Source organism: Zingiber officinale, chromosome 5A, assembly GCF_018446385.1.
Source record: "Zingiber officinale cultivar Zhangliang chromosome 5A, Zo_v1.1, whole genome shotgun sequence".
Classification (NCBI taxonomy): domain Eukaryota; kingdom Viridiplantae; phylum Streptophyta; class Magnoliopsida; order Zingiberales; family Zingiberaceae; genus Zingiber; species Zingiber officinale.
Window position 1 is genome coordinate 78,538,893 of NC_055994.1, and position 72,089 is coordinate 78,610,981.

At 37.5% G+C, this 72,089-nt stretch overlaps 3 protein-coding genes across 9 annotated transcripts; 2 read left to right on the plus strand and 1 right to left on the minus strand.

Annotated features, from left to right (window-relative positions):
• Window positions 1-15,706: 15,706 nt before the first annotated feature.
• LOC121980678 (uncharacterized WD repeat-containing protein C2A9.03-like) lies at window positions 15,707-22,656 on the plus strand. Of its 5 annotated transcripts, none has more exons than XM_042532823.1 (10): window positions 15,707-15,916; window positions 16,496-16,649; window positions 16,738-16,896; window positions 18,303-18,389; window positions 21,106-21,240; window positions 21,326-21,436; window positions 21,519-21,607; window positions 21,690-21,795; window positions 21,881-21,967; window positions 22,065-22,656. In XM_042532823.1, the coding sequence occupies exons 2-10, from the start codon at window positions 16,500-16,502 to the stop codon at window positions 22,476-22,478; spliced, it is 1,338 nt and encodes a 445-aa protein (XP_042388757.1). In that variant the 5' UTR covers window positions 15,707-15,916; window positions 16,496-16,499; the 3' UTR covers window positions 22,479-22,656. The 5 variants fall into 5 exon arrangements, with proteins under 5 accessions (XP_042388757.1, XP_042388756.1, XP_042388755.1 ...); XM_042532822.1 differs by having other exon boundaries at window positions 15,709-15,916; window positions 16,729-16,896; window positions 21,329-21,436; XM_042532821.1 differs by having other exon boundaries at window positions 15,710-15,916; window positions 16,729-16,896.
• Window positions 22,657-22,927: 271 nt separating this feature from the next.
• Window positions 22,928-24,961, minus strand: LOC121980679 (polyubiquitin). Of its 3 annotated transcripts, none has more exons than XM_042532827.1 (2): window positions 24,809-24,961; window positions 22,928-24,076 (listed from the first exon to the last, which is right to left on the minus strand). In XM_042532827.1, the coding sequence occupies exons 1-2, from the start codon at window positions 24,902-24,904 to the stop codon at window positions 23,159-23,161; spliced, it is 1,014 nt and encodes a 337-aa protein (XP_042388761.1). In that variant the 5' UTR covers window positions 24,905-24,961; the 3' UTR covers window positions 22,928-23,158. The 3 variants fall into 3 exon arrangements, with proteins under 3 accessions (XP_042388761.1, XP_042388762.1, XP_042388763.1); XM_042532828.1 differs by having other exon boundaries at window positions 24,831-24,956; XM_042532829.1 differs by having other exon boundaries at window positions 22,928-24,119; window positions 24,809-24,907.
• A 14,265-nt stretch (window positions 24,962-39,226) lies between these two features.
• LOC121980680 (ubiquitin carboxyl-terminal hydrolase 4-like) lies at window positions 39,227-44,731 on the plus strand. Its single transcript, XM_042532830.1, has 6 exons — window positions 39,227-39,681; window positions 41,913-42,029; window positions 42,823-42,921; window positions 43,011-43,199; window positions 43,329-43,510; window positions 44,026-44,731. The coding sequence occupies exons 1-6, from the start codon at window positions 39,565-39,567 to the stop codon at window positions 44,423-44,425; spliced, it is 1,104 nt and encodes a 367-aa protein (XP_042388764.1). The 5' UTR covers window positions 39,227-39,564; the 3' UTR covers window positions 44,426-44,731.
• The last annotated feature ends 27,358 nt before the right edge of the window (window positions 44,732-72,089 follow it).

Consider the following 72,089-nt stretch of genomic DNA (forward strand, 5'->3'; position numbering starts at 1 on the left):
TTGTTTCCAAAGGCAACTGTTCCTAAGCTTTTTTAGGTTACTTGAGTGAATTTAGTGTGATCCCCAGTCATGTGTTTGGAGCAACTATTGCCCAATATCCACTTAGTTTCCTACAATAGGTAGGAGTTAATATTAGTTTTATTTTAAGTTAATTTTAATTTTAAGTTAAATTTAAGTTAATTTAATTTAAGTTAATTTTAAGTTAAAGTCAATTTAAGTTAATTTAATTTAGGTTTGATTTAATTTGAATTTTAAACTAATTTTAAGTTTATTTTAAGTTAATTTTAATTTTAAGTTAGTTAATTTAAGTCACTCTAAGTTAATTTAAATTTTAAGTTATATTTAAGTTAATTTAGTTAAGTTAACTTTTAATTTTAATTTAAGTTTTAGATTAAGTTAAGTTTTAGTTAAGTTAATTTTTAATTAAGTTAATTTTAATTTAATTTTAAGTTTGAATTTAATTTAATTTTTAAATTTTAAGTTTAATTTAATATTTAATATTTAATTTTAATATTTAATTTAATTTAATTTTAAGTTTAAGTTTAATTTAATTTTTAAATTTAATTTTAAGTTTAAGTTTAATTTAATTTTTTAATTTTAATTTAATTTTAAAATTTTAATTTAACTTAATATTAATTTTAAGTTTAATTTAATTTTTAAGTTTAAGTTTAATTTAATTTTTAATTTTAAGTTTAATTTAATTTTTTAATTTAATTTTAAGTTTAAGTTTAATTTAATTTTTAATTTAGTTTTAAGTTTAAGTTTAATTTAATATTTTAATTTAATTTTAAGTTAAATTTAATTTAATTTTTAACTTTAAGTTCAATTTAATTTTTAACTTTAAGTTTAATTTAATTTAATTTTTAATTTTAAGTTTAATTTAATTTTTAACTTTAAGTTCAATTTAATTTTTGATTTTAAGTTGAATTTAATTTTTAATTTTAAGTTTAATTTAAATTTAATTTTGAGTTTAATTTAATTTTTAAGTTTAAGTTTAATTTAATTTTTAAGTTTATGTTTAATTTAATTTTTTTAATTTAATTTAAAGTTTAAGTTTAATTTAATTTTAAGCTTAATTTAATATTTAATTTTTAATTTTAAGTTTAACTTAATTTTTAATTTTAAGTAGTCATTTCACCTAATCTATGTTTTCAATCAGAGAATCCTATAATTTTATATGAGTTATGTTCAAATTCAGGGTTTGGTTTAACATTGTATTAGATTCAAGTTTAGCTTTAGGTTCAACAAACATGCATTCTTTGGATAAACTTCTGGGATATGGTGAGTCACCTGGGCATCATTAGAGTAATCATACCTTCGAGATTTTTCAAATAGTCTCATCCACTGAACTTAGTATAAAACCTTAGTCTAACTAGTTATGATTTGTAAAGGGTAGCTTCAGTTAGTTCCACTAAGCCAAATGCATCAGGTCGAAGTCATATCTTTCTAGTCATGCATAGACAGAGCTTCTATAACCTACTATCATCTAAAACTTCACCAGTACTATAGGTCAAGTTAAACTTGTATCCCTTTTTACTCTAATCCTAATTACCCCGCGGGGTAGGTTATTTTTTAGAGGTGTCAACTAGTTTGGAGCTGTTGGTTAGTCCTAGGGAAATCGTACCGGCTCCACTGTACAAAAATTTTGTACAAGTGTCGAACCTTTCCTTAAATAACCTATTATGTTATTTAGAAGTTAAATTAGGAATCGCAGACGGAACTTAACATCATTGATTCCAAATTTAACTTATCTATTCTTAATGGTTTAGATTTGAATCGCAAGCGGAACTTAACACTATTGATTCAAATCCACCTATGTTATTAATTCCATTAAATATTAATTTCCAAAATTGGCTTCCAGGACTGCATGGCGAGGCACATGACCTTCTTGGATATGGGAGCAACCACCACCGCCTAGACAAAATCTTTTAAGGAAAGCTAATATTTAATTTCCTTAAATAACTCTAGGTTAACCAAAAAGAAAAATCGAATAACAAATTCGAAAATGAAGAAAGCACAAATTCGAAACAAATCTAAAAACTCTAGAATCATATGCCTCTTGTGTTTGGTATTTCCAAAAATAACTTATACAAAGAAAACTAGTATGATGCGGAAAATAATTACTAGTTATACCTTTCTTTGTAAGCAAATAACCTCTTGATCTTCTACCGTATTCCTCTTCTTATCCCGGACGTTGTGTGTGCAACGATCTACCTAGATGAGAATCTACCTAAGTCACCTTTTTCTTCAAGCAATATTCGGCCACCACAATAGCTCCATGAAAGGATGAGGTTCGGCCACCATCAAGCTCCAAGGGATGCTTCCTTTCTCTCCTTCTTCTCCAAGCTAGAATCCGACCACCTTCAAGCTCCATGATATGATGAGGTTCGACCAATGAAGAAGAAAGAAAAGGAAGAAGAGAAAACTTCTATGGCAGGCCACACCAAGGAAGAGAGGAAGAGAAAAAGAATAGAGTCGTTAGCCATGAAGGCACCTCTGCCCCCTCTTTTATAGTCCTTGGTCTTGACAAATAAAGAAATTTAAATAATAACTTCCTTAATTCCTTTGCCATGAAAAAGAAAAATTATTTTAATTAAAAATAATTTTCTTTTCTCAATAATAATGGCCGGTCACCTTTTCTCCCAATCAAGGAAATTTTAATTCACACAAAAATTAAAACTTCCTAATTTGCTTCCGAAAATTTATAAAAAAATTCTCTAATAATTTTTCCCTTCATGGTGGTTTATAAAAAGGAAATTTTATAAATTAAAATCTTTCTTTTAAACATGTGGATGATTTCCAAAAAGGAAAGTTATCTCTAAAAATTAAAATCTTCTTTCAATCTACAAATAAGGAAAGATATCAAATCTTTTCTTAACCTTTTGTAGAAACTTATAAAAGAAATATTTAATTTTTAAACTCTCTTTTAAATCATGAACATGGTTAAAAAAGGAAAGTTTTCTCAAAATTAAAATCTACCTTTCAATCTACAAATAAGGAAAGATTTCAAATCTTTTCTTAATCTTTTGTAGAAAGCTATAAAAGGAAAGATTTAAATTTCAAACTATCTTTTAAAACCATAATATCCAGATAAGAAATAATTTTAATAAAAATCCCTTTTTAATATGATGTGGCCGGCCACACCAAGCTTGGGTTCAAGCTAGGGCCGGCCACACCAACTCAACTCATCCTATTTTCTTGGTCGGCCCAAGCTTAGGTTCCAAGCTTGCTTGGCCGGCCCCAATAGGATGGGTATAAAGGTGGGTAAGAAGTGGGTATGTGGTGGGTATAAATCTCTATATACAAGAGGTTACGATAGGGACCGAGAGGAGCAATTGGTTTTGGTCTCCCAATGAAATTAAGCATCCCGTGTTCACCCCGAATACATAACTTAATTTCATCAATAATAATTCATTCCACTAAAGAACTATTATTGAACTACCGCACCAATCCCAAATTACATTTTGGGCTCCTTTTTATTATGAGTGTGTTAGTCTCCCTGTGTTTAAGATAATGAATGTCCACTAATTAAATGTGTTACTGACAACTCACTTAATTAATATCTTAGTCCAAGAGTAGTACCACTCAACCTTATCGTCATGTCAGATTAAGTCCACCTGCAGGGTTTAACATGACAATCCTTATGAGCTCCTCTTGGGGTCATTCTCAACCTAAATTACTAGGACACAGTTTCCTTCTATAATCAACAACACACACTATAAGTAATATCATTTCCCAACTTATCGGGCTTATTGATTTATCGAGCTAAATCTCACTCATTGATAAGTCAAAGAAATAAATACTAAATATATGTGTTTGTTATTATATTAGGATTAAGAGCACACACTTACATAATAACTAAGGTCTAGTTCTTTTATAAAGTCAGTACAAAAAGAACTTACCTAAAATGGTCCTACTCAATACACTTGGAGTGTATCAGTGTAATTTATTAGTTAAGATAAACTAATACTTAATTACACTACGACTACTTCAACGGTTTGTTCCTTTCCATTTTAGTCGCGAGTAACTGTTTATAATTTATAAAGAACCGACAACATGATCTTCTGTGTGTGACACCACATACCATGTTGTCTACTATATAAATTAATTGAACAAATTACATTTAACAAATAAATGTAGATATTTGACCATTGTGATTCTTTATTTCTAAATAAATGTTTATACAAAAGCTAGCCTTTTAGTATACACTCTAACAGGAGCCTCCTCCTGAATTGTTGATTTGGATTTCTTTGGTTTTGGGTTTATGTTGGTTACTTTTGTAATTATAATAGACTTGATAATAGTTTGAGTTTGAGTTGGTTCTGTTAGTTCTTTCTATTATTTGCCTTTGGTTTAGTTGATTTAGTTTTATATTTTGGACTTTGATTTGGGTTATTTGATTTTACATAATATATTGTATTTGTGGGTCTATAGTATTGGTTAATTCTTACTTACATGGTTAGGCACGCTTTTGGAACCCAAGCTTTAGTTTGTATTTTATTTTGAGTTATGAGTGATATGAATGATTTATTTGTTGAACTAGACTTGTATCCAAGCCTAGATTTGTTGTATACAGCTTTTTGAATTTTAAGGATTAGATCCAAGTTTTTAGATTCATCCGAAGATGACTCGTCCCACGTCGCCTTAAGTGCTTTCTTCTTGGTTTTGTAGTTCTTCAGCTTTAGACACTCGTTCTTGTAGTGCCCCTTCTTGTTGCATCCGAAGCAGGTCACGTTTTTGTTATTAGGATCAGTGGTGAAGTTGATTTTCTGCAGGTCATTTCTGCTGAAGTTCTTCTTTCTCCTGGTAAACATTTTTTTTACCAAGTTCACCAGGTATTCTTTGTCTTCTGGGTCTTAGTCAGACTCACCTTCAGGTTCAGGTTTAGTTCTTGGCTTGTCTTTGAAGGAACCTGCAAAAAGGACAATTCCTTTCTCGACCTGTTTTGAGTTAGTCTGTTCATGGAGTTCGAGTTCATAAAATAGTTCATCTAGCTTTAATTTGGAAAGATTCTTCGAAATCTTGTAAGCATCCACGATGGATGCCCATAGTGCATTTCGAGGAAACACGTTAAGGGCATACCTTATCAGGTCGTGGTTCTCCATCTGGTGGCCGATGTTGTGAAGCCCATTGAGGATGTCCTTTATCCTCGCGTGGAGTTGACTCGTAGTTTCTCTTTCTTGCATTTTTATATTAAATAGTTTATTTAGATAGAGGTCTCTTTTGGTTACCTTCGTGTCGCTAGTTCCCTCGTGCAATTCGATGAGCTTGTCCTACAGTTCCTTCACATTTTCATGTGGGCTAACGCGGTTCAGTTCTTATTTCATTAGCCCGCACTGGAGGGTAATGAGAGTCTTGAAATCTATTTGGACTTTCTTCTTCATCTTTGGATTCCACTATTCCGAGCCCATCGGAATTTCAACGTTATTGACCAGAGCTTTGTAGCCTCTGTTGATACTGAACCATTGGTCGAAGTCGGTCTCCAGATAGACCTCCATTCGCTTCTTCCAGTATAGGAAGTCATCGTTGTTGAAGAGGGGAGGACAGACAGTGTTGTATCCCTCATTTTGGACTATTGCTCTTGCACACAATAAAGAAAAACAAAGATGGTCCCAAGACTTTTGGTCTTGGATTAATAGTATGAGATAAAAATAAAAATATTAAGACTGAATTGATGTTGCACCAATTCAGATTGGTTTGCTACAAGAAAATGTTTCCAAAGAGGTAATTGTACCAATTTGAATTATGTAGAAAAACTTAAAATTGGAATTAAGAAAACAAAAATTTTCTCCCCTTTTGGCCGATTAGTGGTTGCACCAAATCAGAGTGGTACCGGCTCTAATACCACTTGTTGTATCGAAAAGAACGCTAGAGGGGGGGGGGGAGGAGGGGTGAATAGCGATCGTTGAAAAATCATTATCGAGTCAAAGTACGCAACGAAAAATAATAACGAAAATAACACTAACACACCAAGATTTACTTGGTTCGGAGTCTTCGTCGACTCCTACTCTAAGGCCCGCACGTGAGATGATGTCAGCCATCCAATCAATGCGCTCCGAGCTGGCAACAAGATTGATTTTGAGCATTCCGAGTGCCCGGACCACTCCGGGTGCTCGGACCACTCTGGGTGTTCGGACCACTCCGAGCGCCCAAACCACTCCGGGCGCTCGGATTCCTTCCGAGCACCCAAACAAACTTTTCCAACAACCTTTATTTCCTATAAAATGAAGTTAGTCCGAGACAATAAAACTTATATTACCCTACAAAACCAGTGTTAGCACAATTATAGCCAAGAGTAGTAATTAGATTCTGTCTCCTCAAGACCAGAATCTAGTCAAGATCTCAACTTAGATTTCCCAAATAGATCTAAGTTGGATTGACGCCTATTGTTCCCTCAAACAGGGAACGTGTCCTCACCAAGTCACTCTCCTCCAGTGACTTACCTTAACTTACTACTTTGCCAGACATCCGGTCAGCCTGTCGATCTGTCTGAACTTCATGCCAGCTATTCGGTTGGCCCATTGACCAAGTTGGACTTCGTGCCAGATATCTGGTCAGCCCGTTGACCTATCTGGACTTCATACCAGCTATCTAGTCAACCTGTCGACCTAGTTGGATTTTTTGCCAGATATCCAGTCAGCCCGTCGACCTATCTGGACTTCTCCTACACACTTAGTTAAATCGTTAGATCACATTAAACCTAACATAACTTACTTCTCCTACACACTTAGACCGTTAGTGCAACATGCACTAATAATACCTACCTAAATTCTCAAAATCAACTACACAATCAATTAGTGATTGTACCATTAATCTAGATAAACTGCTAGTAGTAGTAAATAAAATACAAATAAAGAAATACAATATTAAAAGTTGGCAAAAGAGAGTATCAGATTCAACATATGAAGGTTGTTTGCTGAGGTTAATCATCTTGTTCTCTAGTTCCTTCTTTGAGCACTCCACATTACTGAAGTGTTGAAGAAAGAGTGGGGTGGCGATTGTATGCTTCTCTAAATTAACTTCATCACCTTGGTCTGGGAGTCCTAGAATCAATGAAACATCTTTCCTTGTTAAGCTAATCTCCTTATTATGAAAGATGAAACATTTGCCTTCAATGTCCCAATTGTCAAATATATTTTATATAAGACTTCAGATATTTACAATTTCAGACATGGCTATGACCCAAACAAATGGGCTTCTATTTATCAACTTCATCTACCGATTGTTTATGTCTAGTGATGATAAAAAAGCCTTGAAGTGAGGATAATTACTTTTTCAATGCATTTTCTTATGATATTAATGGAAAGTAGAAGTTTTCTAGCTCACCATTTAATTCTATCAAACAAATACATCATATCACTAATGCATTTTCTTATGATATTAATGGAAAGTAGAAGTTTTCTAGCTCACCATTTAATTCTATCAAACAAATACATCATATCTTAGTGATAATCATTTGGATTCAATAAAATGTTGTTAGTTTTCAACCATAATATGATACATTATAATGTCTAGCAACTGGCTAGTTACTACAACGTGATTAGTAGCTGCTATATACAACATGGCTACTGATCACATAGTAGTAGTTATGGTTAAGTAGTTGCTACAACATGGCAACAAGTAGGGTTTAACCATGTTGTAGCAGTCATTAGGGTTTAATTACGTTGAAGCAACTACCGTCGAGTAGCTGCTACAATGTTAAAACCTTTTTTTAAAACCCCTATTCCTTAAAAGTAAATCTTTAAAGTGAAGACCTATATTAGTCAATACCATTGTAACAACTAGGAGAAGAATCAAAACTCTAAAAAATAAAACGCTAAACAATAGGAGAAGAATCAAAACACTAAACTCTAACAAAATACTTATGATGGAGGTGAAGCTTCGAAGGAGAAAACGAGTCGTCGTGGTGAGCTTTGAATCTTTCGAAATATTTACAGCATGCCCAGTTTAGGAGTTATAACTTTGGCCGAAACCATAAGGATAAAATGGTAATTGTATAATATAATTTCATTTTTCACATTGTACCAACTACCCGATTGATAGCTGATACATGTTGTAGCAGTTACAACTTGAATCATAATACATTAAAATGTATCAAACATGCAAACTATAATACAAGATATAAAAAATGACAATAAGACAAATATAAATGTCTATTAACTAATTTGAAGCAGCTAAGTAGCTGACTATTCAAGTAACTGCTACACATTGTAGCAGCTAACTGTTCAAGTAGCTGCTACACGTTGTGGCAGCTATGACTTATACATTATAGCATAAATCCTAATAAAATATATTAGGATTATAAGGAATTATAACTTAAATTGAAATGACTTGTCATTAAATGAATTATGGGAAATGATGTTTGGTAAGTTTCCAGTAAATTAAATAATCAAAAAATGGTAAAAAAAAAATATTATTTGGGTTGTCCAAGTAGATGCTACAACGTGTAGCAGCTAACTATCAAAGTAGTTGCCACAACGTGTAATAACTAGTTGTTGAAGTAACTACTACAATGTGTAGCAGTTAATTGCCCAATTAGCTGCTACACATTGTAGCAGATAGGGATTTTATATTGTAGTATAAATCATAATAATATATTAGGATTAGAGGGAATTATAATTTAAATTAAAATGACTTACCATCGAATCAATTGTGGAAAATTGAAACGGCTTAAATTGGTAAGTTTCCTGTAAATTATATAAAAAAAAAATTAAATTTTATCAAAAAAGATTATTAACATTGTAAGATTATATGTTGTAGGCTTCAAAAGCTCTTATTACATCCTCTTTACTCTCGAAGGACCCATAAAATGATTAACTTGTGTAGAACACTCGGCTGACACCCAATAAAGATAATATATATTTTTCCCTATATTAATTAAATAAATCATTTAGAATCACGTATAAACAATATATTAGGATTAGAGAAAATTAAACTTAAAATAAAATGACTTATCAAGTAGCTGTTACACATTGTAGCAGCTAAATGTCTAAGTAGTTGCTACACATTGTAGCAACTAAATGTCCAAGTAGCTGCTACAACGTGTACTAGCTAACTGTCCAAGTAACTATTTTACGTTGTAACAGCTAAATATCTAAGTAGATGATACACGTTGTAGCAGGCATCGGACTTATACATTGTAGCATAAATTCTAATAATGTATTAGAATTAGAGGTAATTATAACTTAAAATAAAACGAATTGGTTATGAAATGTGGGAAATGATGTTTTGCAAGTTCCCTACAAATTATATAACCAAAAATTGGTAAGAAAATATTATTTGGACTGTCCAAGTAGTTGCTACACATTGTAGCAACTAGGGCTTGTATGTTGTAGGATAAATCTTAATAAAAAATATTATACAGAGCTGAAAAACAGATAGTGAAGTGGAAAGACTTACAATCGAGAATGGAGAAGAGTGCTAAACAAAGCAGCATCGACTATTTTGCGGTGACAGTTTGACAAGTTTCTAGCCAGCTCGAGAACAAGCATGCAGCTGCTTAGCTTGCAACACCTTTGCTTTGCTTACCGACAGGAGTAAGATGGAACGGAAGACAACAACGAAGGAAGGAGCGAGAACGAAGGAAATTTAGATTTGGGAAACTCGAGAGATTAAAAGTCGAGGGCAGAGTTTTGAATAGAGGACGAAAGGGGAGAGAGAATAAAAGAAATTTAATTATGTTAAGAAATTGAGCTGGCAACTCCACGAATGCGTGTCACTCATGATCCCACAAGAGTCTTTGAGAAGCACATCATTTGTGTGTGTGTATGTACAATTTTGATATGCTGCAAACCTTATGCTCTGAATTCGTCTGGACTTGACTCGGGGTGCCTGGAATTGATCCAGGCACCTGTGTGTGAACTGGTCTAGCGCCTGTGTGTGAACTGGTCCAGCGCCTGTGTGTGAACTGGTCGAGGCGCCTAGAATGAATCTAGGCGCCTTGATTCTTCTCTGTATATATTTTTGTTTTATTTTGGGGTATATTATATGTATTTATGACTCAAAATTTTAGAATTTAAAAGTTGGGTTATAATCAGTTTGAGCTAATAAGATTTTTCCTTTAGGGTTCAGATTTTTTCTCTTAGGTTATAGTGTTCAAAATTAAAAATTTTAGATACTCACGAGATATATTATATATATTTAGAGTTTAAGATTTTAGAATTTAGGGGTTAGATTATAATGGGTTTAAGTTAATAAGATTTTTGGCTTCTATATTAGATTATAGTGTTTAAATATATATATATATATATATATATATATATATATATATATATATATATATATATATATATATATATATATATATATATATATATATATATATATATATATATATATATAGTGTTTAAGATAAAAAAAAATATTAGGTATATATATATATATACGTGCACGACTGTGCGCGCGCGCAGGAGATCGGTCAGTTTTTTTTTTTTTTTTTTTAATTTTTTTAATATTTTAAATTTCAAAAATCAATTAAAAAATTTAACATTTCCTTATATAAATTTTTAATACCTTAATATATCCCCTTAACATATTACAATACTCAATAAATACTTAAATTAATTTTATTTTAATTTTTTTTTAAAACCAAACACTATAACCTAATTGGAAAGCCTAAACCCCAGAGGTAAAATCTAAAAAAAAAATAGTTTTAACACTATAACCAAAGCCTGAACCCTAAAATAAACTCTTAAAAAAATATTTTTTTTTATTTTATAAATTAAAAAAATATTTTTTTTTATTTTATAAATTAAAAAAAAATAAAAAAAATTAAAAACCGTTGTTATCCTGCGCGGCGCGCACTGTGGCGTCGCGCAGGATAACAAAATTCTATATATATATATATATATATATATATATATATATATATATATGTGAAAAATAAAGGATAAAATAAAGATGACTTCTCAAATTTTGTTTTAATAAAAAAAAAAAAAGGCGTTTTGTATCTGAGATATTCTTATTTTTAGTAAGTATTGTATAATGTGTAAAATTAAATTATCTTCTTTTTTTTAAATTTAATTTAGTCAAAAAAAAATAAATAATATACATAGTATATTTTTGTATTAAAAAATATTAACATGATTAATATTATTTATTTTTAATCCAAATCACTTTAAAATGTTAAAAATTAAGATGGTAAATGCAGTGAACTGTGAATAAGTTTAATATTTAATTTGATAAGAGTTTATTATATTTATTTAATATATACTATGTCAATTAAATAAATAAGTTTTAATTAATTTATGAAACTAAATGAATAATTTGAACACATTTATATTCCGATTGTTAATGTTCATTAATAAAAATTATAAATTATCTGTGAAATTCATTAACAATCCTTACAAATAAAATTTTTGAATCAAGATTTATTAATAAAATTCTTATTAGTAAATAAAATATAAAAAATAAACATAGTATATAAATTAAAAAAATTAAAATAAATAAATAACTTTTATCATCCAACTCAACGATTAATCAAATAAGTTTAAAATATAAAATATTTAAATAATCAAATAAAATTGAATTGACAATTTGATAATATATACACCAATCAAATTCAAACTTATAAAAAAAAACTAGTAAAAGTTAAATAATCACTGCTTATTCATTTTACATTTAATTTGACTTGACAATAAACTTGAATACCACGGATCTGATTTTGATTTGTTTATTGTCCCCGTCGTAAACATCTTCCAGAGGTTAAATATCACTTAAAATATTATAATAATCATTAATTGATCGATACAAATATTATAATAGTTATTAAATAGTTACAATTATAATTTTAATTAAATTTTAATAATTTTAATATAATTTATAAATGATTTGTTTATATAAATTTATTTATATATAAATTTTTAATAAGATTAAATTACTTTTTTTTACACTTGGGTAGCGACTAAGATTTTTACAATAGGAATAGGAGTATAGGACTAGAATAAAGTTATTTTTTGATATATCTGTATAAAGATGTGATGTTTTGCACATTCATACGTGAGATCCCACAAGCACTTAGTATTTTTTTTTTCACTTCGTTTTGCTCAAATAATATATCCTAAACTCTAAGACTAAGATTTTTAATTTAAAGTTCTATAAGCCTAAGTTTTTTAATTTAAAGTTCTCGATATATATATATATATATATAATTAATAATATTTGTGTACTGATAATTTCTATATATCAATATTAATAGTTTATAGCCTTAGTACACCACTTATTACTAATCTTTGGTGTTGATTTATAGAAATCAATATCAAATGATGCTGATTTATAAAAAACAATACTAAGATATATTGATTTCTATAAACTAAACCAATCCTGATTTTTAACTTTCATGCACTATTAGTACTGATTTCTATAAATCAGTCTCATCTTTTCAGCATCACCTTAATGTTGGTTTATTAAAATCAACATTATATCTTGGTCCTAATTTCTACAAACCAACTTTACCTTAATATTAATTTCTATAAACCATCATCGCCTTGGTGATTTCTATAAACCAATACCAAGATTACAAACTAGCATCACCTTAATGTCGATTTCTATAAATTAACATCATCTTACATGCTAGAGAGATGAGAGTTATTATGCATATAGATGAGAGAAATTAAAAAAAAAAATAACTATGTTAAATGGTCCATGTCGAATGTCATCCATCGCCCCGAACTATGAGGGTCGTCCGGAAATGACACCCAAATTTATTATGCAGAATAACATTTATCTGTCAAAATTCAACATTTTCAGGAGGCGTCCCTTCTGGGGGTAGGTAGGGCACCTGTCCAGTGTCCCACTTTGGGTGGGGTTCCATAATTTATTTTAATATATTATAAAAACAATATAGTTTTAATTCCTCGTCGAATTGAAATCCTCTCGCCCTAGCCCTCTCTCTCCTCACCAAAGCGAACTCGCCCTCCCTCTCTAGCTCTCTCGCTCAGCTGCCCTCCCTCTTGTCGCACCTCCCCTCATCGTCATCGTTGTCGAACTCCGAAGTTTCCCGTGACGACGTGACAAAGCGACGACATCGTCCCTCATCATGCTGCCCTCCCTCGAGTTTTTAAGTTAATGCAAGAAGGAGAGTCCAAATGACCAAATTTATAATCTTATCTCGGGTCTAATTTTTCTCAGGACCGCCCTAATCATTTTCTCGTTTTCACCTCACCGTTCTCTCTCTCTATATAATATTTTGATATATTGCGGAACTTGCGTGGTCGGCTGGTTCGAATATGATTCAAGGTACTTGGAATTGATTCATATGCCTCAAATAAAATACATATTTTTTTTTAATTAGATTAATTTTATGTTTAAGATTTAAGAAATTTTTATTTTAAAAAAAAATCGAGACGCTTAAATTTAGAGAGAGAGAGAGAGAAAGTTAGTGACAGATAATAGAGTCGTCATCGTCCTTTTGGAAATAAATAATTAATTAATTAAATTCTTTATTTAAAAAAATAATATTCATATGTCGCTTTTTTCTTGGATTGGCAATGCGGCTCCGCCCTTCTCGCCACTTGTAGCCGAGAGGCGGATAAAAGGCACTAGTCAGTGTGGACCCGTTACGCGTGTCTTTTCTCAAAGACAAAGGCGGTGCTCGGTCGGCGACGGCAGCCGGTTGGAAACTGGCAGCTGCAGTTCCCCGTCAATTTGAATCGGGGGCAGCTTCTCCGAACCGGGCTCATCTAATTTGCTTAATCGATAAATTATTGAACCATGTAGTTAAAATTTTAAAATTATTGAATCACTTATTCCATATTCTAAATAGTAATTAATTCGGGACACTATTTATCAACATAATAATATTAATATTGATAGATAGGAATATAATCAAAAGAATTATATAAATACATATAAGATCTAATTTTATATTATTTTAAACTCCAATTTTAATCGATAGATCTAAAAAAATTTTAATGATATATAATTAGGTCTTATATGTTCTTCTAACTATATCTATGTTTTAAAATATTATTTTAATATGTCATATTGAGAACATTAATTTTTTTAATACAAATAAAAAATTTTAATTGATTGCTATATATAATAAACAATTCGGATAAATACAAAGGGACAAAATAGGCATGGGTACATAATTTGGTAATTTTAAAATTACCCTATGTGATTTGAATATTTGACAACTTTAACTATATAATTCAGTAATTTGTTAATGATTAATAGAATGATAATTTAGTGAACCATCTAATAAATTTTTTTAATATCAAAATTGTGCTTGCGAAATTGATTTATTCTTGTAATTGATGAGAAATTTCTGTATACTGGTAGTCCAATTTTTAGACATTGTTAATCATTTTTTAATATCCAAATTATATATATAAAGTTTATATTTAAAAATAATATACACTTATTTTTATATTATACCTCTCTTTAATTGACGGTTAATCGTTCCTTCGCCCGTAATTAACTACTATAGATGTAATGAATTTGTGCCAAATTATTTCAAGGCTAAGAAGATTTTAAAACTCATGAAATCCATGTTCGAGAGTATAGTCACAGTCAATAAGATGCAATGACTGCAGTGGCGGATCTAAGGGGGAGCGGGGGTGTGCTTGAGCACCCCCTTGTTCCTAGAAAATTCCACCAGTATATTTCAATCCGAGGGGCAGCGAGAAGGAAGACAAGCTCAAGCTCCAAGTCCCTTTTTTGAGCATCCTCTTTCTTTTTTATTTGGATCCGCCACTGGCAATGAGTGTTGATATGTTTATAAAGTGCCCAAAGTCATTAACCAATTTTGAACAAAAAATTATTGATATGGTTTACACCAGGGGACTTTTAGGAATACTTTGATCATGTTGATGAGTAAATATTACTTACCATAGGTCTTCTAATAAATTTGTGTCAAATTGTCTCACCCCGTTCTGAATGTTTCAAAAACTCACATTTCTTGATCTAAGCTATGAAATTTAAGTATGAGGGATGATTATACTCAAAAATATACATGGAATGCAACGAACATGATTTAAAATATTTATAAGATACCTAAGGCCTTATGGAATTTTGGTCAACAACTCATTAATGTCCTAGAAACCTTTTAGCCGTATTGATGAGTGAGTATGACAAACTTAGGCTCTCTATTGAGCTTATGTCAAATTATGACAATGAAAATTTCAAAATCCCAACTCTCAATTTAGGTTTGAAAGCATGATTATACTAAGGCAAATGAAAAGAATGCAACGAATTTAATTTGAAATGTTTACAAAGTATCTCAGGCATCAATAAATTTTAGACAAAAACTTGCTAATGGAGCTTAAATATTCAAAAAAAAAAAAAAAAAATTGACATGGTATGAATTAGTGAAATCCTAAAATTTTTTTTTAGTAATGTTGATGAGTAAATATGACATATTTAAGTTTTCTAATAAAAATATGAAACCGACCTATTAACGTCCTCCTATAATGATCCCACGCAGTATGGAGGGAGGCTTAATAGAAAATATATTTTAATAAATATAAATTTTAGATACCCCATGTGTGAGGATTAAGGAAAAATTAATAATGTAATTCAATAAATTACCGTTCATAAATAAAATCGCTGCTGGTTTGCCCGGTTCGTTGCTGATCCGAGTTTTGAAAATTAAATCGCGAAGATGCGGTTACTGGCTAGTGGCGGTAGTCCGGTAGGGGGCGGCAACGGGACCCACGGCGTCGAGTTCCTTCATCTGTCCTCCACCAACCAGGGCGAGCCAGTGCCACGTTGCTGCTATTTATGCTAATTTTCTTTCATCTCGACAATTCTTCTTTATTTCGTGGATCATTAATAGTTCATCGCCGCTTTAACGCGATTCCTCCTTCCTGTCTCCTTCAAGAAAATTCGGAGTCTGAGAGTCATAGTTTGGGGCACATCCTCCTTTTCCGACCTCAAGATTCTTCTTCTCAAGCATTTTTTTTCGTCCTTGTTTGAGGTATTTTCTAGTCTTGCTTTGGAATATTTCTTTTGGGTTTTTTTTCCCTTCCAAGTTCTTGCTGTGGTAGGTCTGAATTTTGAGGTTTTGATGGCTTTTTTATATATAGTACTCCTGTTCTTCTAGAGTTTCACTGTTATCCGCAAATAATTCTTCTTCTACGTACAATTCCCCTATTTTAAATCGGTGTGTTATCGTGTTGATTTGTCTTTTAAGTGGAAACTATCTGATCGTCCAGTATGTACTCAGTCGATTTATTATATTTTTCTTAGCAAAACTTAAGGCCAGTCTTTGTTTATTTTTCTCAAGTTAAAGTCGGACTTCTCTGTTTCGGGGTGATCTCAGTTGGACTCACTGTTCGTTTTTATTTTCTGGATGAACTATTCTACTGAAAACAGTTGCCGGTTGCGACTATAATCATATTGGATACTGACTTAGCAGAAGAATCATAATATCTGTTGATTGGTTTATTGATTTCTTTTGAAAAACTTTAGCAGAATTCCTTTTGAAAAAAAAAAAAAAAAATTGTGGTCATTCCACGTTTCTTTATGATTAACCGTGCTTGATTCTAATTTGTAGAGTAATGGCTGAGTACCTTAACAACGACCTGGATTACGTCCTTGAGGATCACTCTGAGACGGGGTATTTTGATTACTTTGATGATGATGAGTTTGATTGGGATGACCAACAGGGAGATGGACATGGTTCTAGGCTTGAGAATGCTAATGACACGGTATTATTACGATTGATGCCTTCATCATCTATATTTTTTTTTATAGGAGGGTAGATTTTAATTTCTTTCAATGTTTTAGACAAAGCAGAACTCTGATACTTCGGCCTCGGAGTATAGGAATGGAAAAGACATGCAGGGGATACCATGGGAGAGATTAAATCATTCAAGGGATTATTACCGTGAAATGAGGTTGAAGATGTACAAGAACTATGAGAACTTATTAGGACCGCATGATGAATTGGAACAGGCGAGTACAACAATATTAGTTGCCCCAATTTCATGAACTTTTGACACTAGCAAATTTGCATACAAATGCTAAATTTATTCTAATATTGTAAGAGTAATCAGGCCACTTACTAGTGATAGCTATTAAAATCAAGCAAACTAATTATTTCATTTATTTCTGAAATTATATTTTTCTTTGTTTCCTCAAAACGATTGTAAGTAGCTAATATTGAATTTCTGGCATTTTTTATCTCCATGTTCTGAATGTTTTAGTTGAAGTTGAATCTGAGGCATGTTTGGATTAATTAGCATGACTAAAATATAAAACAATTGCCTACATGCAGTTGTGCGTAGCTTTTATATGTCATTTAATGTATTGTTTTGTGACATTTTCTCATTTCAATTTAGCTTTTATGATGAAACATGGTTAGAAATCTTTTCTGTGCTTGCTTCAGTTGAAGTGCAGAATTGAATTGAATGTACAGAATGATAAAGGCTCTTTAACTGTGCTTAAGGTTTAGCTTGGGATCATAAGCTCATACATCATATAAAGAAATGAACATTGGGTTCATGAATTCTTGTAGCCTGTGTGATTTCATGAGTTTGGTAATTTGATACTAGTCATTACGTCTAGGGAAATGTAAGAAAAATTTGATCAGTGCAGCTTGGGTTCATGAATTCGGTGTATAGTCTACATACTTAAGTGGACTAGAACTATCTTTAGGAATTTAGTGAGGTTTGCATGTTCTGTTTTAGGATCTCAAGTACAACAACAACCAAGCCTTATCCCACTAGATGGAGTCGGCTATGTTTTAGTATCTCAAGTAAAAAATAAAATTTTGGTTATAGTAAAATAACCATACTTTGTGAGTTAGAGTTGGACAATCATGGAACATTATAGATGGTCAGTCTATCATCGATGAGAATGCTACTAGAGATGCTAGAAAAGATGAATATAAAAAATACTGTTATTTGGAAGCATTTAGTTGTTGCTTGAATAGATGATAAAATGAGAATAATTAGGTGGAGATGGTGTTCATTTATTCAAAGACAGTCAATGAGTTCTGTAACTAGACAAGTTGAATCATTTAGTGTTGAAAGTGTGAAGGTTATAGGAGACTGAAGACAAATTTACAAACATAATTCGAAATGATTTATAAAAATCTGAATGTTGAATAGTTTGTTTTATTTTTATTTTGATTCTATGACCTAGCTAAAAGGTGTCTTACCTTGGAAAAGAAAGAACATTTTGATTGTCGTGTCTCGTGGCCTGTTCCAACACACCTCTTGCTGAAGAGCAGGTCAAGCATAAAAGAAAGCTCTTTGTTCTGTTTTGTTTTTTACATTATGATCCACTTAAAAACTTCTTTGAATGTGGATGGATGATAGTTTGATGGATTTTATCTAAATGAACTCATATGTTGTTAGGAGTGTAAGCAAGTGGATCATGCAAGCACTTTCTACGACTTTTACTACAATACAAGGCTTGTCAAGTCAACAATTGTGCATTTTCAGGTAGCTATTCGTTCAGTATCGTTATTTGTTCATGGTTTTTTATTATGTTATCAAATTTAAAGCTTAAATCACAGAGAGAATCATAACATAATGAAACAACTACACTTTGTATGCTTCAAGATTGTCTCATTTTTTATCATGTGCCTGAAGCACCTTGCTTATCCTTTTGTTGATTTAAGTTTTGTCTGTTGAACAAGATTAAACTTTGAAATCTTTAATATTTACCAAATTTCATTATTAGAAACATATGGACAAATTACATAATAACTTGACCAAAATATGAAGATGGTGGATTATTGAATTCCACAAATCCTTGGGTTTCTGGTTTTTTAATAGTCACCTTCTATAATTTGCAATTGCTATTAGTGGCATTTATACATACTGCTTGTTGAGTATTCTAGCTTTGCAGGTTCCAATCCATATTTGTTATATTGTATGGAATTATTACATTTTAGTAGCTCTTTGACTTTAAACAAGCAGATTCGTTGGAGGAGGCACCTTTCTTTCTCTAGGGGAGGTAAGACATTAATACATTCTATTTTTCTTAGGGACTCGATTCAAGATAGGTTCAAAAAGTTCCTAATTTGTAAACTTCTCAACTATTGTAATTGATAGTTAAATAGGATCTTAATCTAAAATTTTGGCAAGTGAGTTTTATTGTTTCTATGGTGTATTAGGTAATGTTTCTATTATTGTGGAATTGGTTTTTTTGGATGTTCATCACCCCCATTTTTTGGACACCAAAAAATCGTTTCACAAATATCCTTAGATAAAGTTGCTTATTGTCTTTTAGTTTCTTGAGTAAGCATGTTCCATTGCATATGTGAAATTGTAAATCATGAGATGCTATGTTCAATAACCTAGTTAGCTTTAAAACCTAGCATCAAAGAATTTATTTAATGCTCCTTTTTTTTCTCCTTTTTGGACACTGATATTCAAAATGACAAATTATTTCACAACCATCAATAGAAAAAGTTGCTTTTTATCTTGTGATTCCAAGGAAGCATGTCCTGCATTTGTTAGATTGTAAATCATGAGGTGCTGTTCAACAACCTAGCTAGCTTGGGAACCTAGCATATTATTCCCAACAGTTTAATGCTCATCTTTTTTATTTATTTCTCAACTGTACTTATGGCATTTATATTCTTTACCTGGCTATTTGATTCTCCCTTATTGCATTAACATCCTTACATTTTGCATAAGGTACTTGTCTTTTTGTGTGTTTTAGGGTTTTTGTATAGAAAAACATTGTGATTAGATTTTCGCATAGTTTCTTGTTCCTTAATATGCTGGTTAGATTATTTCTTAACATTTCTAGTATGATGTTGCAATTAACTCTGTTACTTAGGACTCTGGCTACAATATAACATGTTTTGCCAGGTCATAAAAAGCGAGATGGATGTGGTTTCTGAGCAGTTAATGGATGTTCCATATGGACCATATCTAACGAATCTTGTGTTGGCTTCTTGTTGGTGTACTTGGGAGTTCAACGAGCCAAGCAAATATTGTTCTGCAGCTTAATAGTTATGTGTCATTTGATTAATGAGATATCTGACTTAGTTTTATCTTGCATCTTGGCATATAGATTATTTGAAATGTTTTTGTTATCTACAGCCTTTTGATGTCTGTTTTATTTTGTCTCAACGATGTTTAGATTGGACCTCTCATTCTACTACCCTACAAATATTGGATGATCTAACACTTCACATGTTGTGTTATGGTGCAAGTGTCCTTGTCAACTTTGAGCAGTCATAGGCTTATGCGTTAATTTATTTTAAGTCGTAGATAGTAGTTTCTTCCTTGTATGTTTATTGCTTACTATAAATAGCATTGCTATCATTGATACAAAATGTGATAATGCTCATGCCAAGCACTCCTCATCACCGGCCCCACGGTGAGATGAAGGGAGATAAATCAGGTACTGAGTGGCCTCCTAAATGGGAGTTATTTGCCGCAGCTGCGACTCGAACCCTTGTCCATTGATGCAAGTCTACGACTTGGGTACCAACTCAGCTACGCCCCGGGGGTTTATTGCTTGATCAAACATGGAAACACACTGAGTGGTCATTCAATTAATAGCTTATCTGAGAAATTTTGTTTGTTATTATGCAACACTGACAATTTAGCCTTGGTTGCATTATCCTTTAAAATCATTTGTGGGAATGCCTGTATCAAGATTCAATCAGTTGTTACTAGGCATATGACTTACAGGAGGATATTTTATCCAATTAGTTGCCGTAATGTATGTGCAATGTAGTGCAAGAATTGGGAAGTTGACTGCGTTTAGCAACATTGCCTGAGTGTTCCAAATACCCACAGCCACTCAACGTAAACAACATAATTTTCAAATTTAAGGAAAACTTATGTAGGAGCAATGTATGTATGCACCAGTGAGCCAGCAAAATTTCATGATAGAAACTCACAAATTCTAAATTTATTTACTTTTTTTGTATAAAGAGTGAGTTAAGATTTGATTTCTATCTAACAAAAGTTTAGTGTATAGCAAGATCAGGTAAAACGTGTGACATTTTGTATATGCTTAACGTATAACAGTAATACTAATTAATGTAATGGCTATTTATTTTAGGGAAAATAAGATAAAGAAGAAAACAAATTCCTAATTTTCTTTTTGGAGCCATTTTTGTTTGCTTGTCCCAGATTTTTGTTTATGATCTTGTAGAAATAGCTTCTCCTGAAAGACACGTTGTTGATGCAGCTGAGGAATCTAATATCGGCGACCTCAAAACATGATGTGTACTTGGTTCACGACTATTCAATTATGCATTGGTCGTCACTGCAAAGAAGTGGGAAAGAGGTGCTCAATGTAGCAGGGAAAGTTGTTCCCACCAAGGTTAGTGGCTTCAACAACAAAAGATATGTTTCTACCTAACCGTCGCCAGGCTTCTTTATTGTCTTTTAAACATGGTTATCCCTAGAAGCATTGTGGATCTTCTCCTCAACTTCTTTCCAGAGTACAAATAAGTGCAATGTGTGGAAATGGCAAGTTATTAGTTGCCGGTGGATTTCAAGGCGAGCTCATCTGCAAGGTACTATGTTGAACATTTTGTGCAAATTCCCTCTACTTGTATCAGTTCAATTTCCTGCTATACATATCCTTGATATTTCCAGGCCTTAGATCAACCTGGTGTGGCTTTCTCCACTAAATTAAACGACTATGGCGACATTACTAATGCAGTTGATGTCATTCAGTCTTCGAGGTGAGAGCTTTGGTAATCCAGTACCATCAATACTAACCTGTGTCCTTTCTCACCTCTCAAATCCTGTGTGTTTGGTCTCCAGTGGATCTTCTCAAGTGGTGAGTGCTTGCAATGATAGCAATGTGAGGGTGTTTGATGCTGAGACATATGTCCAAGTTGGACGACTATCTTACTCTTGGTCTGTTAATGTGAGTATAGTTATAGTCATCTTGACATGTCCATGATCCCGTAATTCATAACAATCTGAATTTTGATTCACTTGTTTTTTTTCAGAGTACCTCAACTAGTCCAGATGGAAGGCTCCTCGCCATTGTAGGAGATAACAAGGATGGTCTGCTAGTGGATCCACAATCCGGGAAAGTAAATCTCTCTCATCTTCTTCTAATTCAGTCTGTTGTGTTCTTGAGAATCAATCTGTTATTTTGGGCAATTGTTTTGTCAAACTACCATGTTTCAGGTGGTTAGCAACCTCAAAGGCCATTTTGACTATTCCTTTGCCTCTGCCTGGCATCCGGATGGCTCCATCATAGCCACGGGGAGCCAAGACAAAACATGCCGCTTGTGGGACATGAGGAATACTTCTCATTCCTTGGCCGTGCTCAAAGGGAGGATAGGAGCGATAAGAGGCATAAAGTTCACTTCTGACGGCAGGTTCATGGCGATGGCTGAGGCAGCTGACTTCATTCATGTATACGATGTGAAAGCGAACTTCAGCAGTGCTCAGGAGATCGATATGTTTGGGGAGATTGCTGGGATATCGTTCGGTCCTGATGCTGATGCATTGTTTGTAGGTGTAGCTGACCGCACCTACGGGAGCCTACTAGAGTTCAGGAGGAGGAAGCATAGCTCTTACCTCGATTGCTTCCTATGACGATGAGGGAAAGAGTAGTTAAGCCTTTCAGTGTATAGAGTTCAAAGTTTTGTTGAGAAAATGGGCACAGCTAAATTCCTCTCCAATATAGTATAGTGACCTTATATTATACAATCAAACTCTTCGATCGCGTGCTCAATTTTTCTGCTATATATTTTTCTTTGATGTGTTTGATTCACAAGTGTGGTATTATTTTAGAGTGAAGTGTAATGGATGGTTTTTTATAGTGTATAATTTGCTAGGATGTTTGCACGAGTTACTCGGTCTGTGTAATTTTTTTGTTTGCAAAGTTGTCTTCTTTCCTGGTTCACCCATCGAGCACGGCTTACCATTGTTCATACGATCGTTGATTTTATGCCCGATCGATTTGGAGTAATATGGAATAGTTAGAATAATTTCAATGCTCTTCCAAGGAAAGGCAATCCTTATGAAAGGAACCGATGAACAACTAAAGAAGTAACGTTGCAACATTGCATCATTCTAAATGGTTTTGTTGTTTGCATTACACAAGAGAATTTTAAACTGCATAGAGACTTAAACCAAAGACAAGATTACCAGACATGGGTTCGAACAGCGACGACACATTCACAAGAGCATTTAATCCAATTCAGACTTCCAGCAAACTACTAGAACAGGAATCCAGAAAAGCAATCGACGCACACAAGCCAACAGAGGGGGTTTCACTGGCCACCACGGAGACGGAGGACCAGGTGGAGAGTGGACTCCTTTTGAATGTTGTAATCGGCCAAGGTGCGGCCGTCCTCCAGCTGCTTGCCGGCGAAGATGAGCCTCTGCTGATCCGGTGGAATCCCCTCCTTGTCCTGGATTTTAGCCTTAACATTGTCGATCGTGTCTGAGCTCTCCACTTCCAGGGTGATCGTCTTGCCCGTGAGAGTCTTGACGAAGATTTGCATTCCGCCACGGAGACGAAGGACGAGGTGGAGGGTGGATTCCTTTTGGATATTGTAATCGGCCAGGGTGCGGCCGTCCTCAAGTTGCTTACCTGCAAAAATCAACCTTTGCTGGTCCGGTGGGATGCCCTCCTTGTCCTGGATCTTGGCCTTGACGTTGTCAATGGTGTCAGAGCTCTCCACCTCGAGGGTGATCGTCTTGCCAGTCAAGGTTTTGACGAAGATCTGCATGCCACCGCGGAGACGAAGCACAAGGTGGAGGGTAGATTCCTTCTGGATGTTATAATCGGCCAAGGTGCGGCCGTCCTCGAGCTGCTTGCCTGCAAAGATCAACCTTTGCTGGTCCGGCGGGATGCCCTCCTTGTCCTGGATCTTGGCCTTGACGTTGTCGATAGTATCCGAGGATTCAACCTCCAGGGTGATTGTCTTGCCAGTTAACGTCTTGACAAAGATCTGCATGCCACCCCGAAGGCGGAGAACGAGGTGGAGGGTAGACTCTTTCTGAATGTTGTAGTCCGCGAGGGTGCGACCGTCCTCGAGTTGCTTACCAGCAAAGATCAGCCTTTGCTGGTCGGGAGGGATCCCCTCCTTGTCTTGGATCTTGGCCTTAACGTTATCGATAGTGTCTGAGGACTCCACCTCGAGGGTGATAGTCTTGCCAGTAAGGGTTTTAACAAAGATCTGCATCTGATTGAGGCAACAAAGAACAATCAGCACGCATCCAAGAGATCTAGAGACGAAATGAACATTCTTAGATCAAAGAACAACATAAAATGATTCATCAAAAAGACATTTCGAATTATCAAAATCCTCAAACTCCAAACGAAAAGCAAAATCAGATCATTAGCCTACAATCAATAAGGATCTGCATCTGATTGAGGCAACGAAGAACAATCAGCACGCATCCAAGAGATCTAGAGACGCCATAAACATTCATAGATCAAAGAACAACATAAAATGATTCATCAACAACAAAATTTCGAATTATCAAACTCCAAACGAACAGCAAAATCAGATCGTTAGCCTAAATCAATAAATATCTGCATCTGATTGAGGCAACAAAGATCAGCACGCATCCAAGAGATCTAGAGACGCCATGAACATTCTTAGATCAAAGAACAACATAAAATGATTCATCAACAACAAAATTTCGAATCATCAAACTCTTAAAACTCCAAACGAACAGCAAAATCAGATCATCAGCCTACATCAATCAAGCTCCTTCCCCAGGCAAGATTCGAGATCATGGATTCAAAATAAACTGACAAAACCGAGAATTAAGCTTGCAACAAAAAAACCCTAAAGAAATAACTTTATATTAAAAGGAAAAAAGCAAAGAAAAAAAAATCAAGCCCCCCACGATAGCAAAGACGAGAAAAATCGAAAAAAAAAATCAAAAAAAAGAGAGGAAAAGCACACCTTGATCGAAGAGGAAGCGAACCTGGAGAAGCTTTTGGACGAGCAGTACGCGACCGTAAATTGGGGATGGATGCAATTTAACGCAACCGAGCCCATACAAACAGGTGAGGTTACCACCAGCCAATTCAACGATTCAATCGTTGCCCCACAAAAGAACGGATAAGACACTAGACGCGTTCCATACTTTTACCGCTGCGCTGTCCTTGTCGGTAGGCCACAAAACTACAACTCACTCTGGAACTTCTTTACCTCTAAAACACTCTTGGGGCCCCGCTTCATGGCAAACCAACAAACGGGTAGAATAGCAATGCATCGAATTCGGGACGCGTCGTCTAGTCCACTGTTAATATATCAGGGCAGACCGATAAGAGGGGGATGAATTACATGTAAATAAAAATAACCCTCCTCAAAACTTTTCAACTCTAAATAAAGCAACACTAAATAGAAAAAGAACTGAAGACAGACTTTTAACCTGGTTACAACCAAGAGGGTTGTTAATCCAGGGCGATGGAAAGCGCAGTAAGAAACTCCTTCTTTGAAGGCGGAGAAACCTTTTACACATTGACAGCACAGTAGTTGCTAAGAGAATGAGATTACAAGAGTTGAGTTTCGCTCGTGATCGTTATACTCTAAAGCTGCCCGAGACCCTTTTTATATAGGGGTTCTTGAGCTTATCAGATCACCTAATCCTTCGGGATCAGGTTTGACTCGAGAGGGATCGGTCGACCGATCCACAGGTTCGGTCGACCGAACCTGCTGTACCTGCCCGACTTTCCGTCCAAGTGCAGTCTCTGTTGATCGAGCTTAGGTTCGGTCGACCGATCCTTGTGTTCGGTCGACCGATCGGCCAACGGTCTTCCTCTGCGCTGGCCCGATGAAAACGCTCGACTTAGTCTCTGGATAAACTTGGGTTTGGTCGACCGATCACTTCACCGCTGACAGATGTGTTGCTGACGTGTCACCAACGGCTGACTTCGGTTAATGAAGGGTCGCCGACCGATCAATAGGCCGATCGGCCGACAAGTCAACTCCATTGACTTGCTCGGCTCCTTGGGTGATCGGCCATCCGAATGTGGCTCACCCAAACCCGTTCCCGCCTTCTCCTCGAGCGTCTTCCGTCCGGCTCGTCCCTCGAATGTCGCAAGACGCTCTTCTCGCTCCACCAGTACTCTTCCAGCTCTCTCGTCCCTGACGCACCAAGCCCGTCGGCTCCTTCCCGTGCCGTCCTTGCTCATTGCGTTTTCCGCTCGACTTCTGCCCTAAGTTTCGCACACCTGCATACGGTTCGGACACACAGACTAATTAACTTGGTTGATCACATCAAAACTACCACGGGGTCCAACAATCTCCCCCTTTTTGATGTGCATCAACCCAAGTTCAAGTTAGGGTAAAACAGACACAAGAAGTAATTTTAAAGAAAAATTACTAAACTAGCATATTAAGCATAAGTTTTGCAATAAGTAAAATTGCAACACTATTTAGAAAAAAATATTAAAAATTTAAACTTTAAACTTCCTAACTCCCCCTAACTCCCCCTAAACTTGTACTTTTCTCTCCCCCTTTGATCACAGCAAAAACGGGGAAGCAAGTTCTTAAGGGAAAAAAAAATTTCTAATATGATTTCTTAGAATTTTCAAAAAGAATTTCTAAGTTAAAAATCTATTTTCTAAGAAAAAAAATAAAAAATTCAAAACATAGAAAAAAATGTTTGTGCACTTTTAAAGCATTTTAATTTTACTTTTAATGTTTTTTCAGAAAGTCAATTAAACATTTTGTTTCAATATTTCAGCTTCCAGATCGTGGCGAGGCACGTGGAGCAACAACCACTTTCTTAGACAAAGCCTTCATAAGGAAAATGTTTAATTTTCTCTCTATAAAGCTTTTAATTTTAAGAGCTTAGTTTAGCACAGATTTTGGAACCCAATAAAGGTTCCTTCCTACAGAATTAGTCAAAAACTTAGGGGGTATATAATTCTTAGGAATTTTCCTAAGTTGACCCTGATGCTTCCTTATATACCAATTTAATGTTCCATAAATTTTAAGTTTTGATTTTGGAAAATTATTTTTAAAACATGCATCATTTTTCAATTTTTTAATTTCTAATTTTAAAACCTCATTTTCTGATTTCAAGTATTCATTTTCCTTTTCTACTTTATCTAATTCTTTAGAAAAAGCTTTAATAAAATGAAAGGACTGTTTAGGGTTTAGGGCATGTACCTTACTTACCTCATCTTGCGATGCTCCCCCTTCATCACAGCTTTCTTCTTCTTCTGTTGTTCCTCCCCCTTCATCTATGCTCATTTCTGAGCTAGACGTTTCTTCTAGCTGATGGTTGGCCATCAGTGCTAACCCCGAGAATTCTTCGACTTCGGATTCGGAGGATGATGAATCATCCCACGTGGCTTTTAGGTTGTATTTGGGTCGAGCTAGCTTCTTACTCTTTTCTTTACTTTTGCTTTTCAGTTTTGGGTAGTCATCTTTGATATGTCCTTCTTCGTTGCAATTGTAGCAACGAACCACCCTTTTCTTTTGCTGATGCCTCTTTGTCTGCGATTTAAATTTATTAGACTTAAAAAATTTATTGAAGCGTCTTACCAATAGTGCTGCTTCCAATCCGTTGATTGAGGCTTCGGAGTCAGAATCGTTTGTTCTTGCCTTCAAAGCGATGTTCTGACTAATCTTTTCTACTCCATTGGGCTCTGCAATTCGAGATTCGTGAAGTTCAAAAGTAGAAAACAAATGTTCTAGAGTACTTACCTCGAAGTCCTTAGAGATGTAATACGCATCTACTAAGGAGGCCCACTTGGGAGTTCTCGGGAAGGCGTTGAGCGCGTACCGGATCGAGTCTCGGTTCGTTACTTCTTCTCCAAGGTTGGTTAGTTGCGTGATTAGCTCTTTGATCCTTGCTTGGAGTTGCACTACCTTTTCACCTTGGTTCATCCGGAGGTTCATCAACTGGGTCCGGAGGATGTCGCGCCTTGCTAGCTTCGCTTCGGAAGTACCTTCGTGAAGCTCCAGGAATTTTTCCCAGAGATCCTTCGCGGAATCGTAGCTTCCGATCCGGTTTACCTCCTGAGGTGGCAGAACACTGAGCAGGTGGAACTCAGCCTTTCCGTTGGCGACAAAGTCGGCTTATTCCTTCTTGCTCCACGTGTTTTCTTCTTTATCTTTCGGCGCTACATATCCATATTTTATTATTAAAAGTATATCAAATTCAGTTTTAAAGAATACCTCCATTTTTCGCTTCCATGTAGCGAAATCTCCGTCGAACTTTGGGGGATGAATGTTCGCGTCGGCCATTGTTCTGATCTTTGTGCTTCAGATGGCGGTTAGTCCTTCTGAGGCTGTTGGGCTATGATACCACTTGTAGGCGCAGCGGGGACCGGCAAGAGGGGGGTGAATTGCCTGCAAATAAAAATAACCCTCCTCAAAGCTTTTCAACTCTAAATAAAGCAACACTAAATAGAAAAAGAACTAAAGACAGACTTTTAACCTGGTTACAACCAAGAGGGTTGTTAATCCAGGGCGATGGAAAGCGCAGTAAGAAACTCCTTCTTTGAAGGCGGAGAAGCCTTTTACACTTTGACAGCACAGTAGTTGCTAAGAGAATGAGATTACAAGAGTTGAGTTTCGCTCGTGATCGTTATACTCTAAAGCTGCCGAGACCCTCTTTATATAGGAGTTCTAGAGCTTATCAGATCACTTGATCCTTCGGGATCAGGTTTGACTCGAGAGGGATCGGTCGACCGATCCCCAGATTCGGTCGACCGAACCTGCTGTACCTACCCGGCTTTCCGTCCAGGTGCAGTCTCTGTTGATAGAGCTCAGGTTCGGTCGACCGATCGGCCAACGATCTTCCTCTGTGCTGGCCCAATGAAAACGCTCGACTCAGTCTCTGGATAAACTTGGGTTTGGTCGACCGATCATGAGGTTCGGTCGACTGATCACTTCACTGCTGGCAGATGTGTTGCTGACGTGTCACCAACGGCTGACTTCGGTTAATGAAGAGTTCGGTCAACCGATCAATAGGTTCGGTCGACCGAACCGTTGACAAGTCAACTTCAGTTGACTTGCTCCGGTTCGGCTCCTAGGGTGATTGCGGCCATCCAGAATAGGACTCACCCGAACCCAGTTCCCGGCCTTCTCCTCGAGCAGTCTTCCGTCCGGCTTCTCGTCCCTCGAACGTCGCGCACGTTCTTCTCGCTCCACCGGAGTACTCTTCCGCAGCTCTCTCGTCCTTCGGACGCACCGAGCCTGTCGGCTCCCTTCCCGTGTCGTCCTTCTCGCTAGCTGCGTCTTCCGCTCGACTTCCTGCGCTCCTAAGTTCCTGCACACTCAGACACAGGGTTCAGACACAACGCAGGACCTAACTAACTTGGTTGATCACATCAAAACTACCACGGGGTCCAACATATAAATGGTAAAATATTCCTCCATGGAATTTTTGATAGAATATTTGAGAGATATTAGAAGTCATAATCATTTTTATTTAAAAGAATAAAATAAATATGAAAAAAGCGGTGTGAACTAGATCCAACCTCGCCCCGGACCCGACCGGGACCCGGCCCCGTAACCGGGTCAACGGGCACCTGTTGACCTGGTTCATCGAGTCGAACCGGAACCGATCCGGCAAATTCTGATTCCGTTGGTGCAAAATCGGTGGACCGTCGATTAACTGTCGATTCTATCCGTCGGTTCAACATTTGAATTTTTTTTTACCAGCTTGAACCGTCGGTTAACCGGCGGTTCATAGCCGTTGGGAGAGGGGGGCGTTTAGGTATTTTTTCCACGATTAAGATCATTTGACTGTTTTTTGATCAATGACTATGATTTAGTGTCTGTTACTATCAAAACTCTATAAATAGAGAGCTTATTTCGTCATTTTCATATACATCTTCTCTACTCTTAATCTCAATTTCGTATTCTCTACACGCTTTCGTTTCCAATTTTCAATTATAATGGAAGGAGGTCGCGGAGGTACGTCATCTCGAGCTCGGAAGGGAAAGGAAATAATGAATCCGCGGGAGGAGGACCCCAACATTCAATCCACCAATGATGAGATCAAGCATCTTCCGAATTCGACACCCGAAATACAAGGAAGTACCGATGTAATTACTTCTAAGGTTCGGAAACTTCCTTCTCTAAAGTCTTCTATTTTCACTAAACATTTTGAGAATGTTACTCTTTCGTCGGGAGAAATGAGTGCAAAATGAAAGCACTGCAATACTTCCTATAAATTCCAAGCCGCCGCCGGCTATGGGTCGTTGAAACGACATGTAGAAATGAAGCACCCGACGGAATTTGAACTCGATCGTTCTCAAACACAATTATCAAGATTTTCTTCAACTAGCAGTAGTACCGATTCCGGTTTATTTTTATATTCGGATAATAAATTAAGAGAATGGTTAGCTAAATCTGTTTCCGTAGAACATCTTTCTTTTAGTTTTGGATCTAAATGCACATTTGAAGATGTTGTAAAGAATCTCTTAATCCATGTGCTAAATGTGTTCCAAGAACTACACTTACTCGTATAATTAAAAATTAGTAAAACAAGAAAAAAAAAGAATTTAATTGATGAATTTAGTAAATTAGATAATAAAGTTTCTTTATGTTGCGATATTTGGAGTGATCATTGGCAAACATATTCGTATATGGGTGTGATTTGCCATTGGATCGATAACTCTTGGAAACTCCAAAAAAGATTGTTAGCTTATAGAGTTTTTGATGAATCACATAATACTCATGACATCACACAATTATTATGTTTAATTTTAGAAGAATATGACTTAACTCATAAAATATTTTCAATATCACTAGATAATGCTAGTTCCAATACCGCTTGTATAGATGATCTAAAATTTGTTTGTCAACCTATTATTGGTAGTTTATTTTTTTGTGTATGTCATGTTTTAAATTTATGTGTTCAAGATGGTTTAAAATTTTTAGAAAGTTATATTAAACCAATTAGAATTGTAATTTCTTATTTATGGTCTCATCCATCGATAATGAAACAATGGAATAGGTTTTGTAAAACTAATGGAATAAGACCTAAACAATTTACACGTGATGTACAAACACATTGAAATTCAACATACCAATTATTACAAGATTCGTTTGAATATAAAGAATTATTATGTTCATTTTTTGCACAAAATACTAATATATATTTATTTTTACAACAATGGAATATTTGTAGTAGTATTTGTGAAATTTTAAAAGTATTTAATGATGCAACCGAACAACTTTCCGGTGTTTATTATCTCATTGCTCAATTAGTTTTAGAAAATTTTTCTAATATAGTATTAGTTTTAAATGAACATATTAATAATGAATCTTTATCTCCTTGCATCTTAGCAATGAAAACTAAATGAAAAAAATATTTTTATTTTATTCCTGAAATTTATTTAATTGTATTTGTTTTAGATCCTAGATTTAAATTAGAAGTTTTACAAGAAATGTTAACTTTATATTACGACGCTTTAATTCCAATTAAAGATTCTTCTTCTCTTGATCCAATTAATATTATATATAATATTATAATTTATTTATACGATATTTATAATCAATATTATTTAAAATATGGAATATAAATTAATATTTCTGAAAAACAACAAACTACTAGTAGTAATTTAAAATTTACAAAAGCACAACTTTTATTAAAAGAGCGGGCAAAATGTCCACGAGGATCCTCAAGTTCCACACACAGGAACTTGAGAATTATTTTACGACTTCTTTTAATTTTAATGAAGCAGATAATGAAAATTTCGATATCTTAAAGTGGTGGTCACAGAAGGCTCAAAGCTTTCTCGTCCTCTCCGTGGTCGCCAAAGAAATTTTAGCTTGTTCAGTGTCAATTGTTGTTGTGGAGCAGACGTTCAGTGTCGGTGATAACATATTAGATGAACGACGATCAACTTTATCTCCCGACTCATTAGAAGCCCAAACATTACTGGACGATTGGACCAGAGCAGAGAAAAGAATCTAAGGAATGCAATTTTCAAATGACGAAGTTAAAGATTTTGATACTGAAGGAACGAATACGACAGGAATGGGAAATGGAAGTGAGTGAAAATGTAAAAGAATAAAAATGTAAAAGAACTACATGAGCTTTGATTCCCCTAAGGGGATACGTAGGCAACTTAAATAAGTGCAAGCCTTTTTTACAATAAATTTTAATTTGTAATTTGTAATGTTTAATTTTTAATTTTTTTAACATAATAATCCAAAACCGTGACGAACCGTGAACCGACGATTACGAATCATGAACCGTAATCATCTTGGGCGGTTAAGGTTAAGGGTTGACCTGCCTGGAACCGTTGAACCGACGGTTCTGAACGGTCGAACCGGCGGTTTTGAACCGTCGAATCGTCGGCTCCGAACTGTGATAAGGTCTAGCGTGAACTATATGTTGGGACCTTTATGCCCGCTAGAGAGGGGGGGGGGGGGGGGGGGGGAAAAGCGGATCGTCGCGCTTGCGTCAGTTTGCTTCATCTTGATAATGTGCAGCGGAATACAAAGACACAAACACTCACAACGCTAACAACTAGGATTTACTTGGTATCCACCTCAAGATGAGGTGACTAATTCAAGGATCTACACACGGCACGCTATCTCCACTATGAATCACTTCTTCTCGGTCGCAGCCGGAGGCGGAGAAGCCTCGTACAAACTCACACAACATTACACACAAAAATACAAGAAGAAGGAATACACATACACGTAAAGACACTCTCTTCTTGCTTGCTTGTGTTTGTTGTTGCCTCTTGAACCTTGAGAGAACACTCCCAAGAGCCTTCAAGAACTGGCGGTGAAGATCGGAGAAGCTCGCTATGAATCGCAGAGAAATTGCAGAAAGAAAAACACAAAGTTCTACGGAGAAAACGCTCTGCAACGGCTATATCCTGTGCTCCCAATAGATCCAAATCAACCTCAATCGATTGCCGCGTCAGCACTGCTCCATCCCAACCGTCCATCGCTCGTTTCTTGTGCAACGACCACTTCCCAATCGATCGACCAATCGATTGGGACTGCCTGAATCGATCGCCCGATCGATTCAGAGCCTTTCTGTGCTCTCGCATTCGCGCGAGAGCTTCTGCTGCCCAATCGATCGACCGATCGATTGGCAGCTCCCAATCGATCGCCCGATCGATTGGGAAAGCCTCTGTGCTCGCGATTTCACATCCCAATCGATCGACCGATCGATTGGGCCTTCCCATAATCGCAGCACACTCCAATCGATCGACTGATCGATTGGATCCTGGTTCAATCGATCGTCCGATCGATTGACCAGTCTGGACTTGACTCAAACTCAAGTCCAAAATCTCCAACCCAACTCCTGGTCAACCATGACCTGTTGGGTCTCCATGCCTAGCATTTGGCCACACCCAACCAACCTCGAACTAGCCTTGTAGCCTCCTCCATCAGCCTTGCTTCTCTCGGATATCTCCCATCCTTCACGTCTTGCCTTCAAGAGCTTCCTTCGGCCTCATGCTAGTTATCGAGTTCTCCTTGTTGGTTGCTACTCGGAAAGCCTAGAGGTTCCATTGGACAAAAATTTTGTACAAAGGTCTGAACCTTTTCCTAGCTACCATGTGTTCTTTTAAATTAAATTTTGGATCGCCTGCGGAACTTAACACGTTTGATCCAAAACTTAATCTATTTGTTCTTTTAGGTTTTGACTTGGATCTCCTGCGGAACTTAACACGTTCGACCCAAATCACCTTAAGTTATTAATTCCATTAAATATTAATTTCCATAATTGATTCCTAGTACTGATGTGGCGAGGCACATGACCTTTTTGGATATGAGAGCAACCACCACTGACTAGACAAAACCTTTTATAGAAATCTAATATTTAATTTCCTAAAATAACTTTAGGTTAACCGAAAAGAACAATCAAATCACAAGGAAAAATAAAATAAAAAAACACAACTTCGAAAAAACATATTCGAAATACTAGAACGTAAGCCTCTTGTATTTGGTATTATTTCCATAAATAACTAGTATGATGCGGAAAAGGAAAAACTACTAGTTATACCTTCTAGAAAGACCTCTTGATCTTCTACCGTATTCCTCTTCTAACCTCGGACGTTGTGTGGGCAACGATCTTCCGAGATGAGAAACCACCAACCACCTTCTTCTCCTCCTAGCTAGGTTCGGCCACAACAAGGAAGCTTCACCAAGGAAGAAGATCAAAACACCAACAAAGCTCCAAGAGATGCTAGCTTTCTCTCCTTCTTCTTCTTCTTCTCCAAGTAGTATCCGGCATCCACAAAAACTCCAAGCAATAGGGATGTTTCGGCCACCACAAGAGGAAGAGAGGGAGAGGATGATGATGGTCGGCCACAACAAGGAACAAAAGAGGGAGAGAAATAATAGAGGTTGTATCTCATGAAGGCACCCCCACCCCTTCTTTTATATTCCTTGGCCTAGGCAAATTAGGAAATTTAATTACAATAAAATTTCCAATTAAAACAATATTGGCCGGCCACATCAAGAGAAATAAATTATACAAGTTTTAATCAACAAATTAAAACTTCCTAATTTGTTTCCGGAAATTTTAAAAAAAATAAAATTTCTTTTCAAAAATCTCTTCATGGTTGATAAAAAGAAATTTCTATAATTTTAATTTAACAACATGTGAATAATTTTTAAAGAGAAAATAAAATATCTCACCAATCTACAAATAAGGAAAGAGATCTAATCTCTTTCTTTAATCTTTTGTAGATCTTTTACAAGAGAGATATTTTAATTTTAATTCTCTTTAATAAATTATATCTTCCACATAATAAAAATTAAAATTAAAATCCTTTTTAATTTAATATGGCCGGCCCCTCTAGCTTGGGTTCAAGCTAGGGCCGGCCACCCCAATTTATGCTTAGGCCGGCCCTAGCTTGGTTCCCAAGCTAGCTTGGCCGACCCCTATTAGGTGGGTATAGAAAGTGGGTATAAGTGGGTATAGTACTCTATAAATAAGAGGCTACGATAGGGACCGAGAGGAGGAATTGATTTTGGTCTCCCGATAAAATTAAGCATCCCGTGTTCGCCCCGAACACACAACTTAATTTTATCAATAATAATTCATTCCACTAGAGAACTATTATTGAACTACCGCACCAATCCCAAATTACATTTTTGGGCTCTTTCTTATTATGAGTGTGTTAGTCTCCCTGTGTTTAAGATATCGAATGCCCATTAATTAAGTGAGTTACTGACAACTCATTTAATTAATATCTTAGTCCAAGAGTAGTACCACTCAACCTTATCATCATGTCGGACTAAGTCCACCTGCAGGGTTTAACATGACAATCCTTATGAGCTCCTCTTGAGAACATTATCAACCTAGTATCTCTAGGACACAATTTCCTTCTATAATCAACAACACACACTATAAGTGATACCATTTCCCAACTTATCGGGCTTATTGATTCATTGAACTAAATCTCACTCATTGATAAATTAAAGAAATAAATATCAAATATATGTGCTTGTTATTATATTAGGATTAAGAGCACACACTTCCATAATAACCGAGATCTTTGTTTCTTTATAAAGTCAGTATAAAAGAAACGACCTCAAATGGTCCTACTCATTACACTCTAAGTGTACTAGTGTAATTATACAGTCAAGATAAACTGATACCTAATTACACTACAACCTTCTAATGGTTTGTTCCTTTCCATTTTGGTCGTGAGCTACTGTTTATAATTTATAAGGTACTGATAACATTATCTTCTGCATGCGGCACCACATACTATGTTATCTACAGTATAAATTAATTGAACAACTACAACTAAATGTAGACAATTTGACCAAATGTGATTCTTTATTCATAATGAATGTTTACAAAGCTTAGGCTTTCAGTATACACTCCAACACTCCTTGCCAAGTCACACTAGGACTTTCCGTTGCTTGGCTCCTCACCAGAACTTCCCAATTGTCTGGCTCCTCACCAGGACTTTCTCCTTTGCCAAGATCACACTTAGACTTTCCAATTTGCCTAACCTCCAGTTAGGACTTTCACCACTGCCTAAACTTCAGTTAGGACTTCCATACGCCTAACCTCCAATTAGGACTTCCATACGCCTAACCTCCAGTTAGGACTTTCTCAGTCAAGTCTCCTGTCAACCTTGACTTACTTGACTTGTATTCTCATCACTTCCACCACTGCCTAAACTCCAGTTAGGACTTCCATACGCCTAACCTCTAGTTAGGACTTTCTCAGTCAAGTCTCCTGTCAACCTTGACCTACTTGACTTGTATTCTCATCAACCTGGTCAATCCTTTGACCATCTTCATAACCGGACGATTGCTCCAGCAATCTCCTTTTATTGTCAAACATCAAAACCCAAATCCTGACTCAAGCTTGACTCAACTTAAGTTTAGTCAAACTTGACCTAAGGAAATTTCTCCAACAATCTCTCCCTTTTTGATTTTTGACAATACCTCTAAGTTAGGCTAAATCCTATAGTCTTAACCTCTTCTTTATATCAAGGCTAAATTCCATAGTCTTAACTTCTTCTTTACACAAAGCTAAATCCCATAGCCTTAATTCTTCTTCATACCAAGGCTAAATCCCATAGCCTTAATTCTTCTTCATCACAAGGCTAAATTCCATAGCCTTAACCTCTTCTTTATCACAAGGCTAAATCTCATAGCCTTAACCCTTTTCATGGCAAGGCATGAATGAAGGTTTCCTTCATTCTCTCCCTTTCCTAGAGGGCAAACTCCCCATACTTGGGATGAAGGCCTAACTTAACCTTTCATTCTCCCCCTTTGTCATACATCAAAAATTGAAAACAAACTATTCTCCATAAGAGTTAACTCTTCGTTGTTTACAACCTCATATGTTGTTAACAACCCCACAATAAAGATCTCATATTTTTCATTGCCGCCAAAGCTCCCCCTTGAGCTCTATTTCACTTCACAATGCTCATCCTAGAGCATGCCTCAACTTCTTAATGAAACTTCCATTCATTGTATTCAATGCTCCTCCTTGAGCAGTAATCTTCTTCTCCATGCTCATCCGAGAGCATTTTCCACTTTACCAATGAAGGTCCTATCCCCTTCATTAATCCAATGCTCCCCTTGAGCAGTAATCTACTCCACAATGCTCATCCGAGAGCATTTATCATCCTAGCAATGAAGATAACCAATCTTCCATTACTCCCCAATACTCGACCAGTATTAATTCATCACGAAGGTTTAACCCCCTTCCAAGGTCTTTGAAAAGATTTTTATATTTTCAAAGAGTAACTCCCCCTAAAAACATGGTCAAACTTCTATCATTGCACCAACAATGACTTGGAATTCCTAAACAGTTAGAAAAACCAAAACTTGAAGTTTTGAGGTTCAAAATTCAATAATGAAACTAAACCCCAACCTAAACTTCACCTAAATCTACCTTAACCAATCCATACTTGCTTTCAACATGAAAACTCCTCCTAAATGGATACAAGTGTATGCCAAAGGATTATGAATGGTTAATGACCCTTGAAAACCAAAACTTGAAGTTTTAAGATTTCAAAATTCAGAATTGAAACTAAACCTTATCCTAAACTTCACTTTGGTTTCTCTTAACCAATCCATACTTGTTTTCATCATGAAAAACTCCCTCTAAACGTATACAAATATATTCAAAGGAGTTTGGAGTGGTTAACGAGACTCGAAGTGACTTGAACAGTGTCTAAGGTGCCTTAGAGCTACGAGGAGGTGTCTCGGAGCTTGATTAGAGGCGCTCTCGTAGAGATAAAATTTACGGATAAGCTTTCGTGGCATGAAGGCACCCTGGAGCACATTAGAGGTGCCTCAGAGCGCAATGGAGATGCCCCAGATCTAATGAAGGCGCCTCAGAATAGATAACAGCCGCATACCTTGTATCAGATAAGCACCATTGGAGGCGCCCTAAACCATTGGAGGCGCCCTAAACCATTGGAGGCGACTCCAATGGTACATAAATAGAGGACTTTGGCCAGCTTCAAAATACAACTTTCATATAATCAATTTTGATCATTTTGCTTATGTGTTCTCCATCTACTGTAACTCTACTATGTCTGACCATTGCCGGTAGACTGACACCAACACACGCGCTCGACCAAAATCAATTCTTCTAAGTGTTGATAATAACTTTGTTTATTGTGCATTTCTATTATATACCTGCAAAAGAAAAATATAGGGTTGTTACACTTTTCTTTTCTTCGTCTTTTGTATTCAGATTACTCTTCTGATAGGTCCAGAAGAGAATTTTGTGAATTGCCTATTGATAAGTCTAAGAGACTTGAGTCTTAGAGTAAGAATTATCGAAAGTTCTGAACCAAGTAAAAATATTTGAGTTATTTCATTTATAATTTTTGTTTAATTTTTTTTACTATGCATTCACTTGTTTTTAAAAGTTCGGCAAAAGAAAATTTTTAAAATGATTTGATTCACCTCTTTCTTACTTGTCATCAATCCTATAATTATGACACATTATAGTAGTTAGTTATAATTGCAACAACAACACTAAACATAAACATAAAAGTATTCTCAAAATAAAACATCCAGTAGGATTCTTTTGTTTTTTTATTTTTGTTTTTATTTTCATTTTTGAAAAAGAATGTCTTTTGATGATTTATATAATTTATGATGCCCTTTTTTATTTTAATCAATATAAATCTCCCATAAGATTTAACATCCGTCACCCTAAACATATTTTGGCCACCATTAAGACGACATCAAGGATGTCTAGGCATCACTATCTAAAATATATTATCTTAATAAAAAAATTAGAGAATTACCGGCCTAATTTATTTATTTACAAAAGACACGTGCATAAAAGATTTTTTTTTAATTCATATATTTTTCAAGTTAATGCTATTTAATTCTCCAATCACTATTATTACCATTATTTAATTCAATGAGATGATGACGTGGCAAATATAATATAAGTAGCACTTTTAAATTATTCATAATGTTTTATTAATGACAAAATGCCTTCAATAATTTTATTTTTTTTACAAAAAATTGTAATATCTTAATTTAGATTAAAAAAATGTAGTTAAATATGTGAGTATTAAAGAGGATATTTTGAGAATAAATAAAGTCAAGAGTTATGAATTTTTTTTATATAAGAAAGTTGGTATTTTGATAATTTTCTTATGTTTTTCGATAGCTGTTCCCTGTTTGATTTGAGACAGCTGATCTCTATATGCGCTGAGCTGGAATACACGTGCAAGCTGCAGGGTCCGTTTGTCGAATACAGCTTCATCCCAACGGGTACTCAAAACCGTACCAGCCTTTAGCATGCCTCGCGTGGCTGAACTACGTGCCCAGTAGTACCCGAATCTTAAATCTCACTCAGCGTCCGACACGTATGCATTCAAGCTGTGGGACCCGCAAGAAGCCACTTAAACGGACGGGTTTGGGAGTCCAGTCGGTCGAAATTATAAACGATCTTCCTCCGCGGTCGTCTCCACCGGTCGGTCGCTCTCTTCTCTGCGGCATATGCGAGGGCAGATCAACGTGAAACAGAAAAAGGCGACAAGAAGTAGAAGAAGGGAGCCCTAAAGATTCCGTTTTTCCGATCTAGTCGATGATCCCTTGGAGCATTGGTGCAACGGAGAGTCCTTTCCGTTCTCTGTCGATCGAGGCGTTCTCCTCGATTGGGGCGTTGCGGTGGAGCTGACTGCTGGGATAGGGATCCGAAGACTTCGGGGTTGCTCGGATCGGTGGCCCTGGTCGGGCATTTGGCGTGTTTGGGGAGTTTCGCGTGTCGGGTTATGGGAGCAACGGGGTCGAAGCTCGAGAAAGCCCTCGGCGAGCAGTTCCCCGAAGGCGAGCGCTACTTTGGCCTTGAGAACTTTGGCAACACCTGCTACTGCAACAGCGTCTTGCAGGTTTCCCCTTCATTTCTTTCCTCTTCCAAAATGCTTCGCAACGTGAAATATCTCATCAAAATTCAATTTTTTAATGGGCTCACATCGTCTTTTGTCGTTTTCTGTTTGACGTAGGGGGATCCAGATGTGATCGCCTTTAGGCGTTAGTTCTTCTCTTTGCCTAATTCTTTCAGATTTGTTAAATTAATGATCGTGAAAAGAAAGTGAGATACCTTAATTTTTTTTCCCCCTTCGTCCTGAGAAATGTTAATGTTTTTCAGTTTGCCTTGTTATCTCAGGTACTACCGATTTTGATTGTTTTACCTTCGCATTTTTATGCCTTGTTTGGAACGGAAAAACAAACAAACAATAAAGGAACTCTAGAGCTGGAATTCTAGTTGTCAAATAGGGTGGTGATCTGTAACCCCAGCATAGGTGGCTGGGATTCTGTATGCCCCATTTTCTTTGCTATATCGCTTTGTTAAGGATATGCTCCTGCTGAACATGAGAAATTGATATCCAAGCAAGTTCGCTCTCTGCAGATTGAACAGATATTTCTTATTACGAGGACATATGAAATAAATATATCATCCACGAGATTCACGTCTTGAAAATCAGAACTTTGTATTTACTAGCAAGATTCTTATCTTTGCAAAATTTGACTCTTATTTATATGAAGGCCCTTGGTGGGTTAATTTTGCACTACTATCGGTTAAAATAAAACAATTTGAAACTACTCTTTTAAAGATATCAGTATTCCTTTGGGAGGAAATATAGTTCTTCAAGAATCGTGTTTGGAAATATGTCCGTCTATTAAACTGCACAAGAAAAGATAATATGGATAGAATACTATTGGCCAAACATGGTTCTTAATTAATTGAATTACAGAATATGATATTGAATCTTGTGACTTCCTAATCATTATATAATTGTTGGAGCAATAATCTTTTTCTTACTTTCACATATCGCTTCAAGATATCGTATTTGTGAAATCTCAACTTAAGAGATAAGCTTCTCATTGCAGATTTGGGAGTTAGTATACAAATAAAGCAAGTAAAATCTTAACTATTGTCTCTTTTGATTTTGTTTAGTTTTTCATTAAATGATCCTCAGCCATTTTAACTTTGATACTTTTTCAAGAATGTTTATTGCCAAATAAATCAAATACTGACTTTTGCATTGTAAGTTGGTTGCACTTGTTCTTCCTCATTCCGAACATAATATCATGGGATAAATCACTAAACTGTGCTTTTATTTCAGCCCTTTAAATTGGCATGTTATTTGTTTATTTTGTTATGGTAATTCCTTACAACTTATCCTTGAATGTTAAATCAGGCTTGAGCCTATTCCATCTAGAAAGGATTAAATAGTTTGGGATGGAATAATCTCAGCCTTAATTTAATATGGTCTTAGAGTTAGGCGCATACCTCTAAGTTATTATGGGCATGAACATTGCATCAAAGGTGTGATGCACGTTAGGGTGTGTGTTGAAGGTAGGATTTTTACACCCATTAGTTTTACGTGGATAAGTGGGTCAGTCCGTCATGTGTATATAGTAAATAGTGCTCTCTTCCCAAGGGAGTAGTCGGTTTAGAGAGAATAGGCTCTACTCTAATTTGACATCAAGTTATCAAGTTACAAACAAAAAGGCTCTAATATAATTCAACATCAACCCACAAGGGAAGTACCTAACTTATAGAGTTTAACATTCCCTAAGTGTCATATTAAGCTTGAATAATTTAGTGAATTTTAAGAAAGTGCAAACCAAGAAGTTTGCACTGGAACAGTAGCTAGAAGACAGTAGAATAATTAAGGTAACCAAGATTTGATTCCATCACTTGGGTTATTTGTTCCAATGTTAAAAAGTTAGTTGGATGACCATTTAAATCAAAAGCTTAATCTATAAGCTATTAGAAAGGACTAATATTGTAGATTGATGGCTTAACAAATTCTGATGATGGAAATTAAAGGCCGATCCACACAAGCAGCAATTACATAACATTTAAGCGGTATGATTTTCATCTGCTGAACGAGGAGAATCAATGAGTTTATGCCTAAAGAACATGTATGGACCTAATTATCTCAATGTTGTAGTAAAAACTAAACCAACCCTCCAAATAGATAGATGGGAGTATGGGGCCATGCACAAAAGATAAGAATTTGATAGAAATGTAAACTAAGCACTCCAGTTAAGAATTTGTAGTATGTTCCTGCTCTTGATCTAATCGACTGGATTGCCTTGTTGCTTTTAGGCTCTTTTTTTCTGTGTCCCTTTCCGGGAGCAATTGCTGGAGTATCATGAAAAGAATAAAAATAATGGTGATGCAGAGGAGAATCTTTTGACTTGTCTTGCTGACCTGTTTTCTCAGGTGTGTAATTTTTTGAAAATTATTCTCATTTATGCTAATTCTAAAGATATTTTAATTTGTTCATAGATCAAAAAAATGTTGTAGTAAAAAAAATTTTGAGGCCTAATACGGTTTCTAATTGTTAGCTAGACTAATAAACTATCATCTACTTTCTAATTTGATTTACATTTCCTAAAGCTGCAGAATTATTTGCTCTTAAATTTGTTATACAATACATGACTCTTATGGATACTAAAATTTCTTATAATTCAGTTTTATTATTGGATGTAACTGTCCAAAATCTTAGCAAAGGTCAATAAGTAATGCTTGCTAAATTCACAAGTCATAATAATTATTTTGGCAGTGGTGCAGTTCTTGAAAACATTCCATGATCTTGTTGAATGCCATGTTCATCCTTTTTGTATTTCTAGTAGGTATTCTTCACTTTCATGTTTTTCTATGATAAGTATCTTGATTCTTGTCTATTATCTTAAATCTGCCAGAATTCTGGATTTTGTTCCTTTTACTTCTCTTATGAAATTCATAGAAATTGCCAATTGCTTGTTCTGCACAGCAACATATGTTGTGTTAGTGTGAAAAAGAAGGTTAGCTTTGTTCTATGTGATTCTGTTCAGAGTATGTGATCAAGTATTTCAACATAGTTGTATCCTTCTGTACCCAACCAGTTGGACTTGCTATTTCTCTCTTGAAATCTGTATCACTTTGTCCAAATGATAGTGTTTTTTTGAAAAATTGTTAATGTTTATAACCAGGTAAATCATATAATCATGTCAAGTTGCATTCTACTCTGCAGATTAGTTCGCAAAAAAAGAAAACTGGTGTTGTCTCTCCTAAGCGTTTTGTGCAAAGAGTGAAAAAACAAAATGAGCTCTTCCGGAGTTATATGCACCAAGTAAATTGTCTTACTGTGTTAGTTTGGTGCTTCTGCTCCTCATTGTTTTTTTTTTTGAAAATAACTTTAATATATTGATACATTTACAGGATGCTCATGAGTTTTTGAATTTCCTGCTCAACGAGCTTGTTGATATTCTAGAAAAAGAAGCCAATACTCCAAAGCCCTCATCTGATGCTTCATTGTTACCTCAAAAACTTGCAAATGGCCATACAAATCTGCATGTCAATGGCGTTGAAAAAGAGCCCCTTGTTACTTGGGTTCACAAAAATTTTCAAGTAAGAACTTTTTGCAACTTGTTCCTTGTTGCTACCATTCTTTTTATTTTGTAAAAACGAACCAAAATGATGCTTAATTCTGATTTATAACAAATATCCTGGGTGGTCTGTGATCATTGTTTTACACAGGGTACTCTTACCAATGAAACAAAATGCTTGCTTTGTGAAACTGTTACTGCTAAAGATGAACCGTTTTTGGACCTAAGCCTCGACATTGAACAAAATAGTTCAATTACAAGTTGTCTCAAAAATTTCAGCTCAACTGAAACTCTCAATGCAGAGGATAAATTCTTCTGTGACAAATGCTGCAGGTAACTTTATATATTGGCGATGACTCTGTTTCCTTAATTTATTTCATTTCCTTTTCCTGGCATTTGTGTGTAGTTAGCTGGATTATTTTTTATAGACTCATTTCTAATGTCTAGTCATGCCTTCATACTGGCACAGACCTTTCAACTTAATGATTTGTGTATCATGATAATCGATAGAAGCATTGAAGAATGAAAAGCATATTTGTATCAAAACCCTTTCAGTTGATTATCTGAGATTTTTTAAAAGCTGATGATTTACTAACCTCATTATAACTATATTTTAAGGTTGACCTGAGCATTCTTGTTCTATAAAGTAAGTTGATCAAGTTTGAGGAATCGTCATTTTAAGTAACAACATTCTTACATTCCGTCTTAGCTAATGTCGACATTGTTATGTGGAATGTAGAATTCAGTAACTGTTTTGCTATTTACTTTGCATATCTCGTGTACTTTCCGGTCATCTTTTTTTTCGTATGTTGTCTGAATTATTAGTATCTTTTGTCATATTCGGGCAGCTTGCAAGAAGCCCAGAAGAGGATGAAGATCAAGAAGCCACCAAACATCCTCGTAATCCATCTCAAGCGCTTCAAATATATCGAGCAGCTGGGCCGCTACAAGAAGCTACTCTACCGCGTTGTCTTTCCCTTGGAGTTGAAACTGAACAACACTGTCGAAAATTCAGATACCGAGTACGCACTCTTTGCCGTTGTGGTTCATGTGGGAATCGGCCCCAACCATGGACACTATGTCAGTCTCGTTAAGAGCCACAACCATTGGCTCTACTTTGATGACGAAAATGTCGAGATCATCGACGAATCGGCCGTCCAAACCTACTTCGGATCAGCACAGGAGTACACAGGCAACACTGATCATGGGTACATTCTGTTCTACGAGAGCCTTGATAGCAAAAGATAGAAAGATTCTTTGCCGTGTCTCAAAATTTTTAGGCACTTTTTCTGATTTTTCCCTCACCGTCACATGACCTGACCTTTCTCGGATCGATCGTTTTTCACATTCCTAATTCAGATTCTCGACACGAAGCTTTTCCGGGGATGCCATTGTTATAGAACAAACAAATACAATGTGATGTATAGTTTGATGGTGGAATCCATCTTGTTCAGTATTAATAATTTGCATGAGAAAAGGTATCTTAAGAGTAAAGATACTTTGTGTGGCAGAATGTCTAATATTGCTAAAATACAGAGTTTCGTCTTCCTTTAACAAGTTTTGTATTAAGTTGCCATTTCATATTTGAGTGAGCAATGAAGGGTTCATCACCCTCATATAGTCGGTCTTTATCGAGTGAGATAATTGACCGATGTCGCGACTTTTGTTTGCGTTCCCTTAGCTACTAAACTCGTCAAGTGACTCTCACCAACACTTTAATCTCTCAAGGGTTAGTCCTAAAGTCTGTTTAGGCAAATCAGGTGAAGTTCGGGCATATGATTTATGTTGGGACTTTCAAGTCGTAAAAATCGTTTTTTGTGTTGCGGAAATTCCGAAGTCCCATGTCACCGGATCCGTGTGAAGATAAAAATTTCGTGTACATGTTTTCTAACTTAGATCTACTCTAGATCTACATAGTAGAGATTTATACCTTTAATACGAAGTCTTTCGCTTATCCCGCTCATCCAAGAAGATGCCGGATCTCAAGGGTGTCAAGTGAACACCCCTCTATGTGTATCCACACGAACAATTAGGTGGAGAAAAACCTCTTAAGTGTGCTAGCACTCAAGGAGGGTTCGGCCAAGGTGGAGAAGAGGGAGAACAAGAAGAGAGAAGGAAGAAGATGAAAATCAATTGCCTTGAATTAGCACACAAATGCATTAATTTCACCTTTTAAGTGGCCGACCACTTCATGGTGGTTTGTAACCTCCATAGGATACCAAGGGTCACAACTCTTGGTCTCCCTCATGAGGTGACATAACATGAAGTAGTCTTGATGATGTGGCACATCATTATTGGCCGGCCCTCATGCCAAGTCATATAATGAAGGCATATGGTCAAGTCAAGGTCAAGTCAAACTTAACTCTTAATCTTCCTTCTCAAGTCAAGTCAAACTTGACCTCTTACCTCCCATGGTTGATTAAATACAACCATTTGATTCAAGTCAACTTAATTGAATGAATCTATATCCATTGAATTAAATTGATTCAATGAGTTATAATCTAAATTAGACTCATTCAACACATGAATCAAATTGAGTTCAACTCAATTAGTCTAATTTGGATTACTCTTAATCCAACTTAGTTCATCACATGAACCTAATCCTCTTGGTTCATCAAATGAATCTAATCTCCATCTAATTGCCCTTTGTGTGTGACCCTATAGGTTCTTGTAACGTTGGCAATGCTCCTAAACCCATTTAGAAGCATAAGTAATGAGCGGTATCTAGCAACACATCATTATTACCCAAGTTACAAGAATGTTGAGATCCAACATTACCTTGTGACTACTAATTGTGACTCTTTACAATATATGACAATGTCCTTCTATCATTGATATCTAGATTGATCAATTTGAGGCATAGACGGTGTCATCCTCTGATCAATCTAAATCTTGAACTCCAAGTAGACTTACTATAATCAAATGAGCTCAATATCTCATATTGACTCATTTGGGCATGGCCATGCACTTAGTGGTCTCACTCTATCAAGAATAATGATGTCACTCCCATTATATAGGAGGGATAGATCCCACTACATCACTCACATCCCTCTGCATAATTTTTTACATACCCAGTAATCGTCTTTATAGTCCACCCAGTTACGGGTGACGTTTGACGAAGCCAAAGTATGTAACTCCTTATGTAGGGAACCATGGTGACTTCAGGTCCAAGGACTGATAGTCATACTAATAATCACATGAGAAAGTATATAACACTCATATAACGATCCATGATACTTTCTCATGGCGGGTCATTCAGTATACATTCTCCAATGCATACCTATGTGTCAACTTGATATCTCTATATCCATGACTTGTGAAATCAAGTCATTGAGTTAACCTACATGCTAGTCTCATCGCATTAACATTGTCCCTGAATGTTAATACTTGACTAGAAATGATTAAGAGTAGTGTTCTCTATATCATCTCACTATCGATTCAACCAATCGATTGATATAGATAAGAACCTTCTACTCAAGGACGCTATTATACTTAGTTATTTGGCACCAATACAAGTAAGTATAATAACTATAAAGAAATGCCTTTATTTATATACAAGAATATGGTACGACGAGTCCATACAACAATCATCATATGATTGGCTCTAGGGCTCTAACTAACAATCTCCCACTAGCACTAGTGTCAATCAGTGTAGGGTCTAATACCCAATGACCTAGTGTGACCATCATGGTTTCTCTGTGCCAAAGCCTTGGTCAAGGGATCAGTTATGTTAGCCTCTATGGGTACTCTGCAAATCTTCACATCTCCTCTATCGATCATCTCTCGAATGAGATGGAAGCGTCGTAGTATGTGTTTGGTCCGCTGGTGTGAGCGAGGCTCCTTAGCCTGTGCAATTGCTCCATTATTGTCACAATAGAGCTCTATCGGATCGGCTATGCTAGGAACCACCCCAAGCTCAGTAATGAACTTGCGGATCCAAACTGCCTCCTTTGTTGCTTCTGATGCAGCAATATACTCGGCCTCTGTTGTAGAATCAGTAACTGTGTCTTGCTTCGAACTCTTCCAGCTCACGCACCACCATTCAAGCAAAACACGAACCAGACTGCGATTTATAATCATCCTGGTCAGTTTGGAAGCTGGCATCACTGTAACCCTTTACATTAGTCCTTCTCAAGTACTTAAGAATATTCTTGACCGCTATCTAGTAACTTTCACCTGGATCTGACTAGTATCTGCTCGTCATACTCAAAGCATACGAGACATCAGGACGAGTACATAGCATGGCGTACATGATAGATCCTATGGTTGAAGCATAAGAGATCTGATCCATGCGGTCTCTCTCCTCTCTAGAAGAGGGGCCTTGAGTTTTCGAAAGACTCACACCATGTGACATTGGCAGAAATCCCTTCTTGGAGTTCTGCATGGCAAACCGTAGTAATACCTTGTCAATGTATGTACTCTGACTTAAGCCAAGTAATCTCTTAGATCTATCTCTATAGATCTGTATGCCTAGAATGCGGGATGCTTCACCTAAGTCCTTCAATGAAAAACAAGTCCCTAGCCAAGTCATGACAGACTGCAACAAAGGGATGTCTTTCCCAATGAGTAGTATGTCATCCACATACAATATAAGAAAGATAACTGTGCTCCCAACAACCTTCTTGTAGACACAAGGTTCATCTTCATTCTTGATGAAACCAAACTGTTTGATTGCATCATCGAATTGAAGATTCCAGCTTCGAGAAGCTTGCTTTAGTCCATAAATGGACCTATATAGCTTGCATACTCTGCCAGTATGTTGTGGATCTACAAAACCCTCAGGTTGTGTCATGTACACATCCTCGAGCAGGTTTCCATTCAGAAAGGGGTTTTTATCATCCATCTGCTAGATCTCATAATCGTGGTATGCTGCAATAGCAAGTATGATCCGAATGGATTTAAACATCGCTACTGGAGAAAAGGTTTTATCATAGTCAATACCATGAATTTGCTTGAAACCTTTAGCTACCAAGCGACCCTTATAAATAAGTCCATCCATGTCAGTCTTTCTCTTAAAGACCCACATACACCCAATGGGTTTGACCCCTTCAGGTGGATCAACCAAAGTCCATACTTGGTTAGTGTACATGGATTCCATCTCGGATCTCATGGCCTCTAGCCAATTCTCGGAATCTGTTCTCATCACAGCTTCCTGATAGGAGGTAGGCTCATCCTCAATGAGCACAACGTCATCATGGTCAGACAAGAGAAATGAGTATCTCTCAGGTTGACGACGTACCCTATCAGATCTGTGAAGAGGTAGGTCTACTTGAACTGGTTGTAGTTCCTCAACTCCTTGTGGAATAACATCATCCACAACACTTTGTGGTTCCAGTTCAACTTCCATCGAGGTTTCAGTGCTATGGTCCACATCTTAAACTTCTTCAAGATCGAATGTACTCCCACTAGTTTTTCTAGAAACAAAATCCCTTTCTAGAAATACCCCAATCTTAGCCACAACTATCTTGTGTTGACTGGGAATGTAGAAGTAATCTCCCTTCGTTTCTTTGGGATATCCAATATAATAGCACTTATCAGATTTGGGTCCTAATTTGTCCGAGTCTTGACGTCGAACGTAAGCCTCACAACCCCAAATCCTCATAAAAGACACCTGGGTATCTCTCCCAGCCCATATCCTATATGGTGTCTTTATTACAGCCTTAGATGGAGCTCGGTTGAGAATTAAGGCTGCCGTGTCTAGAGCATAACCCCAAAGATACATGGGAAGATCTGTGTGACTCATCATAGACCGTACCATATCTAATAAGGTATGATTCCTCCTTTCGGATACACAATTTCACTGTGGTGTTCCAGGAGGAGTGAGTTGAGATAGAATCCCACACTCAGCTAGATAGTCACGAAACTCATGGCTAAGGTATTCACCACCTCGATCTGATCGAATTATCTTAATACTCTTGCCAAGCTGGTTTTGTACTTCATTCTTGAATTCCTTGAACTTTTCAAAGGATTCTTACTTATGTGTCATTAAATACACATAACCATATCTACTTAAATCATCAGTAAATGTAATAAAGTACCTATAACCACCCTTAACAGCGACATTGAAAGGTCCATATACATCACTATGTATAAGTCCTAACAAGTCAGTCGCTCTCTCGCTGTGTCCACTAATGGGAGTCTTGGTCATCTTGCCCAGTAGGCATGACTCGCATGTCTCATAAGATTCAAAATCAAATGAGTCCAGCAAACCATCTTTATGGAGCTGGGATAAGCGTTTGTCATTTATATGACCTAAGCGACAGTGTCAGATATAGGTTTGGTTCATGTCATTTGACTTGAACCTCTTGATACTTATGTTATAGATAGGGTTTTCAAGGTCTAGAATATAGAGTTCATTCATCAGAGGTGCACTACAATAGAACATATCATTTAAATAAACTGAACAACATTTGTTCTTTATTATAAATGAAAAGTCTTTCTTGTCTAAACAAGAAACTGATATAATGTTCTTAATCAAAGCATGCACATAACAACAATTATCCAATTCTAGTACAAGCCCAGAGGGCAGAGATAGACACTACAACAAAAACTGCAAACGACAACACCCCTACGACAACGGTTTTAAGAGAAAGCGTTGCGTATTTGCTCAAAGACAACGGTTTTTGCCAAAACCGTTGTCTTTGAACTCCCCATTAAATATAAAAGACAACGGTTTTGGCAAAACTGTTGTCATTGAGGAATATTTTTTTAAAACGACAATACTTTTTACAACGGTTTTATAAACCGTTGTCTTTATTCGCGTTTTTAGCGGCTACGACAACAGTTTTGAAAAAAATCGTTGTAATTTAATTTGGTCATTTTCCCCCCTCGTTGTTTTCCTTTCCCTCGCTGTTTTCTTTTCGGCGCCATGTTTTCCTTCCCGCTCCCAACCCTAAGGCAATTTTCTTTCCCTCTCCTCATCCAATCTCTTCACGCCTCCCCTATATCTTCCTCCACGACGGTGTGTTCCTCTCGTTCCCTGGTATGCGGGTTTCTGAGTTCGACGAGGCCCTTTGACCTTCCATTGCTGCTTCTTTCGCTCGTGAAACCTTTTGATCGGACGAGGTGTATTTCTTCGGTAAAGGTTGCACTCCTAGTCCGTCGATTCATAACCTAGGTCTTGTCTTCTTTGGATTTGTGCTAGAGCCATAGTCAAGGTAGATTCATAACCTAGGTCTTGTCTTCGTTCATAAATGTTGTCTCAAAATTAAAACCTACTTTTGATTCCACTAAGCTTGTATCTGCAAGCTCAACATTCTCTTTTCTTCTTATTTTTAGCCTTTTGATTTGTTTCATCATGCCATTTGCCTGCTCATATGTCAAAGTTTGTGGTGTTTGATCTCTGAAGGTGTTGGTTTTAAGCATCGATTTCTGTTTGTTATTCACTTTTATTGGTCGAAATAGTGTGTTTGGATAGGTTTTTTAGGTCTTGCACGGCTTGCCACTTGATGGACGGAGATGGAATTTGGGGGAACAGATAATTGGTAGAAGGGAAATGAAGAAAGTCCTTCCTTTTTGTTTTGATTACTGATTGAAGTTTATAGTTGTTTCGCACATTGCCCGTTTGATTGTTCTTCCCATTTCCATGAGCTTCTTGGCTTTTTATTCTGTTCCATGTGAACGGAGTTGGTTTCTTGTGGTAATTGCTCAATGCACTTTTAATTTTGTTTCCTTTGACTCTTTAGACATATGTTGACACTTTTGTACGTTCATGCTCATTTTTAGGTTTTTTTTCTTATCTACTGCAAGTTTATGTTTTTTACATCCTTTACAACTGCATATTGAATTATAGCTTGTTCTCTTATTGAATTTCATAATCTGAAGTTCATTATTTTTTCCTCATTATTTTAATAATTAATTAATGTCATCTTTATTATTTATGCTCATTTAATTTTCTGTCGGAATATTTTTTTTTTTAAAAAATAGATTAGATCAAGACACATGTATTTTTTAACATAAACACAAACATTAGATTAGATCAAGAGTTGAGATAATAACATGACCAAATAAGTTGAGATGCATTGTAACAACTAGGGTGAGGGTTTGTTAGCCAATAATCTTTCCAATTGATCCTCTTGTATATATGTACACCCAAGATTTGTTAATATCACCATTTATTTATTAATTAGTTCTCACAAAATCACACAACACATTTCTGTTCGGTTGGTTTATGTCGTGTATTACTCTATTACCTTGAATGTTTTATTATAGTATTTGGTACTTGAGATTGTGTTTTGAGCTTGTTGTATGATGTATAGTTTTTTAAAGGTAGGTTTTGACGCGTTTCGGGCTGATAGTTATAAAAAATGGACAAAGATTGGATGTCAAAGAATAGGTTATCACATGAATATGAGGTTGGGGTAGAGTCTTTCTTGCAATTTGCATTATGAAATGCTACTGGTCCGAATGAAATACCTTGCCCATGTTCAAGATGTGGTAATCTGCAGAAGAGAAATGTTGACATTATAAGGGCACATTTGTGTTGTAATGATATAGATTTAACATACCATAAATGGATTTGGCATGGTGAAAAGACTGAATACAATAACTCAATGAAAGATGAACATAAATCTTTTGGCGAGGAACCTATTGATATGGTACATGCTGCATTTGATAGTTATGCAGAGAATCCAAACCAATTTCATAAGCTAATTGAAGATGCTGATAAACCTTTATATCCGGGGTGTGCCAAATTTACAAAGTTATCTGCACTTGTGAAATTGTATAACTTGAAGGCAAAATATAGTTGGAGTGACAAAAGTTTCACAGATTTACTAAGTTTGTTTGGAGAAATGCTTCCTGATGATAATGAATTGCCTTCATCATTGTATGATGCAAAGAAAAGCTTATGTGCATTAGGGATGCATTATGTGAAAATTCATGATTGCCCTAATGATTGTATCTTATACCAGAAGGAGCATGAGAATTTGACTAATTGTCCTGTATGTGGGATGTCTAGGTGGAAGTTAGGTAAAAAAGGTACGATAAATGGAGTTCCTGCAAAGGTCCTTTGGTACTTCCCGCCTATTCCAAGATTTCAAAGATTATTTTGGAACAAGGAGATATGTAAGGATTTAACTTGGCATGCTGATAAAAGAGTACTTGACGGTTACTTGCGTCATCCGGTTGATGCGCCTGCTTGGAAAGTAGTGGATCACAAGTGGCCAGACTTTGCTGCTGAACCTAGAAATCTTAGATTGACCTTATCAGCAGACGGGATCAATCCCCATAGTTTGATGATTTCTGCATATAGTTGTTGGCCAGTTATGATGATCACTTACAACCTTCCTCTATGGTTGTGTATGAAGAGAAAATTTATGATGCTGACTTTGTTGATTTCAGGTCCCAAACAACCGGGAAATGATATTGACATTTACTTAGCACCTTTGATCGATGACTTAAAAAGATTATGGGATATAGGTGTTGATGCATATGATGGATGTTGAGAAGAGAATTTCTTACTTAGGGTTGTCTTACTATGGGTAATCAATGATTTTCCTGCATATGGGAACATGTCAGGTTGTGTTGTGAAAGGATATTGTGCATGTCCTATTTGTGGTGAAGAAACATATTCGACAAGGTTGAAGCATAGTAGAAAAATGAGTTATACAGGCCATAGAAGATATCTTCCTACAAATCATCCTTATCGAAGGAAAAAAAAAAGCATTCAATGGGAACCCAGAGCTTAACTCCGCACCGAAACCATTAACTGGGCATGAAATTTTGGATCGAGTTGAAAGAATTAATTATCGTTCGGGAAAAGCAAATGGGAAGTTTCAGTTAAAGCAAGGTGAAACTGTATCATGCTGGAAAAAGAAATCTATATTCTTTGAACTTGATTATTGGAAACATCTACATGTTCGGCATGTTCTTGATGTAATGCATATTGAAAAAATGTATGTGAAAGTCTGATCGGTACTTTGCTTGACATTCCTGGAAAATCAAAGGATGGAGTAGCTGCAAGACTAGACCTTGTGGAGATGAATTTGAGGATTGATTTGACACCAAAGATGGGGGAGAAGAGAACCTTTTTGCCAGCGGCTTGTTATACACTAAGTAAGGATGAGAAAAAGAAAACTTTGCAAATCTTTGTTTGGAATAAAGGTCCCCACAGGATATTCATCCAATGTTAAAAATCTAGTGTCGATGAAAGACTTGAAACTTATTGGCCTTAAGTCACATGACTATCACACTTTGATGCAACAATTACTTTCAGTCGCCATCCGTGATGTCTTGCCTAAACATGTTAGAGATACTATCACTCGATTTTGTGGCTTCTTCAACGTGCTATGTAATAAAGTGATAGATGTCTCGAAGTTGAATGATTTGCAAAGAGAGATTGTGACAGTGTTGTGTTTGCTTGAAAAATATTTTCCCCCATCTTTTTTTGATATAATGATTCATTTAACCATTCATCTTGTACGGGAGGTCAAATTGTGTGGACCGGTTTGGTATAGGAAAATGTACCCATTTGAAAGATTCATGAAGATCTTGAAAGGGTATGTGCGAAATCACAATCGTCCTGAAGGGTGTATAGCCGAATGTTATATTGCTGAAGAGGCTATGGAATTTTGCTCGGATTACATGTCTAGTGTGCATACAATTGGGATCCCATCAAGGTATCAGCTGTTGTTGGGACCGAAAAGTAGCTAGAGGGGGGGGGGGGTGAATAGCTCGTCGTTGGCTCGTTGCTCGGCGTTGCTTGTTTCTTCAAAGATGCGCAGCGGAAAATACAGAAACAAACCACACAACGCTAACAAGGTTGGTTTACTTGGTATCCACCTCACAAGAGGTGACTAGTCCAAGGATTCACACCTACACACACATCCTCCACTAATAAAACTCTCCTTTATGGTAACTACCAAGGGCGGAGAAGCCCTACAAGACTCAATACAAGAAGAAAGGGAAAGGTAATGAAATACAAGCTTACAATGAGAGCAAAAACCCTAACCCTAGTTTCTTCTTCTTGCTTTGATCTGCCTCTTGACTTGGAAGAACCTCCAAGAGCCTTCAAGAACTGGTGATCTCGAGCTTGAGAAGAGCTGTGGAGAAGCTGGTGAAGATCTGAAATGAATGGGTGAAGAGATGCCGCAGCCATCGCACGCCTGCAGCTCAAATATGACGCAACGGTCAGATCCCGATCGATTCGAAAACTCCCAATCGATCGGGGAGGCTTTGGATCGATCCACGGATCGATCCAGAGTGCCTCTGTGCTCTGGAGAAAACGCCTGGATCGATCCACGGATCGATCCAGCGCTTATCGCGCGAACCAGCAGCGTCCCAATCGATCGGCTGATCGATTGGGACCTCTGGATCGATCCACTGATCGATCCAGAGGCTCTCTGTTCGCTGGGAAAGGCCTAGATCGATCCACTGATCGATCCAGCTCTTGGTTTTTGCCCAAAACCAAGTCCCAAACCTCTCAAACCAACATTCGGTCAACCTTGACCTGTTGGTATATCATGCATAGCATCTGGTCACTCCCTTGACCTGCCAAGACTCCCCACCAAGTATCCGGTCAATCCCTTTGACCCACTTGGACTTTTCTCTTTGTGCCAAGTATCTGGTCACTCCCTTGACCTACTTGGACTTCCACCAGATGTCTGGTCAGTCTTGACCCATCTGGATTTCCCCGTGCCTGGCTTCACTCACCAGGTCTTTCACCTAGCTTCACTCACTAGGATTTTCACCTGGCTTCACTCACCAGGACTTCCTTCTGCCTGGCTTCACTCACCAGGACTTCCAATCTGCCTAGCTTCACTCACTAGGACTTCTCTTCTGCCTGGCTTCACTCACCAGGACTTTCACCTGGCTTCACTCACCAAGATTTTCCTCCTGCCTAGCTTCACTCACTAGGACTTCCCAATTGTCTAGCTTCCCTCACTAGGTCTTTCACCTGGCTTCACTTACCAGGATTTTCCTCCTGCATAACATCCCAGTTAGGACTTCCCAGTCAAGTATCCGGTCATCCTTGACCTACTTGACTCTTCTTCAATCAACCTTGCATTGTCAAACATCGAAACCCAAACCAAGACTCAAGCTTGGTCAACCAGGTCAACCTTGACCCGAGGGATGTTGCACCAACAATCTCCCCCTTTTTGATGTTTGACAATACCAACACTATCACTTACAATATCACATGTAAGTTACGCTAATCCCATAGCCTAAACCTTCTTCATGCCACTAGGTAATGAATACATAAGTTAAACCCTTCATTCTCCCCCTAAGAGGGCAAACTCCCTCTAAGTGATAAAAGCCTAACTTACTCCCTTTCATTCTCCCCCTATTGGCACACATCAAACCATGCCCCATTTTTGGGCACACATCAACAAATTCACTTGTTGAAAACTCTCCCCTGAAGAGTTGCTCATCGTTGTTCACAACTTCACTTGTTGTGATCAGCACGATAATGAAGGTCCCATACCCTTCATTAACCTTAACCCTACATTCTCCCCCAATGTAGGCAAATGCCCATCCTTGAGCATTATCCACTTGAAACCACTTGAACAATGAGGATATCCACTCCCCATTAAAGTTCAAATGCTCAACCTTGAGCATGTTCTTAACGGAAGGTTAACCACCTTCCAAGGTTCATGAAAAATAATTTTTATGTCTTTAAAGAGTCCCTCCCCATAAAAACATGGTGGTAACTTCTGTCATTGCACCAACAATGACTTGGAATCCCCAAAACTTTAGGAAACCCAATTTTAGAAGTTTTGAGGTTCAAATATTCAAAATTTGAAACAAACCTCAACCTAAACTTCAACTTAGCCTTCCTTAACCAATCCATCCTTGTTTTCCACACGAAAACACCCTTTTTATGTATACAAATGTATTTTCAGGGGTTTGGAATGGTTACCTAGACTAAAATAGGTTCAAAATGCTGAAAATAAGCTTTCCCAGCCAAAATCAGCATCTTCAATCGATTGGAGTTGGGTTCCAATCGATTGAACCCTGCTGAATCGATCCACTTATCGATTCAGTCTTCTTGGATCGATCGGCTGATCGATCCAGCGAGCTTCTGCTCGCGAGAAATGCCTTCTCAATCGATCGGATGATCGATTGAGGCACTTCAATCGATCCACTGATCGATTGGAGGCCTGAAATTGCTGAAATTCAATTTCAGCCAATTTCAGAAACCCTTAGAAAATTCTACAAAATTTCAAAAATCGTATAAATTTGTGTAGACATTATTTAGGGTATAATTTTTCATGGAAAAATAGTTTTCTATGAAAATACATCATATTTTCAAAGATTGACACAAACTTGAGAACTTGCAGAAACTTTAGTGTTTTCTTCAAGTTTGTGTTTAACTATTCAATGGTGATTACCATCAAAAGATAGCCTTCACCAAGGTTTTCCAAAATTATTTTAAAAACATTTTCAAAACCAATATCCCACAATGTTCCTTGGGCTTAATGCACATGACTTGTACATTAGCTTTCCCAATGATGGGAGAACACATAACTATGTGTTTTGATGAACTTAAAACTCAAAGAAATGCACTAAATCAACATGTTGAGTTTTGTTCATCATCCTAACATCTCACTTGTATCTATTGTGGACAAAACACATACAAGTCATCTTATAGGTCTTTGTGAGATGTAAAATTTGGTTTTGCCCTATTCTAGGGATCATGCATATATATCTAGGCATTTTAGAGATATTAGACATTCACCCAGGATGTCACTTGTTAATAAGTGTTGTTAAATGTCATTTGTCCTTAATTACAAGGAATTAAACTTAATGCATGATTATGTTATGGCATACATCAAAAGGAAATAATTTTCAGAAGAAAATATCCTATAACTACATGATGTATGAATGTCATGACATGGTATTTTTGGATTTTTCATAATAAAACATGAATGCAAAAATAGACATGATGTCATGGCATATGATGGGCAAACAATCATGGCAAGGTTTAGCATAAATAAAATATACCTAGATTTTCTTTTTAAGTATCCTTAACCACTTAGCTAACTCAAAATATACCACTTGTTTTAACTTAAAACGTTAAACCTAGATTGCCTTAAATGCTTCAAAGAAATGCCAAAACCTAAATTGACATTTCTATTTCTCTTGATTTGTTTATGCCACTTAAAAATTAAGCATATCCTCAAATGTTTGCATATTCCATTTTTCCTCAAGAGTAATCACATAAATCAAGGTCCAGATTGCCTTAAATTTCTAAGAGAATACCAAAATCCCAACTTGGTATTTCTCTAGGTTTTCCCAATTTATGCCATTTTAAGATAAAATCAATTTTTCCACCATTAGGCACATTTTACTCTTTCAAGGAGTAAATGATAATTCCATTTCATTTTCAAAAGTTAACAAAAACCTTGAAAATGCTCCTTGAGTGTCAATTTCCTCTAAGTTGGGTTAACTACCATTCTAATTGGAGTTGACACTCTCTAACCCATCTATGGGGTAGAGAAGATGCTCCTAGGAACCCAACACCTATTTGTGCTCCTTGGATCCTTTAGGTACTCACTAGGGATAACTTCCCTAGATACCTTCCTAGTGACCTTGTTGGGTTTCTTAGAAACCTTGGTCACATTTTCTAGGTCAATTCTAGGGATAGCCTCCCTTGTGACCTTGTTAGTGACTTTCTTAGACTTCTTAGAAGTCTTAGTCACTTTGGTTGCAAAGATACTTCTAGGGATATCTTCTCTTGTATCCTTGACTTGACCTCTAGACTTAGGGTTTGTTCCATAACTATATGGAACCCTATGATAACTAGGCACATCATTTTTTGCTTTGGTTTTGTATCCCAAACCTTTATGGCCATTTGATGACTTTTGTACCCCTAAACCTAGGTTATGCTCATTTTGCCCTAATAGGATATTTTCCAATCTTTTTAGGGTCTTTTCTAATTTATCAAGTCTTGACCTCAAGACTTGATTTTCCCTCACTAGGTCCTTAGTATTTGATTTTTCATTTGATCCATGAGCATTTTTATTCTTGGGCTTGTATCTATTATCCTTAGTGTTCTTGCCCAAATGTCTATCTACCTTCCTAACCTTAGGTTGGGTAGTCTTGGCATGTAGGGCCACATGCTTTTCCTTAATGCCCTCATGCTTTCTATTCTTATGGTAAATTGCATTAAAATGATAAAACTTAGAACTATCATGCTTTTTACCATAACATAAAGGGGTAGGCTCAATAAATGTTACCTTCTTCTTTACCTTGGAGGCTCCCCCTTGACTAGTGCCTCCTTGAGCCTTGACCATCTTCTTCCCCTTGGGGCATTGACTTCGGTAATGCCCTTTTTGTTGACACAAGAAGCACACAATGTGCTCCTTGCTCTTCTTTGTCCCAGGGGTGGTCTCCTTGGGCTTCTCCTTGCCCTTTTGTGTCACTTAACCCTTCTTCTTGGCCAAGTTGGGACACTTGCTCTTGTAGTGCTCACTTTCCCTACACTCAAAACATATTATATGATTTTTATTTTTAATTGAAGCATTTATACCTTCTTGTGTAGGGATGGCATTTGCTCCTTCATTTGATATTTCTTGAATTTTGGAGGTGGCACCATCTTCTTCTTCTTCACTTGACCCGGATGTGGAGGCCTCTTCTTGCTCCGGGTTCATTGATCTACACTCCCCCTCAATCCTAGAGGTGGAGGCTTCATCATCTTGTACATAGAATAAGGAGTATGCTCCCTCCTTGTTCTCTTCATTGCACTCCCTTGAAGATGAAGCTTCTTCTTGGACTTCTTCTTCGGAGGTTGAGCATCTCTCAACCTAGGAGTCCTCCTCTTGGTCTTGCTCCAAAGAGTCACCCTCTCTGGATTCTTCTTGCTCTTGTACAGTGGAGGGGATCTCTTCATGAAGCTTGGCCAATTTACTCCACAATTCCTTTGCATCTTCAAATTCTCCAATTTTGCAAAGGATGGTGCTTGGCAATAAATTGACCAAAAGCTTGGTCACTTTGTCATTGGCCTCGCACCTTTGGACTTGCTCTTGACTCCACTTGCTCCTCTTGAGAACTTTGCCCTTTGAGTTTGTTGGAGTCTTGAAGCCTTCCATAAGAGCAAACCATTGCTCTATCTCCATCATAAGAAAATTTTCGATTCTTGATTTCCAAGAATCGAAGCTCGTGGAAGTGTATGGTGGAGCCACCCTCGTGTCGAATCCGAGTCCATCTCGGAATTCCATTGTAGAAGTTGAGCTTTTGAATTTCTTTGACTTTGACAATGTTGCTTCAACTTCTTCACCCTCTAACTCTTCTTGTTATGCTTGACCCTTCCGGCGATGATTCCGGTGAAGAGCGGCCTCGCTCTGATACCACTTGTTGGGACCGAAAAGTAGCTAGAGGGGGGGGGGGGTGAATAGCTCGTCGTTGGCTCGTTGCTCGGCGTTGCTTGTTTCTTCAAAGATGCGCAGCGGAAAATACAGAAACAAACCACACAACGCTAACAAGGTTGGTTTACTTGGTATCCACCTCACAAGAGGTGACTAGTCCAAGGATCCACACCTACACACACACCCTCCACTAATAAAACTCTCCTTTATGGTAAGTACCAAGGGCGGAGAAGCCCTACAAGACTCAATACAAGAAGAAAGGGAAAGGTAATGAAATACAAGCTTACAAGCTTACAATGAGAGCAAAAACCCTAACCATAGTTTCTTCTTCTTGCTTTGATCCGCCTCTTGACTTGGAAGAACCTCCAAGAGCCTTCAAGAACTGGTGATCTCGAGCTTGAGAAGAGCTGTGGAGAAGCTGGTGAAGATCTGAAATGAATCGGTGAAGAGATGCCGCAGCCATCGCACGCCTGCAGCTCAAATACGACGCAACGGTCGGATCCCGATCGATTTGAAAACTCCCAATCGATTGGGGAGGCTTTGGATCGATCCACGGATCGATCTAGAGTGCCTCTGTGCTCTGGAGAAAATGCCTGGATCGATCCACGGATCGATCCACTGATCGATCCAGAGGCTCTCTGTTCGCTGGGAAATGCCTGGATCGATCCACTGATCGATCAAGCTCTTGGTTTTTGCCCAAAACCAAGTCCCAAACCTCTCAAACCAACATTCGGTCAACCTTGACCTGTTGGTATATCATGTCTAGCATCTGGTCACTCCCTTGACCTGCCAAGACTCCCCACCAAGTATCTGGTCAATCCCTTTGACCCACTTGGACTTTTCTCTTTGTGCCAAGTATCTGGTCACTCCCTTGACCTACTTGGACTTCCACCAGATGTTTGGTCAGTCTTGACCCATCTGGATTTCCCCGTGCCTGGCTTCACTCACCAGGTCTTTCACCTAGCTTCACTCACTAGGATTTTCACCTGGCTTCACTCACCAGGACTTCCTTCTGCCTGGCTTCACTCACCAGGACTTCCAATCTGCCTAGCTTCACTCACTAGGACTTCTCTTCTGCCTGGCTTCACTCACCAGGACTTTCACCTGGCTTCACTCACCAGGATTTTCCTCCTGCCTAGCTTCACTCACTAGGACTTCCCAATTGCCTAGCTTCCCTCACTAGGTCTTTCACCTGGCTTCACTTACCAGGATTTTCCTCCTGCCTAACATCCCAGTTAGGACTTCCCAGTCAAGTATCCGGTCATCCTTGACCTACTTGACTCTTCTTCAATCAACCTTGTATTGTCAAACATCGAAACCCAAACCAAGACTCAAGCTTGGTCAACCAGGTCAACCTTGACCTGATGGATGTTGCACCAACATCAGCAAGTACAACTTACTAGGCCTCTATCTAGCTCAATATTACACTCAACTTGTCATGATGAGTTGCATCAAGCACATCGTTATGTCTTGGAAAATGATGTTGACGTTGATCCTTATATCGAGTAATTCTTTTACTTATTTATATTTATTGCACTGTTCTTACGTTCTACTAATTAACTTATTAGTATTCCATTAGTTAACTTATCCCTAATCTGTTCATTAGGGAGCACATGGAATTTTTGAACTCAAGCTTTCCTCATAAAGCCAAATCCAAAAAGTGGCTACAAGATGAGCATAACCGGACATTTATTGGGTGGTTATGTGATCGTGTGAGAGCAGTTGGCAATTCCAGCTCTCAAATATCAGAAAGATTGAAGTGGATAGCGCGTGGACCTAGCAATCAAGTGTTGAAGTACTCTAGTTATTTGATTGATGGAGTTACGTATCATACAAAAGAGCGCGATGATACACGAGCTGTTCAAAACTCCGGAGTAAGCTTAGTTGCACAGACAATGCAAGTTGCTAGTGCGAAGGACAAAAATCCAATTGTGTCGGACATGACTTTCTATGGAGTTATTCAAGAAATTTGGGAACTCGATTATCACAATTTTCAAGTTCCGATGTTTAAATGTAATTGGGTTGAGAATAATACTGGTATTAAAGTTGATGACCTTGGTTTCACGTTGGTAAACCTCAACAGAATTGGATTTAAATCTGACTCTTTTATCTTAGGGAGTCAAGCAAAGCAGATATTCTACATTGAAGATCCTCAAGATCCTGCATGGCATGTTGTACTTGCCACTCCTACTAGGGATCACATGGAATACATAAATGGTGATGAGTTGGAAAATGCTACAATCCACTATCCAAGTTTCACAGGAGGGTTTATATCAATGGAATCAATGGACGTTGACGCCATAGATGAAAATGAACCATCATGCGTTCGTGAAGACTGTGATGGGACATGGATTGACAATAATTAAGTGTAATCTATTGTTTAACCTGTGTGTAAATTTTATTTGTTGATCTATTTTTTTAACATATTTATTCTTATTGTAATATAACTATCATTTGTCTTCATTCTCGCTTTATTTTCTCTATAATTTAAATGCCTAACAGGTTGCTGCCTTTTGCAGGAAATAGGGTTCTCATCAGAATTTGGATGTGGACAATATGGCCGCTAATGCAAAGAGATTACTGAGGATTCAGAAGGCTAAAGAAAGTTCTTCATATTCTGCCACTAACAATAGTTGAGAGGGTCAAACTTCAATGAAATCTACAGAAACGGAGTCAACTAGAACATCGAGGGGGCGTACACGTTTGGATAGGCTTGTTAGGCTAAGGGTCCAAGGAATTAAAAAGGATGTTAGCTTCAATAAAATTGGACAGCCAGTTGGAGAATTTGCGGGTAAAATGCAAAGCTACATTGGTGTTCTCGTTCGAGAAAAGATCTCAATAACTTACAAATCATGGAAGCAGGTGCCAAATGATGTTAAAGAGTTAATATGGGAATCGGTGAATGTAAGTTAGAATGCTTTGAGAACTTAAATGAGCAGTAGGCTGTGGTTATGCTATATTTAACGTTCTTGTTAAATTTTTTATGTGTTTTTACAGCTGACGTACAATATTGACCCAACTTGGAGGAAAGGATGTTTAAATTCAGTAAATAATAAATGGATGAATATAAAGCTTTTCTCACTCAAAAGTTTGTTTTCAGCAAGCTAGATAAACCTGATGAGTTGAAAGATCCCCCGATTGGCTATGGTATTTCACAAGAGGATTGGAGTTCCTTTGTAGTAACTCGTATGTCTCCCGACTTCAGGGTAAGATTCATAATTGATTTTAATTTTTAGAAGATAGTCCTAATGGTCCTTAACTGATGTTCTACAATAGGATCTTTATTTAACATAGTGTGATTCATTTATTCGCTGTCAGTTTTAAAATTTCCAGTTCTCCACCTTCTGAAAAAACCCATACTAGGGGGTTTTTATCTTACGCAAATCTACTCGATGCTAGGGTTCATACTTTTACTCCTTTTTGAAATTTTACTTTTGTGATAACGTAAAGTCGAAGAAACAAGCAATATGTTTTTGATAATGGCTTAGATAACATTATCTCTCTTTTATTTGCTTTGTTTCTTAATAGAAGAGAGAAGTATTGTTATAACAATACTTCTAACAGATAACATTAATTGTTTCCTTGTGTAATTCTAAGGGTAAGGGTTCTCTAACTATTTGTTTCCTTGAACCTTCCATAGATTGCTATTGTTTCTCTACACCACAGACAATTTGCATTAAAGTTCACATATATATATTTTGAATGTTGATAGTGAACTTAATTGATTTTAATTTTTAAGTAGAGAGTAAGTGATGAACAAAAGAATAGAAGAAGGCAGAACATATACCCTCATCGGCTGTCCCGTAAAGGATATGCACGTTTCGCTGACGAAATTGTGAGTATGTTGAAGCTGGTGGTTTATTTTTGAATCTGATTTTGTAGGAACAGGGCATGATTCATTTTTTTTGTAGGCATCTGATTTATGTAATGATGATGATATAAATCGAGCTATTGTTTGGAAGAGAGGACGAGCCAATAAGGAGGGTGAATTTGAAGGTGATAATCTCAAAATTACAGCAAAAAAGATTGTATGTGATACATGAAAAATAACTATTTTTTATTGATTAATTTTGTTGTTAGTAACTATTTTGTTTGTCTGGGCATGTTAGGATGATTATGTTCAACAAAAAAAGGAGGGGAAGCTGCGGTTTGAAGGGGCTAGGAAAGATATCCTCACAAACGCACTAGATTCTGAAGAACATGCTGGGCTTGTTAGGGGGATTGGAGGTCATATTACTCCAACAATCTATTTTAATGTTTCCAAAATCTGGAATACTCCTCTGCAGGATGGTGACTTAATCCTTCATCATCAAAAGGAGTTGTTAGATGCAAAGAAGATAATCTCAGAACAAAGTGCACGGATAGTAGAACAAGATACACGCATACAGAAACTTGAAGAAATGTTCAAAAAGGGTGGATGCGACTTTGAGTTTGAGGAGAAAGGTAGTTGCTCGGTGAAGTTGCCTACCACGAGTGAGGATAAGATTAAACCAGAGAAGAGTAAAATTTTGAATGATGAGGACATGCAAGTTTTAAGCAAGACTGAGTTTTTGCAGGTATATATGTATTTAATTGTGGATACTTAATATTATTTTCAATAATGAGTCCATCAATGTGTGACATGATTGATTGTCTTCTAGGGTATGCCAGTTGCACTGTCACTGGAATCAAAGTCCAATATTGTGGCCTATGGTACAGTTATTCATGCCAATGGGGATGGAAAATTACTTCATGGTGTCCCGTTACCCATGAATTGCATGCACGTCTCAATTGATGAGGTTGTGGAGAATTCAGCAAGGTTGCCCTTTCCCATTCCAAATGAATGTGACACCATTGGTGGCACAATTGGGACTCATGTTGCTTGGCCTGCACGTTGGGTAGTGTTGAAAAATGAGGTAACTTTCTGACTCATTCGGCCACCACATTGTGAGTACAAATTTAATTCTTCAGTGGGAATTTTTGAGGAATCGTTTCAACAACCACAAATTTCCAGCTTCTGATTTGGTTACATGTATGATTTTCTGATTTTTTACTCATTTGCTTGGCATAGTTGTTTAGCTGGATTTTTCCAACCAAACCTTCTTAGTTTTGATTGAAGGTTGTTAGTATTTGTTGGATACAATTTAGTAATACAAGATATATAAGAGCTAGCACACACATGTAATCTGTACATTGAGGTTACATGCATGAACAAGAACATTGATGGTTTTTGAAACCCAATTAAAGGGTTGTTCAGAAAGATGCTGAACATAAGAGATAAAACTTTCTACTAACATATTTGCATTTGCAATTTGTAGAAGCCTCAAAGGAAGGAAAGTGTTGCAAAAAGAAGTAATCCTTGTTGGTGCAATTTCCAGTAGGTCAAGGTTGACCTAGTTGACCAAGCGTAAACCTTGGTCATGGTTTCGATGTTTGACAATATAGAAAGACATGTAGACATGGACAATGCAGGTGCAGTTGTCCATACGGAGAGATACTGATTAGGGTCTGATCAGGTTGGATGAAGAAGAATCAAGTAGGTCAAGGTTGACCGGATACTTGATTGGGAAGTCCTAATTGGGATGTTAGGCAGTTCGTAAAGTCCTGGTGAGTGAAGCCAGGCAGTTCGGAAAGTCCTGGTGAGTGAAGCCAGGCAGTCAGGAAATCCTGGTGAGTGAAGCCAGGTGAAAATCCTAGTGAGTGAAGCTAGGTGAAAGTGAAAGTCCTGGTGAGTGAAGCCAGGCAGTTGGAGAAAGTCCTGCTGAGTGAAGCTAGGCAGTTGGGAAGACCTGGTGAGTGAAGCCAGGCGGTGGGTAAGTCCTGGTGAGTGAAGCCAGGCAGTGGGAAATTCCTGGTAGGTGAAGCCAGGCAGTTGGAAAGTCCTGGTGAGTGAAGCCGGGCAGATTGGAAATCCTGGTGAGTGAAGCCAGGTGAAAATCCTAGTGAGTGAAGCTAGGTGAAAGTCCTGGTGAGTGAAGCCGGGCAAGGGAAAATCCAGATGGATCAAGGGTGATCGGACATCTGGTGTTGAGAAGGTCAAGTAGGTCAAGGGAGTGACCGGATACTTGACACGAAGAGAAAAGTCCAAGTGGGTCAAAGGGATTGACTGGACACTTGGTGGGGAGGTTTAGCAGGTCAAGGAGTGAACGGATGCTAAGCATGATGTACCAATAGGTCAAGGTTGACCGGATGTTGGTTTGGAAGGTTTGGGACTTGGTTCGGGCAAAAATCAAGCTCTGGATCGATCAGTGGATCGATCTAGTGATACACTGGGTATCTGGATCGGTATGGTGACTGATCAGTAACCAAACAGTAGCCTACTGAGTGTTATCTGATCGGTCTGCAGACCGATCAGGAAACAACGATCAGAAGGCAAAAAGTTCGGGAGAAAAGGAAGGGAATGCATACTGATCGGTCCCTGGACCGATCAGAGGAAGTTCTGATCGGTCCCCAGGACCGATCAGAGGTATCCTGGACCGATCAGGATCCAGCCTGATCGATCCAAAATTATCCGTTGTGAGCCAACGGTCTTCTGTCTTCTGGCTTCTTCTTCGCAGGTGGATGCAGGTATAAGAGGGCTGAGGGCTTCTACAGTGCGGTAACTCTCTCACTCTTTTCTGGTCCGAAGCTTCTGCTTCTTCACTGCTGTGCTCTTGAGCTTTGCTGAGCTCCGAAGCTTCGGGTGAGCTTCTTCGACTGAGTTGCTTGTTGTCATTCGTCCGTGAAGTTGGTGCTTCATCCGGGACTTCAGTCGACGAGAAGGCAAGCGAGTATTTGTACATTCATTGTGTATTTTGTTCTTGCTCTTCTTTGTATTTCCATATTGCTGTTGCAAGTTATTGTGGCGATGTTTCTCCACCCACAAGGAGTACTTATTAGCCGGTTCTCCGGGGACTCATCCACCGACGGATTGATAGGGCTCGTCCACCTTACGGACACGCCGAGGAGTAGGAGTATCACCTCCGAACCTCGTTACATCCATCGAGTTTGAGGTTTGTTTTCTTCCTTTTCGTTTCTACGTTTCATTTCCGCTGCGCTAACCCTAATCGTAGGAAGAAACGCGAAGAATTTGAGGTCGGCTATTCACACCCCCCTCTCTAGCCGCGACCATCGGTCCTAACAAGTGGTATCAGAGCGAGGTCGCTCTTCGTTGGATTAACACCCGAGGGAGCACAAGCTAGAGATGGATCAACTCGGAGAAGACATCACCATTCCACCTTTCTATGATCGCGACGACTTCGCGTTTTGGAAGGTAAGAATGAAGTACTTTCTTATGACTAACCTTGAAAATTGGAGTTGTGTTCAATTAGGTTTCAAGCCTCCGATGGACAAGAAAGGAGAAATCCTAGAGAAGAAGGAGTGGACCAAGGAACAAGTCCATCAATCCCTAGTCAACGATGAGGTATTGAAAATTTTTGAATTTTCTTTACCTAATGATGTTTTGTGTAGGATAGGTGGATATAACGATGCCAAGGAGTTGTGGAACAACTTGGCAAAGTTCCATGAGGAGAACTCCATTTCAAGCCATGAAGAGGAGTCAAGCGAGCCAAGGAGTTCACATCATGGAGGGATGGATTTAGAAGTTGAGGGCTACTCAACATCTAAAGAAGAAGAGGAGGAGAGTTCTTCTTCAAGTTCGGAGCAAGAAGAAGAAGCGTCTACCTCCGGAAGGGATGAAGGAGAGAGCGTTCATCCATCCTCAACTCTAGGTAACTCAAGCCATTTAGTTTCTAGCAAATTACACATAATGTGCTTTGAGTGTAGGGAATTTGGACATTATAAGAGTAAATGTCCAAAGAGGGTTAGAAAGACTCCACCGATGCCAAAGGTCAAGGAAGCCGGAGTCCCAACACGCAAGGGCAAGGAGCACGTGGTGTGCTTCCAATGCAAGCGAAGGGGACACTATAGGAGCCAATGTCCGAGGGGGAGGCAATCTCACAAGGACAAGAGACCGAGCACATCGATAGGGGGAGCTAAGGCAACCCCTAAGGTAATCTCTAAGGCACATTATTGCAATACTAGTAAGATGCATGCTAGTAGTTTGATTGCAATTGACAATAATGATAAGCATGATAATTATAGAAATCGATACGCATGCTTAGGTACCAAACATGTGAGCCTAGATAAGGATAACACTAGGAAAGCCAACCCTAGGATCAACTCATCTAAGGTTAAGGGAAACCTAGATAGGAATCCCAAAACTACTAGACATATGCCTAGGAGTACCTCAAAGAACAATGACAAATTAAAACTTGAGGTAGTAGAAAAGGAGAATCAAGTCTTGAGGTCAAGACTTGACACTTTAGAAAAGACCCTTAAAAATTTAGAGAAGTCAACTCTAGGGTCTAAGGGTCAAAAACCCAAGTCCAAGGACATGAAAGGTTTGGGTCACAAACCTAAGTCCCAAGTGGTCAAGCCCACTTATCACAATGTTCCATTCGATTATGGAACAAGACCTAGGGCTAGAAAGACCATCACCAAGGTCACAAGGGGGGTCACCCCTAGAGTTGATCTTGATGAGTCCCAAATGACCAAGGCTTCAAAGCCTAGGAGGGTCATTAGAAGGGTTGCTAGGGAAGTCATCCCTAGTGAATACTTAGTGAACCCAATGAGCTCCAATAGGTATTGGGTTCCTAGTAGCGTGATTTCATCACACTAGATGAGTTAGGGTGTGCCAACCTTACTTGAATAGGTAGTTAACCTAATCATGGCAAAAGGTGGCACTTTAGGAATTTTCAAGGTGTAATCAAGCCTTGAAAATGAAATGGAAAGCTATTCCTAAGGTGATTAAGATGTGCCAATCACATTTGAGGAGTTCTCTAGAGTCAATTGGCACATAGTGATCTAAAAATCTTTGGTATATGATTTTAGGTCTATTACTCTTAGGAATATAGAACCTATGGCAAAATGATCAAAACTGTCAAAAATGGCAACTAAGGCTAGATTTAGGTATTTCCTATACCTTTACATGTTATTTGCCATATATTGTTTGTCATATGCCATGTCATGACATCATATTTATTTTATGATCATTTAAAATGTCATGATAATGCTTAGGTTGTTTAAATGTCATGCTTTATTTAAGTTTCATACTTTATGCCATGACATCATGACACTGGCACATGTTATTATGTATGATATCATTTTATGCCATGTCATCTTCTCTTGCATTTATAATCAATGAAATTGATTTAAGGTTAAAAACATAATTTGATATGGAGATCAAATTGATGTTTAGAAAATGCATGAGACCTTAGCCTAAGATAACCTAAACCCATATCTCACATCAAAATTGACTTGGATGTGTTTGATACACCTTAGATGTGTGTGAGATATTAGGATGATGAGTTAGGAACAAGGTGCATAGTTCTTGTACCTAGATGAGCCTAATTCAAAATTGGGGATCATAGGGAAAGCTTATGTACAAGTCATGTACATTTAGCCCAAAGATTGTGGTCCTAAATTAAAGGGTTTAAAATCATTTCAAAATTGATTTGAAAAACCTTGATGAAGCTTTTCTAGTGATACATTCATCATTGAGCAAAGTGATACAAAGATGAGTTAACTTTGAGCTATTTCAAAGACTTGTGAACTTTGTATCAAGATTTGAAAAGGGAAGTTATTTTCATAGAAAACTATTTTTCCTTGATAGTATATGTTATGAGGAATGTATCCTCAAAATTTCACAATTTTTAGAATTTTCTGTAATTTTCTAGGAGTTTCTGAATTTCGGGAGGAAAATCAGAAATTCTGATATCAGACTTGTGAACCGATCAGAGAGGATTCTGATCGGTCCAGGAAAGTGTGGATCGGTCACTAGGACCGATCCAGGAGAGTGTGGATCGGTCTGGTGACCGATCCAGTGAAGGCTGATCGGTCTGGTGACCAATCAGCGCGTGCCAACTTGCTGATTTTCGACTGTTTTGTCTGAAATTTCAGCTGGGAGTTGGTGTTTTGGATTTCTAAAGGTTTGAAACTCTCCAAGACATTGTTGGTGCAATGGTCAAGGGGGAGTTGACCTTTAGGGGGAGTTTTACCTATTAGTCAAGGAGGAGTTGACTTTTAGGGGGAGTTTTTTACTCGTCGAAATTTTTTTGAGGATGAGTGATATGGGATTATCACTAAGTTGATTGTTGAATTTAGTATCAAGGGGGAAATTAAGGGTTTCAATGAAAGGTATGGGACTTTCATTAGGAAGAAACTCTTGACCTTGATTCACTCCTCTTGATGTGTGTCAAAAAGGGGAAGAATGTCTAGAGAATGTTCAAGGAAGAACATTGGAGTTAGTGGGAGAGTTTGTTGATCACAATGAGTGAAGTTGTGAACAACGATAACTTACTCTTCAGGGGGAGAGTTTGTTGATCTGTGCCAATAGGGGGAGAATGAAGGGTTTAAGTTAGGCCTTCATTATCTAAGAAGGAGGTTGCCTTCTTAGAAGGAGAATGTAAGGTTGTAACTTATGTTTCATTACCTAGTGGCATGAAGAAAGTTGAGGCTATTGGATTAGCCTAACTTAAAGGTATTGTCAAACATCAAAAAGGGGGAGATTGTTGGTGCAATTTTCAGTAGGTCAAGGTTGACCTAGTTGACCAAGCGTAAACCTTGGTGATGGTTTCGATGTTTGACAATACAGAAAGACATGTAGACATGGACAATGCAGGTGCAGCTGTCCATGCGGAGAGATATTGATCAGGGTCTGATCAGGTTGGATGAAGAAGAATCAAGTAGGTCAAGGTTGACCGGATACTTGGGAAGTCCTAAGCGGGATGTTAGGCGGTTCATAAAGTCCCGTGAGTGAAGCCAGGCAGTTCGAAAAGTCCCGTGAGTGAAGCCAGGAAAGACCGTGAGTGAAGCGGTGAAAATCCTAGTGAGTGAAGCTAGGTGAAAGTGAAAGTCCAGTGAGTGAAGCCGAGCAGTTGGAGAAAGTCCGGTGAGTGAAGCTAGGCGGTTGGGAAGACCTGGTGAGTGAAGTCAGCAGTTGGAAAGTCCCGGTGAGTGAAGCCAAGGGAAATTCTGGTAGTGAAGCCAGGCAGTTGGAAAGTCCCAGTGAGTGAAGGCAGTTGAAAATCCCGTGAGTTAAGCGGATGAAAATCCTAGTGAGTGAAGCTAGGTGAAAGTCCGGTGAGTGAAGCCGGGCAGGGAAAATCCGGATGGATCAAGGGTGATCGGACATCCGGTGTTGAGAAGGTCAAGTAGGTCAAGGGTGGCCGGATACTTGACACGAAGAGAAAAGTCAAGTGGGTCAAAGGTTGATGGACACTTGGTGGGGAGGTTTAGCAGGTCAAGGTGACCGGATGCTAGCATGATGTATCAATAGGTCAAGGTTGATCGGATGTTGGTTTGGAAGGTTTGGGACTTGGTTCGGCAAAAACCAGCTCGGATCGATCGTGGATCGATCGATGATATGAGTATCTGGATCGGTGCGGTGACCGATCGGTAACAAACAGTAGCCTCTTGAGTGTTATATGATCGGTGCGGACCGATCGAGAAACAACGATCGGAAGGCAAAAAGTTCGGGAGAAAAGGAAGGAACATGTCGATCGGTCCTGGACCGATCGAGAAGCTCGATCGGTCCCGGACCGATCGGTATCTGGACCGTCGAGATCGGCTGATCGGTCGAGAACTATCGTTGTGAGCCAACGGTCTTCATCTTCGGCTTCTTCTTCGCAGTGGATGCGGTATAAGAGGTGAGGGCTTCTACGATCGGTAACTCTCTCACTCTTCTTCCGGTCAAAAACGCTTCTTCCTGCGTGCTCTTGAGCTTTCTTCGACTGATGAGCTTCTTCTGTGAGTTGCTTGTTGGCATTCGTCCGTGAAGTTGGTGCTTCATCCGGGACTTCAGTCGACGAGAAGGCAAGCGAGTATTTGTACATTCATTGTGTATTTTGTTCTTGCTCTTCTTTGTATTTCCATATTGCTGTTGCAAGTTATTGTGGCGAGGTTTCTCCACCCACAAGGAGTACTTATTAGCCGGTTCTCCGGGGACTCATCCACCGACGGATTGATAGGGCTCGTCCACCTTACGGACACGCCGAGGAGTAGGAGTATCACCTCCGAACCTCGTTACATCCATCGAGTTTGAGGTTTGTTTTCTTCCTTTTCGTTTCTACGTTTCATTTCCGCTGCGCTAACCCTAATCGTAGGAAGAAACGCGAAGAATTTGAGGTCGGCTATTCACACCCCCCTCTCTAGCCGCGACCATCGGTCCTAACAATCCTGTCTTGACATCAAATGTGCCACGGTCCTTACATTTATTGTACTATTACTCTATGCGTGTTTTGGACAGCCCCCGAAAAAACTATATCAATTGTTTTTTATCATGATTTCTTTGACCATGAGTATGAACTGCTAGTGAACATTGAAGACATCACACCTATTTATGAGTTGGAGCCAATATCTGCTAATTGTCTGGTTGCTTACATGTGGTAAGTTTTCACATCACTCATTTTTTTCATTTTATTTGTATTAACAGGCTAACATTTTTTTGCTTGAATGGAAGGTTTCTCTTCAAAAAGATGAAAAAAGAAAACAAGGTCGATAAGTTCAGATTTGTGGATCCACAAACACTTCCAGTAATGCCATATGTATCCAAACTTGACAAAAATGAAAAGACTAAATACTTGAAT

What these genes read in the sequence shown, in the direction of transcription:
- LOC121980678 (XM_042532821.1), top strand. Translation starts at nt 16,500, where the DNA reads ATGGCTGAGTACCTTAACAACGACCTGGATTACGTCCTTGAGGATCAC. An exon ending in CAACAATTGTGCATTTTCAG is followed by an intron (nt 18,390 to 21,105) that starts GTAGCTATTCGT and finishes TTGTTGATGCAG; the next exon opens with CTGAGGAATCTAATATCGGC. An exon ending in GGAAAGTTGTTCCCACCAAG is followed by an intron (nt 21,241 to 21,325) that starts GTTAGTGGCTTC and finishes GGTTATCCCTAG; the next exon opens with AAGCATTGTGGATCTTCTCC.
- LOC121980679 (XM_042532827.1), bottom strand. Translation starts at nt 24,904, where the DNA reads ATGGGCTCGGTTGCGTTAAATTGCATCCATCCCCAATTTACGGTCGCG. An exon ending in TCGCTTCCTCTTCGATCAAG is followed by an intron (nt 24,077 to 24,808) that starts GTGTGCTTTTCC and finishes TGCCTCAATCAG; the next exon opens with ATGCAGATCTTTGTTAAAAC.
- LOC121980680 (XM_042532830.1), top strand. Translation starts at nt 39,565, where the DNA reads ATGGGAGCAACGGGGTCGAAGCTCGAGAAAGCCCTCGGCGAGCAGTTC. An exon ending in TTGCTGACCTGTTTTCTCAG is followed by an intron (nt 42,030 to 42,822) that starts GTGTGTAATTTT and finishes TCTACTCTGCAG; the next exon opens with ATTAGTTCGCAAAAAAAGAA. An exon ending in TCCGGAGTTATATGCACCAA is followed by an intron (nt 42,922 to 43,010) that starts GTAAATTGTCTT and finishes ATACATTTACAG; the next exon opens with GATGCTCATGAGTTTTTGAA.